General features: G+C 41.2%; 1 protein-coding gene across 1 annotated transcript; it reads left to right on the forward strand.

Moving 5' to 3' along the window:
• Positions 1–3,024: 3,024 nt before the first annotated feature.
• LOC139330593 (adenylate cyclase type 1-like) lies at positions 3,025–47,909 on the forward strand. The gene is made up of 20 exons (XM_070961587.1): positions 3,025–3,863; positions 5,316–5,465; positions 9,813–9,931; positions 14,728–14,839; positions 19,241–19,368; positions 21,088–21,246; positions 23,127–23,268; positions 24,913–25,068; positions 28,465–28,659; positions 30,701–30,798; positions 30,973–31,057; positions 32,353–32,442; positions 35,340–35,596; positions 35,789–35,915; positions 37,344–37,460; positions 41,924–42,070; positions 42,548–42,646; positions 43,105–43,219; positions 44,163–44,287; positions 45,212–47,909. The coding sequence occupies exons 1-20, from the start codon at positions 3,249–3,251 to the stop codon at positions 45,539–45,541; spliced, it is 3,366 nt and encodes a 1,121-aa protein (XP_070817688.1). The 5' UTR covers positions 3,025–3,248; the 3' UTR covers positions 45,542–47,909.
• Positions 47,910–56,960: the final 9,051 nt, after the last annotated feature.

Raw genomic sequence — 56,960 nt, forward strand, 5'->3', positions numbered from 1 at the left:
TTCATACGTACGTTCAGATAAAGACAATAGTATTTTGAAAAGTATTTGAAATTTAGATGTTTTCTTAATATTTCTATTTTTAAGTTTTTAGTCAGCAGAGAATGCAGCTCAGGTTTTGGAAGAATGACTACAAAAAGAGTGCTTTGGTGAGTTTTATAGATGTAAATGAGATCAAGTCACCAGCACTGACCACGCTGATCCACGCTGTTCACAAATTAATCATTTAACTTTGTTAAAATCATGAAGGTTTCAGTGTCTGTTGATATGTGCTGCAGTGGAGGTGTTTTGTCTAAGAATACAGACGGTAAACGCAGGAACACACTTCATATTTTCAGAGAGATGGCTTATAGAAACACTGAATGAATGCTGTTGTAGAAGCTAGTGGAACAGAGGCTAGACAGGAAGTAACGCCTTAAGCTTTAATGTAATAGTCAACAGCTATAACTCCTTCCTGTAAAAAAAATCCAAATGTGAAGATCCCTGACTTACTAGTGGGTGATGAAATTACATCTCTGTTGGTCCAGCATTAGAGTTTCACAAATTAAAACCGTCGATCCACATAGTAGACCAGGTCTTGTTAATTAACTGCTTACAGAGGCCAAGTAGTGGACTTCAGTAAAGCGTAAGCATTAGTTAATATCACGTTCTCACCGATTGCGCAGTGCACAGACTTTAACAATGAGAGTGTGTGAGCTCTTTTCACTCTGTTAGCAGGGCCACCTCACAAACTCTTATTAGTGTCCCCTCAGGTGAGGGTCAGATTGTCTTTCTTCTCGCTGCTGTGATCTCGACAGCCTATCGATTTGAAACATGCTGGACGATAGTGGATATTGACCACAAAGTAATTGATTGAACGCATGTAGAGACTTTTTGTTAGGAGGGACCAGAGTGCTTCACATTGACTTCTTCACTGATGAGCCAGTCCACTGACTTCCTCAGAGATCTTAGTGATCACATGCAACAAAAAACAAGGTCACCGCTCAGGCCGCCGAGACACCGTATGTTTGAGTATGTATACTAAGCTGAGGAGCATTTTAAGATTTTGAATGCCTGTTGTTTGGCCTCCTGTGTGATCAGACAGTTAACGTCATTAAGACGTAAGGCTGTGAGGAGGAAGCATCATACTGCTGATGCAGGATGTCGCTATCATGTGAACCCTGGCCTATGGTTCACATTTCAATCTGACTGACGCAGCTCACATCACCTATGTGTCCTTTGCTTGAACTAGGTTAATAAAACTTATTTTTGCCCCAGCCCCCAGGCTATGCATACAATGTGAGCATACTCTTTTATGTGTTCCTGTATTCTAAATATTATCATTGCACACTCGTGCTGTGATGATCATAGTGAGAAGAATAACAGACACACATGAATGTGTCACACTGTCACTTATACTATACTTATACCTTCATGTAGGATCCTACAGGTAAATGTGTATAATGCACACATATGCACACATGGTATGGTGTACATGCACATCATTACTTCCCATTATGCATTATCCATATTGCTCTTAACACAATAATATGAATTTGGATATACCCCAAAAACCCATTATTAAACATTTTACACTTAAATCTCATTGTCCTCCCTCTTGATATGTAATGTTAATTTAATTTCTCATAGATCATACTTATATGGCACATTAAATGAGATTTTCTACACATTGTTCTTCTGCTGCTCTAATGAATGATATTTTGCTGATGTTTATCTTTCCATAGTGCATGTTAACATATATGTCCTTCTATGATAATATTAGTTTTATTTTCACTGAAGTAGGCCTTTATTGTGTCACTATTTGTCCTGGAAGTATAAACTCATTAAACTCCCATTAAATATGACATTCATGCTAAAATAAAATAAAATAAAATAAAATAAAATAAAATAAAATAAAATAAAATAAAATAAAATAAAATAAAATAAATACTATTTTTATGGATCCTCTCTATTTGGATACAAGCACATTTCTGGATATTCTGAAGATATCCGCTCCTTACATTCTTACATAACATGTTTTTTATCTCTCTTTCTCTCCCTTCTTGTCAATTAGCCTACTGTAGACTGCATTTTTGGTTTGCAGCTGCTGCTGTTTTGCAGAGCATTTACCCTTCCCCACATTCTGGCAATTTTAATCAAGTTCTTCAAAATGAGACGTCAGTGTCGTCCTGCTTTGGCGATGCTGAGTTACGCTTTCCACTGTTTCTTCTATCAGTATTTGTTCCGAATCTGTTCTCGTGGGTGTTTAAGTTACAGCTGGAATTAAAAACTCACATTAAATAACCTACCGCATAAATGCAGGAAATATGCAAACACGCACGAAACATGCTCTCAGCCATAACAATGGTGCATCACATTTGAAGATGCGCGTCATCATTCTTACATTTTCACTGTTAATTCGGCAAGAGCGCGCTATTTTTAGTCCATTATTGCCTTCTGTCTCTGCTGTGATTTCCTGTTAATTCTCAGTGTGAAATGAGCACCTGACTCTGCAATAAAATATATGAGGGGAAGAGATGCGGGAAAGACCAAATTGTTGCTATATTGGACCATCCACCGGTGCAGCTGGTCTATTTTTAGCTGGGAACTACATCAGCTCTGACTGCAGACACTGTGAGGGGAAATCACCAGCGCTGTTTTGCTGCTGTCTTCACCCAACCGCTGACATTTCACTCAAGCGAATTAAAGCACGGAGAAGCAAGCACACACACACACACACACACACACACACACACACACACACACACACACACACACTGTGTGTGTGCGAGCTGTGCTTTTCAGAGGCGGACGAAAGAGAGCCCAGAGAAAATATTGTCCCTTTATCATTATTATTATTGTGACAAGGGCTGTTCGCTAAACCTCGTGGTGAGGTGTTTTGACTGCCGTCATACGCACCATCATAGGCACGCGTGATCCTTCCTGTGAGTCCAGGATCACCCGTAACCCTGTGTGAGGCACCGCAAGTGGTCCGAGAGAGAGAGAGAGAGAGAGAGAGAGAGAGAGAGAGAGAGAGAGAGAGAGAGAGAGGCGTGCTGCACATTGGTCGGGCTACTTTTCTGACGACACACCAACAATCGTCAACCTGTGGATAGGGCGCGCGCGGTGCTCTGTTGTCTCCACTGCCACCCTCTCCCCTCTGACACCGAGCCCCACGTCCAGGACACATGAACTGGGAGAGGGTGCCGGTTCGATTCCCCGCCGCAGGAGAGGAACCGAAAAGTTGAGTGGTCGTGCGCCATCCCCGCTTCATGAATGGCCGGAACATGGAGGAGATGCCATTTGAAAGAGTCAAGACCCGGCGGAGGAAGGGTCACTGCCCGGCCGGTGCACCCCTGGGCGCCATCGTCTGCGAGGACGAGTTTAACACGCAGGAGCTGGAGGCTCTCTTCCAGAACTACAACCTGAAGCTGGAGCAGACCGCCACCCTCAAAGCGCTGGCGGTGCTCATCGTGGCCGCGTCGTCGCTATCCCTGGTCGAGCTGCTGTCCAGCCCGCGTCTCACCTTGTCCAAGGGCTCCTACCCGGTGCACTGCGTGGTCTTCTTGTCGCTGTTTATCGTCACCAACGTCAAATACCTGCAGGTGACGCAGCTGCAGCAAATAGCGAAGCTGGCCCTGCTGTTCAGCTTCACCTTTGCGCTGCTCTGCTGCCCGTTCCCGCTGGCGCTCGGCACGTCAGAGCTGGTGAGCGCCGCTGCCCCTGAGCAAGGCGTGTGGCAGCTCATGCTGGTCACCCTCGTGGCTTACGTGCTGCTGCCGGTGCGGACGCTGCTGGCTGTGCTGTTCGGGGTGATGCTGGCTGCATCCCACTTCATTGTCATAGCGACGTCGGTCACGGGAAGGAAACAGAGGCTGTGGAGACCGGTAAGTGCTGCACCTGCACCCCGGTCAACTCTGTTGTCTTCGGCTTAGAGAACAGTTCTTGCGCTTTTCACGTAAGCCATCATCATGTCAAACAGCTACAGAAAAGCACAGACCAAGTACCTGTGAGCAACTGCTGCAGTAGAGAACACAGTAGTTGTACTGGGACGCTCTCAGCTGGGCTGTAAAGTAACCGTGTTAATGTGAAGTTATGCTGAGAAAGAGTATACTTATTCATCCGAGTTTTCCCCGGAGAGCAAATGGTTAAAAACACCCTCAGTGATCCATCTCAGCTTAAGGTTACTGGAGTTGCAAAACTGGAAAAGAAAGTTTCACTTTTGTGCACCACTGTAATGAAGCAGAGGAGGAGCTGTCCAGCTGCCAGTGCTGAAGCTCCTGCAAAGCCTCACACAGCTGAGTGCTGATTCTCCACTGGTGCTTGTGCCACAGATAGCAGCTAGAAGTAATCATTTCAGTATAATCTTGTTAAAATGCGGTTTCTGGGAGATCCTGGTCCTATATAACAGTGCTGTCCAACCTTTCTGACATGTGACCTCTAAAATGAAACCATTCTTCCTCAGTTTACAATGCCATCAGGTTTTGACCAGTTCAACTAAAGTTCAACACACTCTGCCTTCTCAAATTGTTTCAAATGAAATGTTCAGCAGGCTGAAGATGTAAAATTATCCAGCAACACATAAACAAAATGGAGGGATTAGAAAAAAGTCTTTTTTTCTGCTCTCCAGTTCTGTTCAACTGACATTCATCTCGAGCCCCATGTTGGGAACCACAGCAAGAAAAAATGCGATAAAATTACCCAATAATTTACCAGAGAAATCACAGTTTCTCACAGAGAAAAGTCTGAGAAAAGCAGAAACACGTTTGTTCTTTTCATGACCCCTCAGGTTTGTTTTGCGATCACTTTGTGGGGGTCCAGACCCTTTGCTTGGAAACCACTGCACTATAGACGTGTTCCCTTCTTTTAGGATGAACTAGATGTTCTGTTTATGAGGTGGTGTTTCTCTGGTCACCATAAAGAGAAAATCTATCATCCATCTGGCTGGGCTGGATTAGAGTATTTCGTTAGCCTTTCACCTCTGACCTGTTAGGAATCAATGTCACAGAGTGGCTGCAGAGTTCATCTTCCAAATTGTTTGGCACGATCAATAGCTTCTGATCATTAACCAATAATGCACTTTGTCAATTCCGCTGTATATCCTCTGTTGTTTAAGTCTCACCTACGATTCATGTTTTAATCATAGTTCTGACCTTCATTTCTACCATTCAATCCATCCTGTGGATTAATCAAGGATTGTGATGTCTAATCTAGCCGGGATGTATGATTGCACACAGAAATGCACATATGGACACATGCGCTCCTTCAGGCTCACATGCACGTACAGAATGTAGATGCTGTCAGCTTTGTTTGGCATGTCTGTTCTTGTTTGTGTGCAGCTAGTGGCCAATGCGGTGCTGTTCACCAGCGTCAACTTGTCGGGGGTGTTTGTGAGGATTCTCACCGAGCGCACCCAGAGGAAAGTCTTCCTGCAAGCCCGCAACTGCATCGAGGAGAGGCTGAGACTGGAGGATGAGAATGAGAAGCAGGTGAGGCGTGAATCTGAACACACGCACAAAAATGCACAGATGGATGGAAAAACAACAGAACGCGAAGAAGACGATGAAGACTTGCATCCACGTTTCACCTCGTCTTGAGCGCCTGTGCTCATGAAATCTTTGCAGCCTCTTGAGAAGTTTTTTTTAAAGGTTTCAGGTGCCAATGTATTCTAACAACCTGCCCACAGGCACGCAGTAACTATGACAGCAGCTATTTAAGGAAAGAACAATTACTGTGGCACATGCACCAGCGCCACACATTCCACCCCCTCTGCGCGCACCTACATGTAGCGATTTAACAAAGGAGCAATCAGGCAACTTTAACACACAGAAACACTTTGTTATGCACCGCACCCTCCTCACCCCCCATGTTCACCAAACCCACCCACACCAGTTGTTAAATAGAAAATTAATTATCCCATGTATGTAATATGCCTCTATGCCCGTCTCACCTTCGTTATACACAACATTCGCGAGCACACACGCACACTTAGCACCTGTGCTTTGTAGATTAGATGATGATATGCTGTGTTTTCCCCAGCAGTAACAGGCTCCCTTCTGACAGGTAATTACACAAGCAGATTGCTTTCATGGCCTCCCTTCTCCAGTAAAGGTCACAGTTTATCTGGGTGAGTGAAACACACACAGACCCCTGATTGGGATCTATCAACAGCCAGCCAGCAGCCTGCAACCAGGCTGCTTTGTATGTACCAGTGAACAAACGTCTCGGATTTGAATTTCACCCATCAAACAGGTCTCTGGTTATCACTCAAGATTTTGCTCAGGTTGTTGCTTTGAGAAGGATCCATAGGTACCCTGATCCCTGAGCATGTGTAGGCTATGTGCTGTACATCTAGGTGGTACAATTTACTTCTCAGTTCAATAACAATCTCAAAACCCTGAAGCAATGCACAGTTGTCCCCTCACGTGAAGCGTTCAGGAACCACCGCACCATGAATTTAAGCATCAACATTAATTCTTGTCCTTGTCCCATCTTAAGGTCCACTCACAAGGGTTTTCCTGGGCTTTCAGCAGCTATTGAGCTTGTCCCTCAATGGTATCCATCTCCATGACAGCTGAGCAAACTCAATCTGTTGATGAAGACTGTGTGTTATGAATGAAAGCTCCAGGAAATTGGTTGTATGTGGACTCTTAGTAAGAATTACTTTGCCAAACTACCCTTCCCAAAGTCATGACCATGGCTACTACTGCAATTAACGCAAATGTTAACCAATTTCCCAAAGTCTATGATTAAGGATTGGTTCAATTTTTGTAAATAAAACTACTTGGTCAAGGATTATAGGAAGGTCAAAGGTCACCATCCACCCATCCTCACTCCGAAGAGGTTTTGACGACACACCACCATTGGTGTGATGATACTCCAGTTTGGAGAAAGAAGAGTCACTATAGAGGTGACCAGAAAGTCAAGAAAAAGTCAGTGTAGCTCATTTACCAAAAAGATCTTACCTCAAGGTCCAGTTGTAAGATTTTTCCAGAGCTTTTAACCACATCTCAATCTTTGTTTGCTAAGTTGCCATCATGTGACTTAAGGTTGGATCCGTCTTCCTTTCATTTTTCAATAGTCATATACGGCCACCTTAAAGTTTAAGTTTAAGGGCTGCTGTGACTGTGAGACATGGCAAAAGGCCCCGGTGAAAACTAATAGGTGAACCTTGAATTCAGATTTTTTCAAATAGTTTCAATGAACTTTCATGCTTAAAGGTCCACTGTGTAGGATTTAGTGCCATCTATTGATGAGGTTGCAGATTGCAAACCACCTGAACACCCATTGTCTCCCTCTGAAAACATAACTGTGAATATTATATTACATTTCTTCCAATAGATCCCCCTAAATACCTGCACACTGGATCTTTAAACATAACACATGTCAACTCAGACATTTTTAGTGTTTGAACAGAAAACATTGATACAGTCATCGACTATTTCTCTTTGCCAACCCAAATTTAATCTGAAAATGGTTGAACAAGAGTACGTTCCCCCTACGTTCCACAGCACAATCAGAAATAATCAGAAATTGACTCCATCCCTTTGGCCTGACTAAAAGCTGCTGAGCTTTGAGAGGCTTGAGAGCCAGTAGGGACAGGAAAAATGAAGCTTGTCAACCGTCAAAGCCTTTACTGTTTGTACCAAGGTAGCTACTCTTTTCATCTTCTGGCTGCATTAGAGCAGCATGGATGCTGCAAATCAATGTGCAGGACTGATTAACAAATAGTTCAGCACATTATAAAACATCCATCAACAAAGTACCTTAATTTGTCAGTTATTTAATTAATTTGATAAATAAAAACAGACAAATGACGTTGTTGTCGTCGTATAACACGAGTAAGGCGAAAGGAAAAACTGTCCTCCTTCCGACTGAATATTGAATCATTTTCCACTGCGGCAGCAAGTTCAACTCCTTCAGTTTAACATTATTACATTTTTGTGGGAATTTCCCCATCTTGTTAGTCTGGAGGACAGGAAATGTTCATGTTAATGTGAGAGAAAGTGAGCCAGCGGTTCATTAATAAAACAGTGTGAGGAGAGTCATAGTCAAACAGAGCACACGGTGAATTAAGCCTGGGACACATCAGAGAAATGGGAATCTTTGATGTGCAATTATAATATGTTCAGGCAAGAGAAATGGAGGCAATTAATAAGGCAGGTGAATGAATGATCTTTTTTAAACAATCTCACACTTTGGTTGTCATGATTTTTACACCTGACGTGTAGAAGTGCACGTATGGACAAACACACGCTGACACGCTGTGAGCAGTGTGATGGCTGCTTCTGAAAGCTGCTCTCCAGCTTAGTTTTCATTCGCAGGTAAGGAGCAGTTGTGTGAATGGATGTTTAATATGAAACAGTGTTGAAGGGAGACACAGGAGAGCCGCAGCTGCTGTTATAACTCTGTCTCTCAACAGCTATTCAGGAGAGCATCCATGATTCATTGTGCATTCACAACCATTTGACATCCTGCTAGAGTTGGACTTTATGCTGCTGCAACTGAGATGATTCACACAAACAAAAACATGCTGATCTGTGTAGATACTACTGCAGGCTGTGCTGAATACACTCAGCTGATGAATCCATTTGACACAAAATGAATTGACAACTGCTGACAATTAACCCTTTCATTTACAAATTCTCCAGTTCTAGCTTCTTACATGTGAGGATTTGGCCCAGTATCCCTATTGGAGGAATCTGTACCTCACGATTTACATGCAATGCAAACATTCAGTTATGTATCTTTTATACAGCAAGGCAGAAAATGAAGCCGTGTAAGTCAGGGAGGAGGTGGGTGGGATGTCTGACATTAATGCAATTGCTTTTTATTAACCAAATGTTAATGTTGCCACATCCTAACCATATTTTATTTGCCATAACCACAATTTCCTCCTAACTTTAACCAAACCATAGTTGAAAAATGACCCAAAAAGCCAAACAAAATCAATAAAATCCAAGATTTTCGAATTGTCCAATATCAGGATTCTTTTACAGTAATTACATCATACCATGAATCCAAAAATAGATTTATGGAGAATAATTATTAATTGTACCTCAATCTCCATGTGGTTCAACATCACCTAAATCCAAAGGTGCAAACTATTGATTTTTTCTATCACTGATTAATGATTTGATTAATCGATGAATTGTTTCATCTATGAAATGTTTCATCTATGAAATGTCAATGCTTGTTATTGTCCAACTACCTGAAACCAAAGATATTCAGTTGAGGGTTACAACAAGCACTTACCTTTAATTACAGATTCATGAGCTTATTATTTTCTTGATAAATCATTCTGTGTATGAATATCAGAAAATTGTGAAAAAATCTCCATCACCATTTTTCCAAAATCCTTCAGATTTTTTATTTCGTAACACCAGCAATCAAAAACGTGACCAGAAAAAAAAAAGAAGAAGCAAATTTCACAAAATAACAGCTGGAACCAGGCAATGTTTCGCATTTGAGCCTGAAAATTGTCACAATGAATTGATTATCAAAATAGTTAGTAATTAATTTTCTGTTGATTAATTATTAATTAATTAATTAAAGGCATTTTTGTTTTAGCTCTAATTCAGTTGACAGTGTTACAGGTTAGCAGTGAATCCTCACATTTCAGATGCTGGAACCCCTGAATGTTTAAGAACTGATCGATTCCAAAAATCGTGGCTCTTAATCTTCGCCAATTATTTAACTACTAAACACAAAGGAGTATGAGCAGTGTTACCTGGTGTGTATGGTTGTTTAGAGAGCAAATAGTTTGTATTTGCTTGCTTTAACGGTTTAATGCTCTGGCGCTGCCTCCTCTCTTGTTTTAACTCCTCCCTCCTCAGGAGCGTCTGCTAATGAGCCTACTGCCCAGGAATGTTGCCATGGAGATGAAGGAAGACTTCCTGAAGCCGCCTGAGAGGATCTTTCACAAGATCTACATCCAACGTCATGACAATGTCAGGTATGGGGATGTCATGACAACTGCGGCCCGCAGAGGTCTGAGGTGGGCTTGAGTGTTTTGATCCAGGTGTCACCTGCTGTGACGTCAAGGTCAAGAATAGAAGGAGAGCAGTTAAGATGAGCCATTAACACAGACGCAGTCAAACTACGTAAAGGTTAGGAAGAGGAAATGGATAGGACGCTGTTGCCTGCGCACTTGCCACCAGCAGAAGATGAGAAAATGGACATTTCCTCTTCATTTGTGGTGTTTTTAGATTTTGGCATGAGAAAGGTATTAAACAAAGACGTGATTGTATTTCATTGATCAAATATTAAACCCTTGAGCATTTTGATTTGTAAGAACCTCTGTGGCAGACAAACGGAGGTATTTTCTTTCTAGAATCTGAATGAGCTCCTAGCTATCCGCTGCATCATCATCATCAGTGGAATTATCAGTGAGATGCAGACTACTTTTTCCAGGGTTAAGGATGAACTCTTTCGCTCAGGTGTTCTCTTTTTTTGTGATGAATTGGTGGAACAGCTGTACGTCTATAGAGCACACTGGTGACATTTTGATGAAACAGACTCTTTGTAGCATTTATACATCACTTTACGGGGATAGTTCAGAATTTTGAAAGAGAGATTTAAGGAATACTGAAGAGAAAGGCAGCTTTGTGGTTTTACAGATAGCATATCTAAATTGATATTTCCATAGTAACAATGTATGAAGTAGCAGTTTAAAAACAATGTGACAGTGTGAAAGGTGTCAATGGTAGTGACGAACCTACAGAGAATTATCACCTGAATCTCTCTTTGCTTTTCTTTCTCTTGTAGTGTCATCTTCGGTCACAACAGGCAGCTGATTTTTAGAGAAAAAGCTCTATAAACCCACTGTTCACTATCTGCTCAGCACCAAACAGCAGACAGAAAGTTAGCCAATAGTGGGTGGACATAGCGGAGTATTTGGCCACTAAAGAGCCAGACTGCTCCCTCAGGAGATGGTGGAGACCAAAAGCAGAGTTAAAAAAGAGTGAATATTGGTCTTACATTGATCAGGTGGACACATAAATAAGCAGCTGTTTGCTAACAGGTTCACCATATCAATAAGTCAATGCTAAATGATACGACAATGCCATGTTCACAACTTGTTTCCATGGCCCCCAAGTGGCTGGTTCCATGAGGACCCCCCCATGATTAGATAAGTTTTGTTTTCTTGCATTCCAAATTGCAAGAAAATGTCATTTTTGGATGACAATAACCATCCAGCCTCTTTGGCATGTTGTTAACATCACATCACATAACATTACCTTGGACAAAAGAGTAATTGGGAAAATTGAAGGTTTACTCGTGGTTTTCAACGATCCTGAGTAGATCCTGAAAGTTGATCTCTTTACTTTCTACAAAAGTGTAACAGACATAGAGTAAATACAGTAGAGATGCTGTTCATAATTATACAAAATGTTCATGAGGCATTGGTCTTAAATGACACCCGTGGATTAATCGATTAGTGGATTTTAGTGTAGTAGGGCAATGATAGACTAAATATCATACACTAACCATTTCATTGAGTAATCAAAAACTAATTGACCAGTTGATAAAATGAAAACATGTGTAGGTTGGTAGATTAATCAAATTATTGAAATCAACCATTGATTATTAATCAACGATTTTGCTAATTGATTAATTGATGAAGTCATTTATTAAGAAAAAAATGCTCGTTGTAGTTTTGCTGATTTATCCCAGTTTTATGTCACTGTAAACTGACGCTCTTAGGTTTTGACTGTTGATCGCGCGCACACACACACACACACACACACACACACACACACACACACACACACACACACACACACACACACACACACACACACACATTTTTTGAGCACACTCTCTTTGGTTCTGAGAAGTAGTGACAGGCATTTTTTTTCTTGCGTCATTTTTTACAGTCTTGTCCTTGTGAATTTTATCAGCCTTTTCATCAGCCACCACTATTGCACTTGTAATGAATAAACTATTACAGAGCGTGAGAACCTGGCTGACTTTGAGCTGATTACATTCCAACGAGGCAGTAAAGAGAAGCAGAGAGCTGTATCAGTGCTGTTGAGTGTGGGAGTAGAGGGCTAGGTAGCATGTCAATAGCACTCCTGTCAAGAGACAATCCTCTCCACTCTCTGACTGCCTCTTTTTTTCTCTGGTCTGTCTGTCTCTCTATCTGCTCGGCTCCCACACTCTGCCACAGCTCGGGAACATCACCTCCTGTTCACCAGCCTTGCTGCCGCACTGGCACTGGGCCAAACATCAGCTGCTGCACCCAGCAAGCCAGCTCCCGCCCGTCTCCAGGGAGCTGCGGCAAACACACAGATGCACACGTAAACACATGGCGCTAAAAAATAACTAACATCAGCTTTATTTTGCTGAGCAGGGGCGTGACATCTCCCTGATCTGGCCCCCCTTTGATGTGGCCTCGAGAACGTTTGATCGCATACCCATTTAGCTCCACCACCGCTCTGCTCTCCCTCTACCCCCGCCTCCTATCTCCCCCTCTGCCATCCTCTCACCTTCTCCTCCTCACCTACCAGCACAACCCACAGCGCCATTCAAAGACGAATCACGCAACAGAGCTCCTCTGTCGAGCAAGCGTCGTGATCCCGGCTTTACATACATCAGACTCCTGAGCATCTATACTGCAGTGCAAAAAAGAGCAACTCAGTCATGCGGCAGAGGAAGTCAGTGCCTCTTCACGCTGCTAGAGCTGGGTATGGAGCCTCAGTGTGTTTAGTCAGATACATCTTGTTCACTTATTCTCTGATCAGAGGGTTCCTGATTTAAAGCAGATCTTTACCAAATTTAAACTACTTTATTGAGACAAATGTCATGTACAGCTGCTGGTGTTCTGATGACATTTAAGTCAACTGTTCTCATGAGGAAAAAAAAAGAGCATTGATCATTTGTTCAGATACCTAAAATCAGCAGTGAGGTGGGAGTAAGTCACATCATCATCATCATCATCATCATGTGCAAGTCACCAATCAGGCTCATGTTACTGTGGTGAGAATCAAGCAAGTTAAGTTCCTGCCATAAGTCAAGTTCTGGTGGATAGTGATACACAATGAAAATTAATGACGTATTAAAGAGGTGCTTAAAACAGCAGAGAAAGGGGTACATGACATGAGAAGACTGACTTACACCTGTGAGCATTTAGTCATAAGCATGCAGCTGTGTTAGCTAGTAATGCCAGCATAGCTTGGTTATATGGCATCAAACCAGTCCTCTCAATATAAACTATAAACAATTTAAAACCAAGTCTAAGAGAGCTTAATCTTAATGTTTCTAGCTAACGTCTGACCAGCCAGTGAGTTTGCGTTCATATACCTTTCTGTGTCAGTTTTATAGTAATGAATGAAGCTGGATGTCCTGTTGGTCATGCCACTGATTTTTAGTTTTATTATTTTTAGTCAAGCCCCTCCATGAAAGCTGCCTCATGTTTTGGCCTCTGCTGGTCTGATGCATCCAAGTAGGTTGCCAGATTTACGCACATTGCACCAGAAATCACCCGATCAAGTATCAAAGCAAAATGTAACTTCTTAATATGAGGGAAAATGGAACTAAAAAAGTTGTCTTTATAAGCCATCTGTCTCAAGTCTAAGTCAAATCTCAAGTCATGAATACCAAGTCCAAGACCAAGTCAAAGTCTTTAATCCTAGTCAAGCAATGGAAAAAGGTGGGATGCTTTGTAGAACATAAATGAAACAATGTGATCATTTAATCCATTTTGACATATACCCAAGTGAAAACAGAAGAAAGACAATATATTTAATGTTTGACCTCATCAACTTCAGTGATTTTTGTTAATATCTGCTTACTCTGAATTTGATGCAGCAACATGTTTAAAACAAGTTGAGACAGGAGCAGCTAAAGACTGGGAAAGCTGAATGCTCCAAAAACACCTGTTTGGAACATTCTACAGGTAAACAGGTTGATTGGTAACAGGTGGTTACAGTTGGTTCTTCCTGTGGGGACCATGACTGTCTGAACCAAACTTCATGGTAATCCATCTAAGAGTTGAAACATGTCACTCAAAATCACAAACCTCATGGTGGCGCTAGAGAAAACGTTTGGGGATCACTAAAGTCAATAGGATTCTGTGTAAATTTTCAGCCAATAGTATAGATATTTCAATCTCGACCAAAGGCATGGAGACAGTAAGATAAACGTATCGTTTCTGTCTCGCTACTGAAACTCAGATCTAGGATAAAACATTTTGTATGGTACCCAGCTCTGCACACAGCTCGAGCTCCGATGCCTTTACTCCACTGAGAGCAGTGATTTTTTTTTTTTTTTGAACTGAGAGTCAATAAGATCCATAACACCTTGTTTTGCTGCCATCTGGCCTGCCTCTGAGCAAATGAATGAGGGGATAAGTAGCTTTCAACACCTTCCTCATCCGCACTACAGCAGCTAGCCAGCAGCAGGCAATTTAGCTCTGTAATTGATTTAGTGGTTGGCCTAAAAGACACTTTCACTTATCAGGGATTGGATTACTCACTGCTTCACTTTTGATGACCATTAGCCAATTTCTCTGCTCTGGCGTGATCTGTGGGTATTTTATGTCAGGAAGCACAGAGAAAATGTTTGTCTGTCCAGTTAATATGTATATGTCCTCTGTTGTGTATTAGAAACCGTAGAGTCCTAGAGAACACGAGGAAGAAAAATATTCCAAATCAGCTGTCGTGAGAAGTTGAGCTCTTTGCATCAGATACTCATTTGTGTTTTTTTTTTTCTCTCTCTCTCTCTCTCTCTCTCTCTCTCTTCTGACAGCATCCTGTTTGCAGACATTGTGGGTTTCACCAGCTTGGCTTCTCAGTGTACCGCTCAGGAACTGGTCAAACTGCTCAATGAACTCTTTGGGAAGTTTGATGAGCTGGCTACAGTAAGTGCTCCTCCTTCCCCCACTGCACCTCCTGATGGAGCTTGCATTAATGATAGGTGATTATATCCATATAAATGTGATTTGAAATATCATCCAATGATCATCTCAGCAGGCACTGTACACTTTACACTGTATGCACTGTATTCATTATGTGTTCTCAGACGTTCACTCCAAAATCTTTAATCTAATATTCTTAGACTTTAAACAAGCTTTAATTGATTTTTTTGGCCACCTGTGGGCTGCAGAACATGCTGTTAACATTGGCATATTATCACATTAGAAAGGTTATACAGTGAGCGTGTTAGTCGATTCACCAGTGAAACATTTGCATTTAGCTGGAAATGCTCCACTATATTTAGCAGCTAGTGCTAGGCAGGTAGCATACAGTGAGTTTTGTGTAAGTCTTTATGATGAGAACAGCTGCCTGCTGCTAGAAATGAGCTAGGTGACAGTGCTAAGACTGAACCAAAAGAGTAAATCTGAAGGCCCTAAGACCAAAACAATGAGCTGAAAGATGCTATATGCAGCTGAATAGAACTGCAGACTTGAGTTATCACTATGAGCGATCCCTTTCACATGACATGTTTCATTTTGTAGATTGTTAATATTAAAATATTGATTGTAGCAGCTTTATAGCTGGGTATGTAATAATTATGACCAGGATGTGTAGCCTACTGAGTAAATAAAACAATGTTTTGTTGTGACAATGTTCTCTAAATTAGGGTAATTATCTAAAAATATCTGTGGGATCACTGCAATTTCTTGTTACTCATCATCTGATGCATATGCTGACACCAAAGGCTAAACTTGTATCATCCATACTGCATTGGTCAAGTTCTGGTGTTTTTGGTCTTGTGTTCATGAATAAAATGCATAAGTTGGTGCCACTTGTAAAGAAAAGCAAGCCAATTTAGATTTCAGCGTCTGTTATGAGATTATGTCAATGAGCCATCTCAGACAGCCTACAGAGGGGGAGGCAGGTTGGCTGCGAGTGACTCCAAACAGTTGGTGAGCTCCTGTTTCAGCCTGTTGTTCTTCTGCAACACAGAAAGCCTCCAAGAAAACAAAATGTATTATTTAGTCCTGGAGCTAATTTATTATGCCAAGCCATATATTGATCCAATTGTGAAAGTAAAGCTGGAGAGGCTGAATGATGTGGAGGAGGAGGAGGAGGAGGAGGAGGAGGAGGAGGAGGAGGAGGAGGAGGAGGAGGAGGAGATGAAGGTCAAGAAGGAGAATGAACTGGATGGGTGAGACAGGGAGAGATGAGTGAACTGATTTTTAGAAAGAGGGGAGATAAGGGCTGAGGAGGTGGAGTGCTTCTGTGTGTGTGTGTGTGCGTGTGTGTGTGTGTGTGTGTGTGTGTGTGTGTGTGCGCGCGCGTGCGTGTGTGTGTGTGTGTGTGTAAGCACTAGTGGGACTACTCCACTTGATAAAGAGAAAGTGTGTATGGTAGCATTCACTGTACGTCAGTAAGCCTGTGTAGCATTGTTCTCAGGGAAAGAAGATTAGGTGAGTGATAGGTTATCTGCCACCAGACTACTATAATCATAATAATGCTGCATGGACACACACACACACTCACACATTCACTCATAGTTTATCACCATAGTTCGTACTGCAGAGACATATTACAGTAAGCCTAAGGCACATGCTCATACACACAAACACACAGTTAAATACCCCCCTGCTGCAGCTGAGAGAAATAATGGGTGGCAAAATCATCATAACTCAAGGTCCACTTACTAGTTCCTTATGGAACTGCCACATCTTACAGTCTTAATCAGCAGATGGCATTAGCTCTGTCTCTGAACAAAGTCAGTCCACTAGCAAAGGCTACAGGATGTGGTGGAAAACCCCAAAAATGCAAAATAAGTAGATCTTGAGTCATGGTTGTTTTGTCAAACTCTAGAACACTGAGTTAAATTTGACCATCAACAATCAAACACAGAGGCTTTACATTTCTTTTCAGCTTCTTCTAGCTCCTGGTTTTGATTTTACTGCACATTCATGGAGTCTCAGCTTTTTCATTAACTTCACAGGCAGCTGTTTCCAGAAAACAAGCTCTGATTAACCTAATGTTCACTACCTGCCCAGCAGCAAATAGCAGACTGACAAGGTTAGCAACTACCTGGTGAAGAAAGGGGAACATCTAGCAGCTGAAGAGGATATATCTCTCAGGAGCTGGTGGTTTATTATTTTTCTTAAATTAGTCATCATTACATAATGATTTTAAAAGTTATACATCCAGCATACACATATAACAATTCAGGACTTTGATGTTGTGATCATCAAATAAATCTTCAAGAGCTTCCCAGTGCTCTATAAAAGTCAGTCTGGCTCATAATATCAGTGACAGCACATTCACAGTCACCCCTCAGTGTGCCACTCGCCTGAACTCTTCTGCTACGAGGACAAGAGATGTCTTCAGACAGTTTGCTTTCTGTGTGCACACACACCGACACACATATGCACACACGAAAGTCACATGATCGGCAGGATTATCCCTCTTCAGTTCACTCTGCATCTCAGCAATCAGTCATGGCTTAACGCGGGGTGAGAGAGAGAGAAAGAGCAAGATACAAGGTGATATGTGGCTTACTATCAGTGCTCCAGCACTCAGAAAGCCATTATATGGAAATCTTGTGATGAGGATATATTGTGTGCATGTGTGTGAGTGCGTTGCTGCAGCTGCATCCTAATTGAGATTTATACGCTGTCGTGTTAGCAAAGGAGAAATTCACTTTCAAACTGGCTCTGTCACAGCTGCTGAGCCTGCCTGACTGCTGTATGCTACGCATCACATTTATTGGCCCGAGGCTCAACCTAAACTTAACCCTAACAGACATGCACCTGACTTAACCCTAACCTTCATCTAACCTTAATGAAGATAGAAATGAATCGAGACAAAGGGGGGACAGTGATTTTGTCCCCAATTTGACAAAATTGAACAGCCCAAATTTGTCTCCAAACACACACACACACACACGCACACACACACACACACAGATACCTCTCTCTCGACACATGGCTTGCTGTTTGCTGATAATTTCTCTCTCATTTCTGCTCACACACACAAACACACACAAACACACACACGCTCTCTCTCTCTCTCTCTAGTGCTGGGATAATCATCCACGTTCTGAATTCTCATATCCTCCCACGCCAGAATCTTTCTGCTCCCGTGAGCAGAAAACCAGAGCACCCCGTCTCCTCTCTTCTCATCTCTGCCTCTTACCCTGCAGTTGTCATGAATCCTCTGTATCTGTGTGTGTGTGTGTGTGTGTGTGTGTGTGTGTGTGTGTGTGTGTGTGTGTGTGTGTGTGTGTGTGTGTGTGTGTGTGTGTGTGTGTGTGTTTGCGTGTATGTATGTGTGTCTGTCACTCAGAGGTTGCCTGCAGGCTAAGCTTTATAGGGTCTACCATTACGATTTTCTGATGACTGTGAGTGATACAGTGCCTAATGGAAACCCTGTGCGTGTGACTAAACCAAAGTACCTGTACAGTATGTCTGCATGCAACCATGCTGCTGTTTGTGCTTTTCTGCAGGTGTCCCTGTGTGTCCCTGTGTGTTGCTGTGTGTTATAAAGGTGTGTGTGTGTGTGTGTGTGTGTGTGTGTGTGTGTGTGTGTGTGTGTGTGTGTGTGTGTGTGTGTGTGTGTGTGTGCGTGCACGCGCGCATGTGTGTGTGTGTCATCGATGCAGAGTTTGTGCACAATGTGCAGTGTGACAAATAGCTGATCTGTCTGGGAATGTGTGGGCGGGATTCTACTTCAAGAGCATGTCGGAGCAATTAGGGTTGGCCTCAACTACAAATATACACATGGTTGCCCAAGTACACTCATCTGATTTCCATGAGCTGAGCTGTGCATCCATGCAGCTTCTGTACAGTCACGTCTCCTGTAACAGGAGACAAAGTACATTCATCATCTTAATGTAGAAATGTACATCATGATTTAGCCCCACTGTATTTATAGTGTTTTATTTTTTTTGTGATACTCACAAACTACCAAGAGAAACTAACTAAAGTTTAGCTTTTTTATGAGGAGAAGAATAGGTTTAAAAATAGCAATGGCAAAAATACTGTCACAAATCATTAATTATTAATTTAAGGCATTAAAACTTGATCCAGATCAAGACAGCTGGATCCTACTATCTATGATGGACAAGTTGCTCTTGATGCAATCCATCTAATACACTCAGGTGTTTCAGTCTGGACCAAAATGTTGGACCAGCTGACAGGCTGACACTGCCATCCCTACAGCCATACCATTTACATGGCCAGGAAGGAGTGGTAATGACAACAGGCTCATGTTAATCTATGAAAACACATTACTCTAGTATGACAGACATTGTCCATCTGGTGGACTACAGTGGGTCATTTCTCTTTGTGTGTTTGCAGGAGAATCACTGCAGGAGGATAAAGATCCTGGGGGACTGTTACTACTGTGTGTCAGGACTGACCCAACCCAAAGCAGACCACGCCCACTGCTGTGTGGAGATGGGACTGGACATGATTGACACAATTGCGTGAGTCACACACACTGATATAAAAACCTACATCGTCTCTGGAACGTGAATCTGGGCGCCCTCATATCTATACAGGTCAGCACACGGGGCTTTATCTGGAAGTTGTTTTTTATTAAAACCTGATTACATTAAATAAGTACTGATTACTAACAGTAGTGAGCAGTGTTTGTTTTGTTAAAGCTGCTCTTACACCCAATAAAAAAGTGCAGTACAGTATGTTTGTCTTTTAGTTTGCAGATATTTCATAAATTCATCAGATTTCACTGAAATTTGGTCGAAAGTTAGGCCCAAAGTGGAAGAGAGATCAGCTTAAACTTAAGCATTTATTAGTCATTTGATAAAACATCTCTGCATCTCCCAACTTTCTCTCTCACTCACAGAACAGACTGCCAACTGTTTACTCAACATTATTGCAACACACATGCAGCAGTACTACATGAGAGAGGAAGGGTTTTAGAGCAAGAACTGCTTTGTTTTGTTTGGACACAACAAAGCGATGTAGGAAAGATTCTGCAAACTGAGACAATTCCAATTTGTTACCATTTGCAACCACAAACACAGTTGGTGATACAAATGCATACACACATGTACACAAAGCCTTTACCTCTTTTTCTTGTGTGAACACTCGTCTGTCATGTTCTCTTTCCCTGCTGCTCTGTCTGAGTGGATGGGTGCTGCTGTAGGAGTCCTTTATCTCAGAGGACAGGTGCTGCCATACACACGCATCCCTCATTGTGTGCGTGTGTGTGTGTGAGAGAGAGAGAGAGAGAGAGAGAGAGAGAGACATCCCTCCTTCAGCCTGATGAGGAGACCGCATTTTCTTTTCCACCAACCTGCAAACATTCACACAAACACCATCTGAAGCGACAGACCTTTGAGCTTTGTGTAGTGATTTAAGCACAAAAGTTCTGCTTTAACTCATTTTCACCACAAGACAAGGAAGTGAAGGTGGTCTGCACACACAAACCTGTACATGCATAAATATACACACAAGTGAACATAGAGGCAGGCATGCACACCCTTCAGAATGATTTAATGTTGAAGATGCATTATGTTGTTCTTTACACTGGATTTACAAAGTTGCAAAGTTTCTTCCTACCATCAAGTAAGTCAGCAGATCTGCCACCCTGACTAAAGGAATGTTATTTGTTTTGGTCAAAATGGAGTTTCAAGAGTTTTAAGACTTTTTGAAGAAGAAAAGGAAACTCAAAACTACTTAAAGAGTGCATATCTCTGCTCAGGCATAGCAACTCCATCAGGCTGTTTGTATAGGCACAGGTGTGCAGTGTGATAAATGCTAACATCAGCATGCTAACATGCACACAATGACGATGCTAACATGCTGTTAGCAGCATGTTTGCCACATTCACCTTCTTAAATTAGTGTGTTAGCATGCTAACATTGGCTAATTTCCATTAAATATAAAGTGCAATGGAAGCCAATTCAAATTTCAACCTGATGATGGTACTAAACACCATGGAATCACAAAGGTCAGACAGATTTATCCTCTGGGAACCATGAATGTCTGCACATACTTTCATGGTAATCCCTCCAATAGCTGTAGAGATATTTCAGTCAGGGCCAAAGCAGTGGACTTTTCTGAGATCCTGAGAGAGACTCAGGAATGAATCATAACATCCTCGGCGGGGGTCACATTTTCTTAGTTTTGTTTCAGCAATTTTAGAGATTAACCTTCCACCCCCCTCACCTCCCCTGCAGGTCGGTGGTGGAGGCGACAGAGGTGGATCTGAACATGCGTGTTGGTCTGCACACAGGACGGGTGCTGTGTGGCGTGCTGGGCCTCAGGAAATGGCAGTATGACGTCTGGTCAAACGATGTCACACTGGCAAATGTGATGGAGGCTGGAGGGTTGCCTGGGTCAGTGCTGACTGTTACACCCACTGAAACTGGACTCTGAGCGTTCACAGCACAAACACAACACACACAAGCACACATACACAGAGCATCCCAGCAGCAGAGATAGACTACACTTTTATGATGTGTGCATCCAATCACAGTAATGACACATGGGGGAACGTATTCTTTCTGTTTTTTTATATACTTCTCAAACGTCCATCATGAAGGTTGAGGCTGACGTCATCCACTGAACAGACATAAATCAAAAATTAATTCAGCCAGCTGGCAACTATTGCCTTGCAATTATTAAGCCATATTATTATATATCAACTCAGTTACGAGAAAAGGTCTCATAACTCTGAGATCATTTTATGAGATCTGTATCTCACGATTAGAAGATCATTTCCTTAACTATAGATATACATACGGTAATTGTAGACAGATAGAGATCCTTTAATCATAAGAAGAGTTAAACTTTGTTAGCATAAATGTAGCACGGATATCATAATCTTGAGTTTTCTTCATCATGACGAGATCTTTTCACGTAATTATAAGATATAGAAGTCAGAAAGTAATGCGCCTCCATAAAAAACACATAAAAGAACAATAACTTTACATTTGCATGACATATATTGTATTTCTGGATTATGGTATGTTGACACTGCTGTGCTTTAGACCAATTGAGTTACAAAAATGCAGTGACAGTTTATCAGATATTAGATGTCCACCTCATTTGGCTAACACAGACTGCTGAAGCTTCATAGCGGTTTGGCTGAATTTTACAATGTAATTTTTCACAAAATGTCGACTGTGGCCCATTTTTTAGAATGGAGGCGTATTAGGACGGGATCTCTAAATGATTATAACAAGCAAACTGCTTCAGTGTTCTTATGGACATCTGACTATTCCTTGAAGCCAGACGAAAAATGTAAACCCTTGCTTAAAAGAATTGGGACCAAGACCAGCCAGTTAATCATCTCTCGCCGTTTGTTGTTCCACTGAATATTGCAGGTCACACAGGCCCATCAAATTTAACCTTTCTTTTTTATTGTCAGCTGTGTGATACTGATCTGACTGATCTGAGATGTTGTTAATTTCTTGACAAGAAACAACAACACACTATCAAAGCTTTGTCATATCAGAACAACCTCCCTGAGCATAACCAGTGATGTGTGGGCAACATGAGACTGTATTTTCCAGCTCAGTTTTTATGGAATAAACTACACTTTTTAGAGGAATATGTTATCCAAATGTGGTGGCATGTGTTTTATCTATGATACTTATAGTTTTTGGACAATATTTAAGATAAATGGCACAGAGATATATTCTACTATATATGTGACTTTCCCCACACAGTACTACTTTTTGGTAGCTTTTACTGATTGTTGGTGTCAATCTTTTCATGTAATTTGTGAATAATAGTAAAAGAATAGTAAAAGGATAAAATATAATGTTATCCTATAAGAAGTCACATAATCTCACATTTGGTCTTAAAAAATGACTGGATTAAATGATTTCGCTTTGATGCAGATATGTAGCTTTTCTAAAAAGGGCAGAAGCAGCAGCTTAAAGTAAGGCTGAGCAATAGAGTCAAATTGATGTCACTTCATTCAAGAAAACTCATATACAGTAACAAGCTGATTTGCATTTATAAAGCAGTGAAATGAGGTCACCTCCTTGGCTCAATTTGGTCTCGTTTCAAGAGAAATAATAAGATTTTAGAACTTGTTACCAGATTAAGTGAGTCGTTAGCATTAGAATTTCTTTGCTGTGAAGAATTCTGAGCAAGCCGAGGGGCTCTTAGGCCGATAAAAATAATGAGGTGGATAATGATTTGAGACCTTAGCGCCAGACTTTTATCACTAACTGCCTTGCATCCTCTGCTCTGCTTGTTCTCTCAGCAAGGTGCACATCACAAGGACCACCCTGGAGTGTCTGAATGGAGACTACGAGGTGGAACCCGGTTTCGGCCACGAGAGACATGCCTTCCTCCAGAAACATCACATAGAGACATATTTCATCGTGCCATCACACAGACGCAAAGTACGGCAGAATCATTTTTTGCGTTTTCTCTCGTCAGTGTACAACTTGAGAGGCAACACATCTATCAGTGCTACAATAGTTAATCCTCTGCTGCGGAGAGGGAGGCAGGCCATGTGTTAAGCTGGCATACACATAGCTAGTATCACTATCTCAAACCAACTGTACATGTGAACCAGAGCTGAGTGTGTGCCTCTATTTGTAGCATTTTAAATCCGCAGCTAAAAGCTCACGCGCAGTATTTGTGTGAGCACACACACACACACACACACACACACACACACACACACACACACACACACACACACACACACACACACACACACACACAGACACACAATATATCTAGGTTTTCTAACGGTGCACACTCACAGTTTACTGTAAAAATCCTACTCAAGCCTTTTTTATTTCCATGAATGAGACAATTCTCCAAAGGGATGAGGGATGTCGCCTTGTCCTTTTCCCCTTCATCCTTGACTGGATACTGCAAATAGATTTGGGTTTGCAGAATAATAAAGAATAATCAGGTTGTTGGTAAAAAGAGGTTGGAAATGATGAGTTTAATTTTAGAAGCTTTGAAGTCTGTTTAGAACAGAATTGCGTATATTGAATTGTCAGGAAGGCCTCAAGGAATGGAAATTAATCTCATTTAGCACCAGAAAAATAGCAAAATTTCCACTTGCCCCACTCAGTAGTTCATGAAGTAGCTCTATAACAAATGACTGAATTCCTATCAGCTTCAGCTGTAGTTTGAAGTGAATGCCAACACAGCATGTTACCATGCTAAAGACAGGCCTACACATGCGAACATGCCATACATGACGCCAAACATTAATATTCGAACATGTTAAAGCAGAAGAGCTAATGTTAATTATGAATTAATAATAATTAATATTATCATTATTATAGTTCAATGCTAATATTAACTGATATGTCTTTTGCTAATATGTTTTTCAGTGTGTGTGTTTTATGCATTACCCCCTTTTTATATATTTATTTACTGTTGGTCTCATACGTCAACTGTATTAGATATAGGTCTATTTTTGTTTGTGTATGTTATCAAACCTTACATAAATATGTAAAATTCTAATGTTAGCATGTGAATTTGTTACAACATGCTAAACATCAACACCATACAAAACATGAGCTTGTGATATGCTAAATACTACATGCCATACATCAGCTTTTTAACCTCCTGCAGCCACTGGCATGCATGTTCATATTCTGACTGGAGGAGCTGCGTGATCACATGCTAATGTTGACTTTATTTCCACAAAGACTGAGAGCTGGAGCAGAGTTTCCACAAAGATAAACGGCAAGATTATAGGTCAAAGCAAGTTGGAAAATAGCTGTTTTATTTTGAGGTTTAAATGCTTAAATGAGGTACTCGTACTCTGAATGTGTAGGAGGCTGTTTCAGAGAGTGGAAATGATCTCAAAACACAGCCTAGTTGTAGCTTTCAGCCTTGAATGAAGAACTGTTTATATGTGAGGTTCAGAGGATTGACTGATCTGTTACATTTACTGTATGAAAGGAGATAATTATCAGTAGCAAAATCAAACCATAAAGTGTTGTCTGTACCCCTAAGTAGCTTCTAGCTCTATCTTTCTTCCCTGTTCATCTGATAAATTTTGTCCTCATTTCTAGATCTTCCCAGGTCTCATTTTGTCAGACATCAAACCAGCCAAGAGGATGAAGTTTAAAACAGTGTGCTACCTGCTGGTGCAGCTGATGCACTGTAGGAAGATGTTCAAGGCCGAGATCCCCTTCTCCAACGTCATGACCTGTGAGGATGATGACAAGGTTTGTAACTTGTGAAATACGTCACTGCATGTGTGTACCACTACAGGATAGGTATGAATATTTCTGCATTATGTAGTAAGAAAAAATCCTTATAATGGGTTTGTATGTCCATTTCTGATGGAGTGAAATCCTGCTTGGAGTTCTAATCTGACACACACACACACACACACACACACACACACACACACACACACACACACACACACACACAGAGTAATCTGGATTTCTAGATTTTGCAGAAATCACAAGTACTACAGAATAGTGCAACTACTTGTTGAAAAGAACAGGAACTGACATTCTGAACAACGTTTGACGTGAACTCACCGTTCTTCTGCTGGCTGAGTGGGTGTGTGCATCTGTGGATACCATATATGTTGCTGTGGGTGTGTGTATAACATTGATTTGATCTTGTTCATGTGTTCCTTGTTAGCTTTGTGAGTATATTTGCTTTAAAACCACTGTAACGCAGGAGTGAGTCAGTCACAGTGCTACCGCTTTGTTCCGAGGTTGGTCTGTTGGTGTTAGGTGATTGATGATTGGTGTTGTGGCATCACAAGGTCTGGCTGTCACAAATAGCCTGCTAGCTGTAATCCGCCTGACTGTGTGAGCTTGGCCAGGCATAAGTACTTCATGATTCTGATGAGGTTGCATTATGACTGCTGGTAATCACCCACAGCCTGGTATCATCTCCTCTAATAGCATTAGCCACATTGTTACATGATTATCCAAGTAGCCAAAATCCTAGCATTGTGACACAGTGGAATTTTATTATGGAATTATGACACTACAAATTATAGTAGTCAGTACTGCCACTCTCTAGTGAATGTAGGTACTCATGGTATAGAGGTATGGATATAGAAAGTGTCAGTCCAAATAAACCATGGGAGGCAAAACTGTACAGGCTGTGTGACACACAATCTGTGACGAAGTTCAATCGGACAGCTCCTGAATAGGACCTTCAATTTCTTGAAAGAATCTCCAAAATCCTTCGCCCATTCATTGTCTATCCAGATCCTTGCAGGGGTTTTGAATAGATTTTTTATTTCATATAATGAATGAAAAAAGCCTTTATAGGATTACACTGAAAAAACAAAACCAGCCAGTGAGGTGCAATTCTTTATTGTGTCCATAGTACAAATGAGCTTGTTTCAGGATGTGTCTCAAAAGCATTATTGTCTCGACACTAGTGCAGCAATCTACTTTAGTCTGTCTTGTTTCAAGACAATGAGACACTACATTCCGCAAAATTCTTCAAACATGGGAAACTATACCAGGAACAATTGGAGTTGTTTCACCCTACTGGCATTTTCACAAGAAACCTTCAGACTTGAAAGATGAAAATGAGATTGAATTGCTTGGTAAAATGAATGTAGCGTAGCATAGGAGCAGAATTATATTATGATCTCTGTGTGTAACTTCCCATGAGACTGTGACAGAGCGGCTGTTTTTAATTTTCTTTTGTAGAAGCAGGTGCAAATTTGAAAACTGCTATTTAAGATACTGCGAAGTGACAACTCCTCTAGTTATACAGTATGTGCTTGTTTTATGACATATAAAGCAACTAATAACTAATGACGTTTTTGGAGATAATCTCATTGTATAGTTTATTGCAATGATGATTTTGGTTATTTTCAACTTGAGCCTTGTTTTCCTAGTTTGTGGCATCATGACAACTGCGCCTCATCAAAAGCATCTCCCCAGGATGCACTCAGAGGACCAATGAAAACTTCATCAAACCCAAAAAGCAATTACTGTAAAACACACAATAACATTCACACCACAGTGGAATCTGCCTACGTCTTATTTTCTGATTAACTGTTGCCTGAAACTTCAGTATGATGTGGCATTAGTGTTAGATTAACCAGCAGCTAGCAACTACTTAGAAACTTCACATCATCAGATAGACAGTTCTTACTGAGACATTAGTTCACTTCACCATTTACAGGTTATATTTTCCATTTAAGTTCATGACAAGACAGCTATAAAATTTCTGACACAAATCCACCTCTAGTTGTAGTTTTTGATAGCGTTAGCATGTTACCCTACTTAGTATAACATTCTACCTTTGTCCATGTCAAATGAGCTAATTTTAGCATGGTAGCAAGCTAACATTACTAAATGTTACTTGCTGATAGCTACTTTAGTACTAACCTTAATGTAATAACTATGAACACGAACTCTGAGTTTTGCATTTTACATGCAAAAAATCTGCATTTTAACATTCAGCATATGCTAATTAACTGCTAGGCATTTGATTTGGGTTTGATTATTTTTTTAAAAAAAAGTAACATATGGTGAGAATAAGCAATGTGACATAAACTTACATGCTGCGGTGCGAAGGGGTACTGTAAGCAGTGCTGGAAGCCTAAGATGCTGATGCCAGCATGGTGAGCCAAAACATCCTACATGGCTAATGTATAGATTGAATTATAATTTATTTACTATTTGGGAGTTTGTATCCCCTTCCAGCCACAGAAAGTTGTCCATGCACTAATACCCTAACTTAATTACAGCAGTTTACCAGTTTGAAATATCCTGGACCTGCATTTACCACCTACAGTTTGTGCAGAAAGCTGCTGCTAAACAGCTGTGCAGATGTAAGAACAGACGCCATAATCCACATACTTGACTCTGTGTCCGCTATCAAATTTAAGTGAAAATTGTATTATTTGTTGTGTTAGCTCTTCCAGCCAAGGTGTGTTAACTACTATATCTCATGGTTTCGTCTTCAGTCCCTACTCAGCAACCCAAACAATTCTTCTGAAAACAAATAGGCTCTTCTGACATTTAAAACAACATTTTATTTTCTTGCATTTAATTTTTTTTAATCCTTTCTCCTTCATAATGTAATAAAATGGTCATTCAGTTATGTACCTTATTGTATTCAGCAATTAGCATTCAGTTATTTTATTATTTCCAAGTGTGCTTTTCTTGCTGTCTCTAAATGTCTTCAGTGAAAAAGGTTGATTCTTCATATATTTTCTGTGCACTGTACATGCACTGTATGCACGTTTGCCTGCAGATCTTACATAAAGTGCTTCAGTCCTGATTTTGTTAAACCTTATTTATCTGACACTTTAGCCAACAAACCTCAACAAAACTTTTTCTACCACACTAGTGGTAATGAGGTGTAAAGTTTTCTGTCCATATTTCATCAAACAATTTTGTTTTGTGCTTTATAACAAGTGTTGCAGCCTCACAGGCCCAGACCAGCATGTGGACTTTTCATCTTGTTTCCACTGATGCTTGTAAACTTAGAAGCAAATCTCACGGTGAACTTAGAAAACTCTGCATTGGTATGCCGTAGCACAACTGTTGAGGCCCAGTCGACTCTAACACGTCAGACAGGCTGGCCTCTGCAGAGACTGATTGTGTTGTCTCTTTGGTGTCTGACAGCGGAGAGCCCTGCGGACTGCATCGGAGAAGCTGAGGAATCGGACGTCCTTCTCAGCCACTGCCGTGCAGCACTCACCGGGAACACGAGTCAACCGCTACATCGGGCGGCTCATTGAAGCACGGCAGACCGAGTCTGGGACATCAGACCTCAACTATATCACCCTGTTCTACAGGAGCAGAGACAGGGAGCGTAAGGTGAGGACACATGCACACACACACACACACACACAAACACACACACTGAACATCTGCAGATGTACAAGAGGATTCACAATGTAACAAATATATACTTTCATCATTACACATAAGGTAACTTGCTTCGTGACTACACCCCCACCCCCACCTATCTTATTCTCTCACATACACACCCAGCACAGTCTAACTCTCTCTCTCCCCTTTTTCCCTCTCTCCCACGCCTGTTGTCTATGATGTGTGTGTGTGTGCGTGTGTGTGTGTATGAGGAATCCACCCACCCTCTCAGGAGGGGGTGCAGATAATGATTTGGGAACGTCGGAGCACCACACGTGATATCTTTCTCCTATGTGTGCGTGGGTAGAGTCATAAAGGAGACACAGAACAGGGACTGGTTTGTGTGTGTGTGTGTGTGTGTGTGTGTGTGTGTGTGTGTGTGTGTGTGTGTGTGTGTGAGTGTGTGTGTGTGTGCGTGCATGTGTATGTGTTCGTGTCAGTTATCTGTATCTGTGTCTTTGTCTGTGTGTAATCTAGACACCCAAACTAGTAGCAGAAGAATTAAAACCCTGTACACAGTAAAAGCTTGTTAATTGTTGCTCATTTTACTTTACATACTTCAAATGCCACCAACAGAAAATTAAGGACACAAATTAGTATAAAGCGTTTACTCCCACACAGCTACAGTAAAAAGATATATTTCATAGGGCGCTTGAGTTCAGGACACAGCTGTTGTTCCAGAAGTTTATATATAACTTCACATCAGATCTCTAGAAATGCCAGTTTCTCCAAAGAAGCTTTTATATCATGCAGAAATTAAAAAATGCCATGGGGTGAGGTGGGAACTATAACATTAAAACTGATGGCCATGTAAAGTAGGCTTTAGCACAGCATAGCTTGGTCCTACAGACTTCATCATTTCTCATTTTCTCTGTACACGGCCCCAGGATGGCCAATTAGTAGTGGGATGGTTGGTCTGTTGGCACAGCTCCAACCAATGGATGGATTGATTGCCACGACATTAATAAAATGAAACAAAAGCATTCATAGTTGATGTTAATTTTTAATCTTCAGTTTTATCTTTTTCAACTACAAGGCCAAAATTCAACTTGCCAAGAGCTTAATTTCATGACAAAATGACTGCACATCTTTTCTTACCTTTATGATCAGTTAATCTGAGATGATGACATCTGATTTAGGATTAGAAAGTTCTTTTCCTTCTGTCCTTTTCGTTGGCTACTTCTCATAAGTGAAGTGCTGCCCCAATTGAAGGCATGCAGTATCTCTCGGTTTTGTTCAGGGCTAAGATGGAGCGTGAGAACAGCAGGTGGAATCAGCTCCCTCAGGTGGGTTATGCTTGAGGCTGAGGCCAAAAGTGAAGCTCCACCTGCACTCCAGATATCCCCTGTGTTTCAGGAGCTTTGGGTACCAAGCAGATGGATATGATCATAGATGCAAGCAGGTGAAATAAACTTCCTTTGTGGACTGTCTAAGCTCACCCTGAGGGAGAGGGTGAGGGGCTCAGATAAGGAGGAAGATGGTAGAGTGAGCTGCTGACTCTACAGAGCAGAAGGTGCATTTCAGATTGACTGGGCATCTTTGGAGGTATTCTGGGCATGTCAAACTGTAAGGACACGCGAGGCCGGAATACATCACGACAAGCCTGGAAACACCTAATGAGTGTTAAACACCAAACACACAAGCTTTCATTGTTTGTGCAAAATTGAACAATAAATAAAGAGAGGTAAAGCTTTAGAAAGGCAATAAGGATGTTACAGTCTACAAAAGGATATAAAGACTCACAATATACATTCTCTAACATGGTATCACTGTCCAGTCGTACTTGAGATTTTGAAGTACTTGGTACCTCCAAACTGTACTCAGCTGAAACACTGCAGGACTCTGCTGCTCACCGGCTGCTAACAGCTAACAGCTAATAAGCTCTTCTCCTGCCAATTTCAACACAGAATAACTTCATAATGTAGCATTAAAAAAAGAGGGAACGCCTCTCACGTTGACATTTTCTCTCTGTTTTGTCCCTTCTTAGTATCACCAGGTGTATGACGACCATTTCATCAGTGCGGTGGTTCTCTCTCTGATCCTCGCTGCTCTGTTTGGCCTTATCTATTTGCTAATGATCCCACAGTACGTACACACACGCTGAAACACACACACGCACACACACTCTTCCATGTGTAACGTAATTGGATCGATCTTGCCAGGGTGTAGTGAGACAATTAAAGAGGAAGGTGTTTTCACTGCAGTCAGTGGAAAACTGGGGAAGCCCTTCTCACTCTTGTCACTCCTCTCATCTCTCAGGGGGATGCTGGTGCTGCTGCTGCTGGTCCTGTGTGTGTGTTTCCACGTGGCCTGTGTCATGTACCTGCATCTCACCAGTGTCCAGGTAGGACTCCCAGACTTCCGCCTACAGTATTCTGCTCAGACACTTGACTCCTCTGCGTAGCGGGAATGAAGACCTTTGAGGCCACCTTTTCACTAGATACAACCCTTCTTTGACACAGCGGCAGAGTGGCAAAACAAAGCATCAGGTGACTGCTCTGAATGGTTAGAGCTGCAATACTGAAGGAAACACCTGAATATATTGACAAAGAAGATGCCATGGGGATGTGTATGTACTACAATGCAAAAATAGTGGATGTCGACATAAGACTACGCACCATAGAGCTTCAACTAACATTAATTCTCATTATTGATTAAGGTGTTGTCAATCTTTTGTGCAGATCTCTGCATTTAAGCTGTTCCATAACTCCTTAAGTAAGGGGAATTGACCTAACCTACATGTAGAAATATCAGGGAAACCAGAGCACCCAGATGAAAGCCAGGCAAACCTCTAGTGGAACGACAGTGCTAACTGCTAAACTGAAAAACTATTAGCACCATGGTTGAAAGCTGCTGCATTACATTTTGCATGTTGAATAAATAAAAGAAACAGTTTACGACTTTCTTTGCTTCCACAAAGAGCGAAGGACAGCAAAGGAAGCGATCTGTGGCTTCAGGCCATCCTCAGAAAAACTGTGTGGCCTGGCCAGTTGATAAGTGTGCGTCTGTGGTGTTTGTGTTGTTTGTGCAGTCAGTGAACAACAGCTCGATACCCTCCTAGCACAGTTTTAAATAGCCATTGCTACAAAGTTCTTGCACTTCAGAAAGTCTTTTATACAGCTGTGTTGGATCATAAACTCTGGCAGTCTTTGTTTACACATGGTTCTGCCGCTGTTTGCTTAAACTAATTTTATCTGATGAAGGTCAGAGGACCAACATGTTGTAAATACTGAGGAGAAGTGATCGACAGTGTGCAGGATTCTTTGGTTCTTTCACAGCGCAGTTTTTGATCTAATTTCTTTTTCTGTAACTTTTGCATGACTGCAGATGCTTTTACATTCTTGCCAGACAGGTTGGAGTGACCCTGACCACTTCTATTTGCTTTGGCATGACGCTCACACCCTCTATATGACACTGTGGTATCATGCTACATTGAACTGTCATGATATCCTTTAAGCGGCTCCTCTAATGGACCTGCACATAATGAGCCACACCACAAAATGCACTCATTGCATTTCCACTCCTGGCTAATGATGTGTTCAAAATGCTATTGAGATGGATAAACAGGTGCTTCATTTACTGACTTGTTCTATTTTCCAACCTCTCCCCCACCTCCCCTCCTCTTTCCACTGGTTTTAGTGCCAACCGGGCTGCCTCACCATCCAGATCCGAACAGTGCTGTGTGTCTTCCTCGTTCTGCTCACCTACTCTGTTACCCAGGCCTGTGTGGTAAGAGTGTCTTTAAAAACCCAACCTGTAGTTATATATATATGTTTTGCGCAGTTGTTGTTATGTTTATATTTTATATCACCAAATACATTAAATATAATATTACCATTAAGTGTATATCATTTAATGTACCACAACATGATTGTCAGCATGTGATGATGAATGTGACGACAGATAGCATTCTCTGAGGAAGACCATGTTGACCAGGGGCGATCAAAAGTTGAATCAAGACTTTGAAAGCTCTCACCTCCAGACTTTCAAGTCCAAGCTGAGACAACCTTGACTCAACATCATGAGTAAAACTGATTCCCCTGCAATAAACACATAAAATGTCTGATACTGTGTGTGCTCACAGTTTCATTCACATGCACAATATTACCCAAGTTATGATTAGGTTTCTGGAGTAACACGGACAAGCCCTGTTCCAGTCAGGACAAACCTGCGTACGTTAACTAAAATGCAACATGCAATAGAAACTACTGTTTACATTTATCCAAGGTTGTGATTGTGCTCTGCCATGTGCACATAGTTAAATGTAGAGAACAAGAATGAGAGAGAGATGAGGAGTGAGTTGAGGTTCATTCTCTTACACTTAACCCCTTAACAACCAGGTCACCCCAATTGCATCTTCAACTTGAATTACATGCAGCAGTAGTTACTCAAAATCATATATTATCATAAATTATGTTACATTTATCTGCACGCTGAAAAACAGTCAAGGTCTGGAAGCAATGAGAAGGATAGATTGTATATTCACTCATTGTAATCCTTTACTGATGATCAGATGGAGAAGCCAAATAGTAGAATGGCAATACAGCAGAGTCAAAGAATGTAGGTCCATCCTAATGTCTGCACCATTGTCTGAAATTTCCCCACTGTGGGGCTAATAAAGGTATATCTTATCTTATCTTATCTTATCTTATCTTATCTTATCTTATCTTATCTTATCTTTGCAGATAAACAGAAATCTATTATAATCATGAATATACAAATATGAGTAATATGAGTTTCTCTATGTTTCATATACATATGATATCCTCAATACGGTAAAAACCAGGGTAACACTAAAACTGGAATGCCTGTGCATGCAAACATATGATAATGTGTTACACGGAATTTATTAGTTGCTTATAAATGATACATAAAGGGAATTGAAATATACATATCGCCATACAATGGCTTCAAGGTCTGTATGGACATAATAATGAAACAATATCCTACATAATGCAGAAGAAAGCACTGGAATTAGAAACAGTGTCATCATTTCATGTTGATCCAGCAGACTTCAGTTAGCAAGTCTCTGCAGTACATTAGTTGGCAGAGTTACGAATCACAGCTGAGCAGATGGTGCTGCAGAGTCTCAGAAGAATAAAACATTTATTGTTCAAGTGTAAAACACTCATTAAAATATTTTCAACGCAAATTGGTTGGTGTCAGCATCGGCCCCAGAACTCAGTCAGGCTCTGATGTGTGTGTCTCTGTGTGGGTGTGTGACTACTGTAGGTGTAAAATACAATAAAGCAAAGGTGTAGCAACAAAGACTTAGTGAAGGGATGGCACTGCTTGCTGCAGCCTTTCATTACTGTTAATCTGATAACTGTGTGTGTTTCTGAGTCAATCAAGTCTATAAATATCAAAGATGACCCAGAGTCTAAAGAGATGTCTTAAAACGGCTTATTTATGAAAACAAAAAGGCTGAAAAGATTCAATCTTAAATAATAGAAACTTCAACTTCAAAGCATAAAACTGATTTAATATTGACATATATTTAATTATGAAATATATTTTCACCTTCTCATACTGTACTTTTTGTCTTTCTCGTTCTTTTTTGGTTTTCTTTTTAATTAAAAAAACATTTCATGTACTGTCTGAACTTCACCACCACCCATCCCTTTATCTGGGGGACATTGAACAAACTGAATGATTATGCTTCATCAAGAGTCTGTTTTGCATTGGAAATAGAAAGTATTTGCATTAAAGATAAAATATTCTTCAGTGGAAGGGAATAATCTTAAATTCCAATGGTGCTGCGTTCATGTGTCTTGATGTTGTAACATTACTGCAGTTCACAGGGGACACATGCAGAGATGGAAATAGTTCTAGTATATCATACTCGAGTAATATGAAGGGCTACAACTGCATGAAATTTCAATCCAACGAGACCAGTGGAACAACATCATGCCACCGAGCCCTGATTGTGGCCAGTGCATATCACTGATTATCAATAAAACATAATACAATGGCTTCCCTCTGTTCAGCCTCACTACAATTAAGAAAAGAGGACAAAACTCAGACAATTAAACTGAAGTGGCCAACAATAGATAATAAGAGCTATGCAAAAAGCAGAATTAGGCTTCAGAAATTAAATAACTGCCAGTTTAACAGGAAACATCTCCGAAGCAGACAACACATAGATGTATAAACAACATAAAGCACATGTTAAAGTAAAGAGAGCTGATTTTACAGAGAACAGTTTTTACACTCTGTGCAGTCAACACTGTTGTGAGGCAGCGCAGTGGAAGCGCTCACCTATCAGAACATCTTTCTCTGAGCCTTGTGCTCTTGGTTTAACTTCTCGGCTTGACCACTCTCAGTTCATGTTTTAAGCAGTCCTCTCAGCCTCTCTGTCCCACTGCAAACATTTAGAGCTGAACGAGGGTCTGCAGTCACAGCTGTGACAGAAGTTGTCAGAGTCAGCAGAAAGACCTCACACTGAAGGAAGAAGTTCATATGTAATGTAGCAAATGTAGAAGTCACTGCTGGAGGATCTGTAACAGTCACTGCTGAACATAAATATTATATATCTTATATGTTTATTGAATCATCATAAATAGTGTCTAGCTGTGTCCAAAAGCTTGCTCATAGTGGTTGTTTGCACTTCATTTTCTTTCCTCCAGGTGGGATGTGTTCCTTGGGGGATAGTTGGGACGAACTCCAGTGACTCAATGGAGGACGTCCCTATAGACGCCAACAGCACAGGAGTGGACAGAGCTTGTCCCAACATGGCGTATGCCCTGTTGTCCTGTGTGGCCGGCACCCTTACTCTTGTTCCCTACCTGCGAGTCTCCTCACTCCCCAAGATCCTCCTGCTCCTCCTCCTCTCTGTCACCTACACTGTTGTCATGGAGACCAGTGGCTATCGCCAAGCTGTGGGGTGAGACTGAGCTGCATGTGATGTGTAGTTTAACATGGAAAAGATGTGTATTTATGGTCCAGTGTGAGCTTTAATTGATATTTCTTCTTTGTCTTTTATTTGCCTGATAGGGGATTTCTGTATTTGCCATTATAACAAAGTTGATGAATATAAACAACCAATCAACCCATTTTGTTTGTGTGTGTCCGTCAGAGGAGGGTTTCTCCACACTCGGGGGTATGATCCTGTGTTGGCAGTCTTGCTGTTTTCTGGAGCTCTAGCGCTTCATTCAAGACAGCTTGACCTGAAGCTGCGGCTTGACTATCTGTGGGCTACTCAGGTATGTCTGTTTGTATATGTAGCACACCTATAATTGCTCATGCATGCATAAGCATTGTATTTGTTCAGTAGTACTCCTGTGTGCTGCAGAAAACCTTATCAGGTTTTGCTGCGTCATCAAGTAAAACAGTATTTGGGGGATGGCAGTAACTCAAGTCATAGGGCAGGTTGGCTTTTGGTTGTTGGTTTGTTCCTGAGCTACTCTCATCCACAGCTTTAAGTGCCTTTGAGCAAGACGCTGAACCCCAAATTGCTCCTGTTGTGTTTAGGGGAAATTGTATGTTTCCTTTTTGCAGCAAGTTGGCCATTGATTATGGGGACTGATCTCCTGCTCCTTTTGTCTAAGTGAAGTGTTCAGCAAGATACTAAATCTCAAATTACTCCTTGTATGCATTCAGTGAAAAAGTCCCTTTTAAATTAATGTAATGCACTAAGAAAATTTCAGCCTGTTTCCAGTTGAACCAGTTTCAAGTATTTTCCAAAAGCAGGTATCATTTATCTTTGTTGTTTCAAGATATAGACACATACACATGACCAATATACAGTATATCCAGTTTTTTCGCATTTCTCTCAAACATCTATATTGGTATCAGCCTTGGGATCCAGTATCAGTTGAGCTCTAGTGGTGATTTCAGATGTTATAGACATTTCAAACGTTTACATTTCAGCATGTACGTCCCTGTTAAGACCCTTCAGCCGGTTACATAAGGTTGATGTGCTGGTCATTATTAATGTTATATATGTAGCAGGGTATGTACTCACAGATGGCCTTCACTGGATGAGAATCTGATATATTAAATATAAGATCTGACTCTGAAATTCTGAATCTTTTTGTTTATTTCGCTCTCTTTTTTAATGTATTAATTTGCTCATTATATTTTGGTTTTGGATGATCACCTGACTTTATTGTAGTTAATAAAAAAAATACTAAAAATATATTATTCACCAAAAAAAAGAAAAAAAAAAGATACGGACTCTACTTTCGAAGAACTTAATGAAATAAGTTGGTTTCTGGTGGAAGTAGTGGTTGAAATATTCTGACTGGACTGGCAGATTTTTCAAACAAAAACTTTAAGACTAAGGTTAAAATTAAGGCTAAAATAGTTTCATGTAATACATATTTTGTCAGTGTGTTTGAACAGTGTGTTTGTGTGCTTGCCTGCACAGTGCTATGCAGTGTGGATCATGACAGTATATGTTTCTATTTTAAGAATGACGGTGAGCATTTGTCTTGTTTGCAAATCATTATCTCCCTCTAGTGATAAGGATAAGCAATTACAGCTTCCTTTGAGTTTTGTGCGACAGTAAAGCTTCATTGTGTTTGGACGGTAGAGCAGCAGTTTCACTTTGGATCAACAATCACATCACCCTGCCAGGACTTATCTCTCCTTATCCACTCATGTGTTGTGTGATTGTGGATGGTGTCCAGGCGGAGGAAGAAAGAGATGACATGGAGAAGGTGAAGTTGGACAACAAGAGGATCCTGTTCAACCTGCTGCCAGCTCATGTGGCTCAGCACTTCCTCATGTCAAATCCCAGGAACATGGTGAGCATTCACGGACATGTTCAGGCTTGTCCACCAAGGATCATCAGTCTGAAGAGAGTTAACGCCTCTCAGAGCAGCAGAGACCTAATACCTCCCAGTGTTTCCTGATAAACCCACAAGGTGCTAGTTTGGAGATTTGCAGGTCAAAAGCCATCTGGACAACTGAGTTAAAAATGGGCCAAATTTAAAAGAATGTCATTTAGACGTCAATATCAGTGGCTCTCATCCTCAGTACAAGGAGGGATTTTTCATTTGAATGACCTCTCCAAGGCTGGAGAGGCAACAGAAAAAGCCTGAAAAATAAACCTAATTTTAGAAGTTCAACTACCTGACCGCTATTTACTTCATGACCCTTTAAATTCATCTTATGACCTATTTTGGGATCCTTGCCTTGCAATGAAAACACTGGTACAGGTTACCTACAGTATAAATATAATTTCAACAGCACTCAAATGACAATATTCTAATCTGAAGAAAGCTCTTATGTGTAATTTATGGCCTCTAGTTTTACAGCAATACACTGGCCGTGATGCCATGGTGGAGAGAGTTGCCTCACGAGCTGATATAGACTCACTGTCAAGTAGTTACCACAGGATCTTTGTTATTATATGATAAATTATGAGGAAAAAACTCATGTAAATGTGGACAAAATCAAGCACTCAATACTGATGAAGTATTAAGGAATTTTGTGGAAATATTACAATATTTTATAATACTGATGTTAGAAATTACATACCAGAATCCAGGTTTGCAAAGGTTCACTGTAGATGAAGCGGCAGATATGTTATGTTCAGTAGTGACAGTGTTCCCTGTTCCATATGAATAATATAATACATCTTCTGCTGCCCTCATGAAATATGTGTAATAATAAATAATCAATCAATAATAATAACTGTAATCAATAACTAATTTCTCATTTAGCCTTTTCATGCAAACAGATCTGGATTTGGTTAAATAACTATCTTAATGAAATGAGATACCATGACTGCTGAGTGGACACATTTCCTTATATTAAGATAATGATGAGTGTTCCCCTCTCATTTCTGTCTGCAGCCGAAGGTAAAATTTTATTTATCTGGATCTCGGGGGTGATAATGTTCTGTAAACAGTAATAAAGGGCAGGATATCAGTAGCTGAGATGGCTGCTACAGGGACAACCCATGCAGGTCATTACTTTTAATTAGCCCCACCTTTTCAGTCTCATTACTGCTGGCTTTGCACATACTGCTGCAGGTCTTTAAGCCAGCTTAAACTGTCAGCCCATACCACAGTAAAACTGACCAAGGCATCAAGATGTCTATTGACAGATCACCACATTTGTTCCAAGCTGGTAATTAGGTAATACTGAAAAAGAGGATATTTGATCTTTGCATGCCAACAAAACAAACATAAAAACTTCACACAATGCAAATGAATGTCCTATACGCTCTCAAAGTGTTGGTGTCTGAATGTGGGAAAATGTCTCAGCCGTGTGGGACAATGAAACTGCTTCCCTGACCATGTGTTGTGGTGTTAAAGTGGAAGTGTGAGCTGACAGCACTGTGTATCTGTATGCTCTGATTGATGAACATCCCCTCCATTAATCTCTGCTCCTTCCTTGGCCCCCTCCCCTCCTTTCTCACAAAGTGATGTAAACATACATCCTCTCAGGAAATTCATAGCCAAAAGTTCAAGCCTGGTTTGTAAACACTAAAGCTGTGTCCAGATTCTTTATGCTAAATCTTTATAGTATGGAAATGTTTGTATCCAAATTTTGTGAATTTCAAAAAAATTTGTATATATATAACACAATGGATGGAAGCATGAAGTATTCAGCTAATGGCTCATAATCAGTGAACACTGTGCCATGCTTCCTGTCAGGGGACATTTTCAAATTAATATCAAGGGAAACAAAGTGGAGGCAAATTCATATTCTGATGTTAAAAACCAAAATCTGTATTACCGTAAACACTGTGGCTATTACCAATGTTTGCATTGAACAGCATATAGGCAGGGACATGTGGCAAACCTTCAGTGACTAATTATCTTTAGTTTTTATCTCTCATATTGCATGCATGTATTCTAAAATCTGCTTTGACCATTGTAAAAGCAGATAAAAGCAGGAAATGGTATCATGTGGTGCTTTAAAGGGTCATCTTCATTTGTATGGTGATTGCATAATAATAAGATTTTGCATAGTACAAAATATTTTGTGTAAATAGACACGAACTGCAATTAGGGCGCAGCTTTGATGTTGCAATCCAGAAATCAGCCTGTTTAGCATATTAGAACAAAATCTGGGATAAATTGTAGCATAATGAGCTCAAGAGCTGCAAGAAGGGGATCTTTGACGTACAACATGACCATCTACAGACTTAAAGCTTGAATGTTTTTTGGCGTCATTGGACAAAAATTCCATAATAACCCTTCAGTATGCTGTAATTCAAATGGTCTGAGAGAAAACTAGGCTGTACCACCTCTGTGCCCACTTTTAAGGCTTTAGAAAATCTAGCCCGTGATGGGAGACTTTGGCCAATCATAAGTCATTTCAGAGACGGGGCTTTCCTTTTCAAATTTCGACATATAGCACAAATCATATGCGTGAACATGTCCTGGCTCCACACGGAGCTTTCGGCTCATTATGATCAATGCCATGGCGCTCGCGTGGAGTGGCAAAGAGGCATGGTGACAAACACTGGGGAAGGCCACGAAGGGACCAGGGTGCTGGAAAGGTTTCACACCTCGAAGAGCGGGCCCTATGAGGCTTGAGGTTTGTCAGGTCAACTGACTCCTTCTACTGCCTTTTGAACTTGTGGGGTTTTGAGAGGGGTGTAGCAGAGTGATATGAGGCAGCAGAAAGAGAGACATAAGGTTTGTATAGGTTTGCATTGGTTGGTTTTTCTGGGTAATGGGAAGGGACACATCTTTTCATTGCACCTTCCCTGCCTGGTAAATATCTAAGTCTTTCAAACTCCAATACCCCTTGTTTGTTACTCAGACTTTCTGTTAAAAATGTTAAGACTACAATCACAAGATGGAATAACGCTGATGACATCACAATGACATCATCTAGAGTTGTTTTCTCTCAGCTGACAAAGCTTCTGCAGAGCTACAGAAGACATTATATAACTGTCCTCATAGGCTGAGTGCTGTCGTTCTCCCTATATCAAGTAAACTGAACTGTGACACTGTGAGTAGAGCCTTCAGATTCATCTTTTAAATGGTATCAAGAAACCCCTGAAGTGTCACCCGTGTAGCCATTAGTCCATTATTATTCAAAACTAACAAAAGCACTTAAAAGAAGGATACTTTGCACAGGGTGAACATGGTCATTGTAGTTTATTGTAAACCATCTCCAGGACTGCATTTTCTACCTTGAGTATGCTCTGCAGTCACTGCTCCATGTTTCATTGCTTTGCTAGTTTGGTGAGTGTAGAGGAATAAACTACATTGGATATAATTATCATTCTGAAGGAATTGTCACCCAGATGCAACAGTGTGGCTTGTTTGTACAGTTTTTTGGGACAGCAGTATGGCACATACAGGCATAAGCACAGGTGGTCCTGGTTAAGTAGGGTAGATTCAGTGTTGTTTTGGTCTTGTCATGAGTTTTGATCATAATGAAAAGATAAAGTAACGCAGGTCCTTTATCAAACAGTGGGCTGTGCATCAGACGGTGCAGGGATCGTCTGAGGCTGAGACTAGTAAACACTGGAGGCAGGAAGTCAGGAAGTATGTTTCCGGCACATTGGTGACCCCTTGGAGCTGTGGTGTATAGAAAGACTTCCTCTCTTTCCTCTGGGCTAAAGTTCACCCATACACTGTATTCATAACACAGCGCAGTGGGACTCTGCTGCCTGGAATTCAAAGTTTCACTGCTCCAACAATGATTGAAAAAATGTGACAACAGTTTTTATTTGATTGGGAACTACAGTGGCCACCACCAAGCAAATGTTTTGTTCCTTTATACACATATCAGTCCCTGAGATTTGTGCCTAACTTGGAACCAAAACGGTTCCAGCGTTCTTGGTTGTTTTATGTCCTTATTCTGTATTTCTCAATACTTGGCACCTGATTGGTTATACAGAGACAACATGAACATGAAGCTGCAGAGCATGTGGCTTTTCTGTTCAATAACACGTCAAACTGTATCAAGATACACATAATTCACAAGGAGTACAAAGTATGTACGAGTGATTATTTAAAAAAAATTGTGAAATACAGTCACATCACAGTTGGAAATTTGCTGTACAATATATGGCTAAAGGAGACACGGAATGCACAGTTTTACACAACACATGGTAAGTTGGTCTTTGAGGTTAAAATTGTATATCGTTCCAAAGATTCTTGTCATTTTGGTGAACCAACCCTTTAATGTCTTGTGATTTCCACAGTGTCCTTCTTTGCACTTTTTTGAAACCCTGGTGTTTCAGTAGGGTAAAGCTCGACCAGGCCAGTTTTGACCTAACTCTTCCCCCGTCTAGGACCTGTACTACCAGTCCTACGCTCAGGTCGGAGTGTTGTTCGCCTCCATTGCCAACTTCAATGACTTCTACATTGAGCTGGATGGGAACAACATGGGCGTTGAGTGTCTCAGGCTGCTCAATGAGATCATCGCTGACTTTGATGAGGTGAGTAAATGTTTTGTGTCATCGTAAATCTGCAGTTTTAATATCTTTTTCCTGTAGGTTTCATGTCTGTCTGCTCTGCCTTTGGAGAATTTGGAGGGAAGCTCTGTTGCACTGTGACCTTCCATAACGCCAATTTCAAAGATGACATTGTGGCCATGACTGAGGGTTTAAAAAATACTATGTTTATTGACGCAATATAATAAGCAATGGTTGCGGTTGGGCAAGTTCTTCAAAATAAGGAATTACTTACAGATGAATTTTGGCCTGCTTGAATCTATAATCAGTAACATTAAGCACTAATTTACACAAACACGCAAAAATAGGCCATTTTAAATTGCATTTGGATTTGTTTGCCAACACAACCTATAATATATATGAACTTAAACTGACAATTTACTCCAATTTGATTTGAAATTTGTAGTAGTAATAGTAATTCTTTCCTCCTGTTTTTGTCCTTCTTCTTCTTTTTCTTTCCAGCTTATGGACAAAGAGTGCTACAGGGACATTGAGAAAATCAAGACTATTGGCAGTACATACATGGCTGCAGTAGGGCTGGTTCCTACAACGGCCTCCAAGGTACACATGCAGTAGCTATATTTAGATCCCATATGAGTTTTTGTGCAGGGTATTAGCACGTTTCAGAATGCACACACATTTTTGAGAGGCCTAGTATTTTCAGGTAGTTATTTCCCGAGTGTTGATATTTAGAACACTGTCACGTTTCAATCCACAAATCCTCTGTAAGGGATTACTGGCCTCTGTGGCGTCAGCATATTTTGCATTCATAAAGTTTCTTTAAATCCTGCAAAGCTGACAAACAAAAGAGTCCTTTCTGCAACTTCAAGGAAAAAAACTTGGTGGTGGTTTGACTTTAGGGAAAACCCTGGTGCGTGCTCTTGTGGATCGTGGTAGATCATAATGTATATAATTATGTCAGGGAAACAGAACGGGAGGCCAATATCACTTCCTAACTTGGGTTGTTTGTGCATAAATCTATGCTTTCTTGATATTTGAGTCTTTTTGCTGATTCATAGGCGAAGAAGTCCATCACCTCACATTTATGCACAGTGTCAGATTTCGCCATCGAGATGTTTGACGTCCTGGATGCCATCAACTACCAGTCTTATAATGACTTTGTCCTGAGAGTAGGTGAGTGAAAAGACACACAAGTGCACACGCACACATACACACACACACACACACACACACACACTGGTCTAGATAAACATTGGTGTCAGAGCTTCTGACCTATTCCACTGGACGCCATTTATGCTCAGTGCCAGTAAGTTTGGAGGGAAATGCATCACAGAAAGAGCGCTCCCGTCAGGAAGCTCGTCACAGCGAGACCTGAAGTTTTGGGTTCCATTGTGTTGGGTATCCTGTGGGGAGCCTGCAGCAGGAGCCCTTGTTTAATCCCAGTGTGGCCTGGTGTATACAGTGCCATCCTGTCTGCAGACTGTGGGGCTCCACATGTTTGTGTGCTTGGCTGAACCCTCTTTGCAGAAACACAACTTTTGGTAACCTGCGTAATGCTGGATTTCCAGAAAGTCCAGAAAAAAGTTGGGCCTTGTTTTACCTGGTCTATAACAGCAGAGGCACCTGTACTAATGATAGTAAGTCCTGTTTTGAGTATTGAGTAGTAATGATATAAAAAAAAAAGAAAATGGACCAATCTCACACCAGATCATGCACTGAATGTGCAGCAATCAGCTTGTCAGATTTTACATGACACACATATATGACATTTATCTTGAAAATGTCCTTTGTGTTCACATGCATTGGATGTTATCATTATATATCTTATCATTAGGCGATGTATGGAGAGGACTTTGTCTCAGTTTGACTTTCAGCATTCAGAGACCTGTCTGAATGGGAATATTTGTGACCTACCTTCTAGGACATGCGACTTGACTTGTGACAACCCTTGAGACTTGACTTTCACACAAATGTCTTAAAAGCTGCTCTGGTGGGGATGAATAATTTCATGCAGCAGGAGATACAAAAACTTTTGGAGGCACTGAAACATTAAATAAATTAAAAATCAGCTCAAACCATCTGTTCAAGGGCTGGTCTCTGGTTATACTCATTCCAGGTATCAATGTGGGACCAGTGGTGGCAGGAGTGATTGGAGCCAGAAGACCTCAATATGACATCTGGGGAAACACAGTGAACGTAGCCAGCAGGATGGACAGCACTGGAGTGCAGGGAAAGATACAGGTACAGTCTTCTTTCCATCCATCCATCCATTTCCGCCTCTCGGCCGTTGACAGCTGGAGCCTATCCCAGCTGTCAATGGCCGAGAGGTGGGGTACACTCTGGACTGGTCGCCAGTCGATCACAGGTCTTCTTTCTTTCCCTTTATTTAATCAGATAAACAGGTCACTGGGATTAGAATCAGTTTCAGAGACAGAGCTGGTCAAAAGGACACCATAAAAACAGCATTATATTCATAAATGCAGTCCAGACAAAATAAACACGCCAAGGACACTGTCACACATGGTATAAAATAGCACTGAAACATATGCAGTTGTGGTGCACATACTGGTATTTGAATTAAAAAACAAAACATCCAACTGAAATGTGAAACCAACTATTTGCGGTTTTAGGGAGACTTTAGTTTTAGTTTTTAGTGTAGCTGGAACTCTTTCTTGGCAAACAGTAGCTGGGCACAGTGACTGTCTGGAGTCTTGTTGTTATAGTCACGTTTTGGTACAACAGAGATCTAGAACCTGTCTCACACCATATCAGGCAGCCCACGCTTTTGTCTGAGACACCCTGCAGAAGTGCTGGGTGGACCATTTGTTAAGCAATAGTCCCAACACCACAAATCTCTATCTATGTATCTGAGTATTAGAGGCATTAGCAGTCAGACTTCAGGCTAGCTGTTTGACCTTGTTTCCAGTCTTTATGCTAACTCTACTAAGGTCTCATTGCTGTAGTTTCAGACTGGTATCAATCGTTTTATCTAACTCTCTCAAAGAAGGGTTATTTTTTTCAAAATATTGGACTTTTTTCTTAAAACTGACTTTAACTTAGCAAGAATACCCTCAGCTTTAAGTCCTACTGTACTTTATTTCAGGTGGGAGAGGCAGCATATTGGAGCATCTGGAGAACTGACAGTCATCTGTGTTTCCTCTGCAGGTGACAGAGGACGTCCACCGTCTCATCACAGACTACTATAACTTTGTTTGCCGCGGTCAGGTCAGTGTGAAGGGCAAAGGTCAGATGCTCACATACTTCCTGGAAGGGCGTAGGCAGTGCCGCAGAACGTCTCAAACCCAGCAGCAGCCTGGCAACGCCGAGCGCCGCTCGAGCGCGTTCACCCATGGCAGCGTGTGCACCAGGCTGAGCCCCGCCCCCACCGTGACCACCTACGCTGCCATCAGGACCCCGAGCCCGGCCATGGCCAAACCAACCACCTCCACCAGCACCACCAGGTACCTGCCCTCTGTCCCCACGGCAATGGTGTGATGGCTGCTGTCTCCATGATGACCAGGGAAAACTAGAAAATGAGAATGGATGTGGGGAAATAGCATGGATGGCAAAAAGTTAGCAGCAGCACAGAGAGTTGATTAAAAGAGGACAAAGCAGAGCCGTTCTCCACTCTTCTTCTGCTGTCTCTGGGACACAGAGAGGCTGAGACACTGATCGTCCAATGGGAGGCCTGGACTCGGGCCTGGACTGCATTTAGGAGTGATTGCGGGAGTCTGAGGCGGCCGCATACCCTCTGACTCTCCCTCCACACTCGAGCCATGTTTGTTGTTCAACACCGCAGGGTGTCATGAACAGGATACAGGATGCTTTAGCCACGTTGCTCTGTCATCAATCAAAGGCCAAGAGTGTCTCCACGATTTCAGAGTCGACTCCCAAAACTGCATCCGCAAAGACAATAAACTAAATCAAAAATAAAAACACATCGCAATGCACAATTGATAGTGTAGCACGCAAGTTTCTCTCAACAACCCCATCGGGAAATTCCTTTAACAACTTTAGCTGACCCTTTTCTCTCAGTATAAAACCAAATCAGTGCTGTTGCCTTAGCGACCACTCCTCACAATCTGTTTCTTGCCATTTTTTGTTGCCTTTTAGATTCTTTATTGATTTTTTTCAACTGCAATTTAGAATTTTGAATTAATTCCAGGGGCATTACTGTCCAAGAGATACATGTTTTTAAAGTGGATGAAGCCAAATGTATAATTGTAAATGGCAGTTAATGGTTAACTTGCCAAAACACGACAGGGCATTGCCTTTAATCATTTCCGGGTCGGCGATACCGCATGTTTATGCCCCTTCACTTTAACCTTCGAACGGCACATGAGCTAAACTCTTGATTCCCTGAGCCGGGCTGCTCAGTGTCTTTAAGTGCATGATGCCACTGCTGCATTCCAGTCATGTTTGCTGTCTGTTTCCCTGTGATGCTTGACTTCCAGATTCTTCCTCGTCAAAGTGTAGCAATAAAGCGGTTTGTCTCCTATCTCAGCCTATTCACCCTTGCATGCTGTAGCCAGCTGGATCCTATTTTGACCTGATAGTGTATGTAGCCAATAGAGTGTGCATAGCTAGCCACACTAGTCTGTATCTCTGTGGAGTTGAAGCATGACTTAGAAACTTATTTTCTGTATTGTGCGAGTGTGATTCCTTCCTCATGGAATTCTATTTAAAAAAGAAAACCCTTTTCTGCGTGCTTGTTTATGAAGAAATATTTTCTATTGTTGAAATATTCTGTTTTACTATTTTTATGAACTAAAAGCTGCTTTGGACGGGAGAAGAGAACTGCTGTTAATGAGGAGACACCCAAACCTCCGTGTCTGGCTTCCTCATACAAATCCAGATGATTTATTTTATGGTATAGCATGCTACTCACAGTATGGCTTACCACAACCATTAACTCTCCTCTAATCTGTTCTAGCATGCACTGCCTGCAAGCCTGTGGCTCTTACATGCATGCTTTGATGAAACATTAATACAGGCCGAGCAGCAGACACACAGTCACTCTCTTTTAATGTAGTCCTCGTGCATGCGCTAAAGGTAGCGGTCCTCTTGAATGTAAGGTGCTTTTTTGACCCGTGTCTTCTTCATGAGTTTGGTGTGAACCTTTTTTGAGGACAATTTCAGGACGGTTTGACATCAGGCCAGGGGTTCCTCCTCCTCCCCGCTCCTGCTGTAGTCAACAGGTAGCTGGTTTTCAAATGTGCCAACCTATTTTCATAAACATATCAAACTTTTCTTGTTGAGCTGTAGCACAACTGAATGTGTGGCTACGGTTATCGTGGGTTTCCTTTTGTTGAATGCCTGTATTTTTACTGTTTGAGTTGTTTCCTTAACAGTTTTGTAACTCAAAATGTTGGCAAGTGTTGATTTTGGAGAGATTTATTGGGACACCATGACCCAACTGAACTGATGTTGATGTAGTCATATTTGAAATAGATTTTAAAGTCTATACAGTAGCTGGAAAGCTTACTTTGAGTTTCTAAGAGATTAAAAATGAGGATTTTTATACACTTGCTTTAAACAGTTGATGGAAAGCTAATGGAGGGAGTTATGTATAATATTTTTCCTGTAAATTGGATATTTTCATACTGTATGATACGGGTTTCAATTGTTATATGTAGGTATTACTAGCTATTATTGTACATTGTAGAGTCTTTTTCAGAGATATATTATGAATGATCCGATATTTGTCAAGTTCTTTTGTTGAAGATGTATTTATTGAGATGTTTTATGTGAATGTAAATTTTGTTAAAGATGATATTTTATACTAAGTGTTTGCACTGCGATGATATTGACGTATTATGATTACAAAATAAAGCCAGCGATGACGTGTCTCCTGGAGTAAGAGAGCTGTTCCTGTGCTCATTTTCACAAATGCACACACGCACACGCGCACACATACACACACACACACACACACACACACACACACACACACACACACACACACACACACACACACACACACACACACACACACACACACAGTGCATATGGAGAGGTCATCATACTCAGTTATAGTTATGTAACAGTAGAAAAACAGAGTCGCTGATGTAAGAAACAACATTGGGGTCAAAGTCAGCCTGGCTCCAATGCTGTTGTTAAGTAGGAGCCTCATGCTATTGTTGTGTGTCTGCCACCAGAAAAACATGACTGTAAAGTGTACATAATGTTGTATTTTGAAACTGAAAAGGTTTCGAAATGTTGAAACTCAGCGTTTGAAAGCTTGAAATCTAATAAAAAAATGTTTTGCAAGATTGAAACTAAGCTTTGAAGGCTTGCATAATGTTTTGTCTAGAAAAAAATTCAAATCCCTGCAAACACTGTTTTGACTCACTTGATTTACAGTGTTTCTTCAACACATTTGAAGAGTTTCAAATTTGTCACAGTCCCTTCGGTGGATTTGTTTTCCAGGTATGGAACCTTGTAAATGGGGATCTGAAAACTTGGCCGCATAAAGTTTTGAAATGTTGAACCTGCAGTGTCGAAAGGGAAAATCTTTATTTTGAAAGTATTACAGATGTAGTACATTTGTACTCATGTTGCAGACTGTTCGTTCACAGCTGAGATTACAACACCCACTTTTCAGACATCTGCCCACACGGTTGCCACTTTGCGAGTCATGTGATTTCTGGCAGCATCGTCTCACAGCTCTGCTCGGAAACTGGTTTGAAACTAAAAGCCGGGATCCAGCAGGCAGTGACATTTGCTCTTAACCTTTTGTTTACGCTCTGCTGAAGTACACTTCAATAACATGTTATATTTACTGGGTTTGGTGGTTTCTATTGTTTTTCCAGACTACTTAAGATGAAACCATGTCCACATTCGTATGACGATGGAATATGACAGTCAGCAGCTTGGATAATAGCATGTGGGGCACTGAATTTGATGAATTTACTGTCTATCAGCTCAGCGGGAGATTGTGGTGGAACTCAAAATGTTAATTGTGTTTGTATTACTCTATGGGTAAAAAAAAAAACAATTTGTCCAGTCACACTTGAGAAGCAGCAGTTTTGCACTCGGTGTGTGAAGGAGAGGTGCTGCATGTCTTTCCTGATGCTGTCAGACTGTATAACCAACACTGCTCCACACACGTGTCAAATCATTTTAACTGCACAGACATATTACTGGACTGTATTTTACACTCTTTATAGCAAAACAGTGCTATTAGACCAAATCAATATATTTGGAAGTCACCATTCTGCTGCCATAAGACAAACAAATACGCAGAGTGCTGGTTGACGTGCTCTTATACAACAATAAAAACATTTCCCTTTGCCAACCCCTTCCAAGCTTTGTTTGTGTTTCCTTTTTACTCTGGTGAGTTCCACTGTCATCACTCTTTTAATGTCCCCATGCATTATGGGTTATTTGGTTATTCCTCCCAGTAGGGCCTGCAGAGTTGTGGGAAACGGATACATTTCTCAAAAGTCGACCAGAGAGTCCTTAAACACTGGCAACAGCTCTTTAACCTCATGAACACGTCAAAGTCACAAGGGCTGACAGGCTAGTATGTGCCCTGACAAAGGCCTATACAGCCCATATAAAATGAAAGATGGCACCTCATTTCCCACTGACTGGACTGCAGCCCAACGTCATTTCACTCAGTTCTCCCACTGTTGACTGGAAGTACCTTTGCAACCATTCTAATGTAGAAGCCCACAAATGTAAACTCACTTTCCTCTTGTTCAATCTTACTTTTCCTGCCACAAATTTCTTCCACAAACCTTATGTATGTCTGAAAGGGGTGGCTGTTCTCCCAGGCTGTACCGAAACACCAATAAAGGAATTAGTGTCTGTTTTGAACCTGATATTGTGAGTCAAAGCATCAGACTTTTTATTCGTAGCATCATTGTACACAGAGGAGGCTAACATGTTGGCAAGCACAAAACTACCCTTGCCTCATTATTACCTGAGCAAATCAGTCCTGTTTCAGGTACAGCCCCGGTATCCTTAGAGAGCCCAGTAAGACTGCAACACATCCTGAACCAGCTGTAGACAACCCTGAAAGAGTAGACCAAGTATACAGCATGGACCAATAGCATGTGGCACGGCATTTATAGCATGTACTAGTTTGCAATGTTTGATCCTAGATTGGCTCTGGTGTTTTAACGAGTTAGTGCACCAAAGTCACACAATAACCAAATGACCCCCTTTAATGAGAAGCACCAGATCATTCATGACTACGTGACTAATCTGTCTTAAAAAAACATTACTGGCAGGATATGGGACACAAACTGCAAACTCTCTGATGTAAAATGACCAAATCTTTAATTTTCCTGATGAGGACAGTCTTTCTGTTTAGGACGCTGTAGGAGTCAGGAGTGTGAGAAAGGTGTCGTGACCTCATTGGGTTATGCATGTTTCTGTCTCTCTCCTCACCCACCCATCCCCCTCCTCACCCTCCAACAGAGGAATCTAGCAAGGAGTGGGGGGGTTTAAAGGGAAAAAGAAAACAAAACAAACGTGGGGCCTTATCATTGTGTCTATTTGTATGTTGAGCTGAGTGCGAAGGGATGTTTCAAGTCCTGTCGCAGGAAGAACCGACTTCCAAACATTCATCAGTGATGTGAAAATGTGTGCATGTGTGTGCTGCTGGTGTGTGTATAGTAAAGCAGCTGGAAGTGCTGTGGCATGTGGAGCATCCTGAGTGACAGGTTGTCATGGCAACACAAGATTGTGCAAGATTGTACAAGACACCTGACATGAAACCATCAAGGTTGTGTTTTTCGACGAGTAAATGATAAACCAGTCAACCACCCTCCTTCTTCTCCTATTAGCTTTGTGATTCATGCTGATTGTGTGCAATCACTGCAGAGGATGTCAATACTCCACTTTCTGTTGATAACCAAGAAATTTACAGAAGCCAGTGTGTGTGTGCATGTTTGTGTATGTCTGTGCGTGTGTGTGTTTACCACCTGCTGGACTCTGATATGATCAAACACACCCGGCTCTGGAGTGCCAATGCAAACACTCACACACTCAGAGATAAGCCAGCGGAAACGGGCCTTACAGGCCTCATTTACAGCTGTGGTGTAGCGGAACGGACGTCTATCAGCAGCCTGCGTCAGACGTAGCAGAAAGGAGATCGTTGCAGTAACGCAGCGGAGCAGGACCCTCTGCAGGCTTACCGATAGTTTTACTGCTTACCCAGTGACCCCGTGTGTCATAACATCCCTTACTGTAAACCCTGCTGGAATCTGGACACTCAAGCGTGGGAGGAAAAACACAACCCCAGTGCTTCAGTGTGTGCGTAGATCTTTGCAGATGCGTGTTTGTTCATTTTCTCTACTTACCTGCATACACGTTTGTATATCTCTGTTTGCATCTGTGTTTAAGTGAGTGCATGTTTGTGTGTGAGTGAGACCACACAAGTAATGAACTTGCAGCTCAACATCGAACGTGTATTACATCTGTAGTATGTACCTGAGAACAAACAGAGCACTTTCTCTGAGTGAAAATAAAAAACACCTGCTCTTCCGGGATCAGTGGTGCCCAAAATGGGGTTCAAGAACCCTGAATGGTTCGCATAGTAAATCTGATGGGTTGTGAAGTGATCAACAAGATAGGCAAGAAGAGGAAAAGGAGGAGGAGGAGGAGGAGGAGGAGGACGAAAAAACATTTCTGCTCCTCAAAATTCTGATTAGATTTATCCACCACCAAACTTTATGAGAGGTTGATGAGTTGTAACTAATGGTTTTATCAATGGTTAATAAATCAATTACTAATGCTTTATAGATAAGAATCTACATGTTTTTCATTCAAGTCAAACTTCCGTTCAAATGTCCGAAAATAATGAAACAATCAACCGTTAACAATCGGGCTGAATTCAAAGTCCTCTGTGCCTGTACTCCAGTGTGGATGTCCTTAAACGCACTGTCTATCTGACACATTGCATGGCCTGTCAGTACTAGGCTTGCAAAAGGTTGTTTTTCTGTGAACTCTTGGGCCTTGTGAGCTGCTCTAGATCTGTGTTGTGGATCTGGAGCACGTTCACAGTACAGACTATTTGCTCCACTTTTAGTCTACCATGACCATCACACTGTCAGCCACGCAGCACATTTTAGAGTTAAAGCCCATGATTCATCCTGAAGGACTGCTTTTACATTTTATCAAATCCATATGCAAGGTTTAAGCTCTCAGATGCTTTCAGTTTAGAGAACTGGGAATGTTCTTCCAAGAAATTTCCTGCCCCAACAGAGTTTCTGCAGGGTTGTGAAAGAAAATGTTTCTTCGAGGTCTAAAGCGAGTGCCAAAAACACAAACTCTTTTTTCTGATTAGAACAGAAAAAACATCCTCCTACAAGATTGTTTCTCGTCAAGGATTTCCCCCGTGCAAGAGTGTTATTCTCTCTGGCGTACGTTATGTTTTCCCTGCAAGCACATCAGCACAGATACACACAGGGTCAATGAACTCCATGTTGTGTAAGAACAGCAGTGACCCTTACTAACCTCCTCCCGCCGCTCCTGTATGTTTGGTCTCTTCTGAACATCCACGCAGATGGAATGTGACGCGCTGAGAGAAAACACCTTAAAACCTCCCAAAGAAATGTCATAATAACCTCCAAAACAGAGCGGGTCACGGTGTCCTGAAGTAAACCGATAAACCCTATGAAAAACAAGTGGATAACAATACTTTGACCTGGACACTGACGTCTCTGATCAGACACGGGACGTCTCATCACCAAGAGTGCATATTTTTCATCTTAGCTATAATGGCATCTCACCAAATTATTTTTCAGGTTTTGAGATATTTTCCTGTGATGAAATCATGAAATTATAGATATTTATTCCATTTAAAAAGCATAAAGAATTGCATGTCTTTCCATTATCTAAGGATAATCCACAGACCTGCAAAGCATTTTGAAGAAACAGTCCCTAACTGTTAATCAGGAGATCTGTGGATTTAAGTAACAGAGGCATAGTTAATTGTTCCTAGAAAGACAAGTTGCCATTCAATTGTGAAAAAAGGATCAACGAGATATATTAGACCTCCTTCTTCTCTCTCAGATGCACTCCATAAACTGCAGTTTGCCTTTAACATTTTCAGCTGCAGCTCTCAGCTTATGTTGAACGCAGACGAACCTAAGCAGGAAGCGTACAGACACTGGATGTTCAGGAAGACAACAAGTTTCGTCTTGTAATAATTCAATATCTGGCCTGTGAAATGTCTTGAAGTCAAGATGCTGGAAATCGTGGGAAGAAACTGTCTCAGTGTTGAAGCTGAGGCTAAAGACCAGTCGCTGCCACCTGTTTACCAGTTCTTGATTACAGTACTTTGTTGCACAATGTACTGTTGAACTCACACATGTTGTTTATCACAGCGTGCTGAAAACCGTAACCAAATTAAAACCACTCACTCATCATTGTGCTTTGTGATCCAGAGCTGGCTGACGAGCTCGCTCATTAAAGGAACATTATGCAACTGTTTTACCTTGAAATAACAGCTTCTAAATCATGTTGATGATACACTGAATTGTAATAGGGAGGTATAGTGGAAGTTGGGTTGAACGAGTATGATGTCCTCCGAGAGGCTTTACAGCACTCCATCACACACAGCTGGCTATGAGCTACGGGAGTGGCCAAAGAAGAGGCCAGACAAGAGGAAATCTCTGACTGACTTTTAGTTATTGGCGAGAGAGTGAATAGCACAAGTTCCAAAAAATATCAGTTCTTGCGCAACACTCCTTAAACTCAACTGAGCTGTTATGAAGCCATTCTGTGCAAACTTCCATCATGTTTCTACAAACATATTTTATCTTACAGTCATTGTGATGCGTCTCTGCTGTCTGTCAGTGAAGAACAGAGACGGCAAAGGAAGCCTCCATGATTTCTGCTCCAGCCACAAACTTAGTTGAAATTGATCAATCTGATATCTCTGAAAGAATGAAATGCTAAATTCAATGATAAATTACTCCTTTCTTACTTGTCTCTATTATTTTAGCAGTCTTGATATTGTTATCTGACTTTCATACTGTTTTACCCGTTGCATGTTTTCATTTTGTTACTTTCTCTGCAACTTTTTATGACGCTCTGAAGAGGTTTTCCACTTCAGTTTGAAATGAAAATAAAATATTTCGGAAATTTAGCACATAAAACTGAAACTATCTACACAGCCAGACACCATAAGAGGTAGGGGGAAAATATGTCCTTTGTGGTGGCTGAAACCATTCATGTGAAGCTCATTATGTGCCTGTTATGATCTCTGGAAAATGTACTTTTCAGTTCAAAAATACACTTTTCTTTCAACTGGAATTCCAAACTGCACAATTATTTGCCTCTCTTGGGGACAATGAAGATGAAAGTGAAGTGGATCCAAAAAGAGTCAGTACAGTCCACATTACAAAGAGTAGTGACTGCATACCCCACCAGTGTTTATCAGACCGCAGCGCTTCCTCACTGTAAATGATCTTTCAGTCTTTATTTACTGCAGTGAATTCTTTGATGTGGATGTTCTGGACAGACTGTTCTATTGTAACTGAAGAAAGGATCTTCAGACACAGGTTTGATGGAAGGAAAGGGGAGGAGGGTGAGTAAAGTAACAGTGAGGTTGGATGGAAAACTCCACATAATAGTGGTAAATCCTACCAACACAGCTCTCCTGACCCATTCATGAGATTGTTTCCAGTTAACTTTGCCAAGTGCAATCCTCTGGCTCGGACTTCCTCCTACTCCTCATTAGAGCCACGAGAGAGGGAAGCACTGCAGCGAAACACACACACACGCACGCACGCACACACACATGCACACACGCACGCACGCGCGCACGCACACACACACGCACACACACACACACACGCATGCATGCACGCACGCACGCACACACACACACACACACACACACACACACACACTCAGAGAGAGAGAGGAGGAAACTAAACACAATGGATGCTGGCGCATGGGAGCCTGGATTTCCTGGGTTTCCCACACACAAGCGTACAATCACAAGCTCACAAACATATACACTTATTCACACAGAAACACACTGTCACACACATGAACCATCGTGCAACATGCCAAGACACTGGGGTCTCATGAATAAATTGATTCCCCCATTCACAATATTAAAGCAGTGAGTGTCCTGAGACTCCACCGCCATGAGTGACCCCGGCTCTGTTTCAGTGTTTTTCTCCCAGACCTCAATCTACGATCTGGATTGCCTGTTTAATAAGACATGGATTATCCGATTAAGGAAATCTTGTGAGAAGGAGAGGAGAAGAAAAAGAACAACTTTGCTGGGGATTAGCGTCATTGTGCCCACTCACATCACATTCCTGGCTGCTGATTCTCAGCCCTGGGAGAGGACACTGGTTAGCCAGACCATGCCGCTGACGTGTCCTGGGACCGGAGACGACACTGGTTCACGCGCAGAGACCAGAGCTCCCATCTGCACCAGTACGTCAGCTTTAAAAATGCGTCATGCTCTACAATGTACATATTCTGTACACAAACATATGCAAGTGTTTTGATGTAGTTCAATCCTAAAGCATTAGTTACATAAACCTGTCCCATGAAGAGCTTTGATTCTATAACAAAACTTGTGATGCCAACTTTGGTGCCACTGTCTGAAAATTTAGACTTTATGAAAATTAAAAAGTATTTATTAATACTTCATACATACCATTCATAATTACGCCAAAGTCCATTTATTGACTAATTTCTCATTAGAAAAGACTTAGAACTGCAGACCTGATTGTTTATAAAGTGAGAAACCTATGAACCCTTGTGTGTGACTTATTAACGTTACCAACAAACAGATATGTATTTAGGTCTGTTAATTCTCTCTGACCAAGTCCAAGTTAAGTTACAAGTCTTCAATGGCATGTTGCAAGTCAGGCTCCAAGTCTGCAGTGTCTTTAAATACTGAGCATTAAAGGTGCTCTGTGGAAGTAATGCTTACATCCAGTGTTTTGTACTGGAATGCATTGTGATGTTGTTGAGGTCTAAAAAACATGTTAAATGCATTTCTTGCCATATTAAACATTTGGAAAGCTAATATATTTACACTGCATAGCAGTCTTCCTCTTCACTGTCGTTGTTGGTGCATTCCTGTGTTTACTGCCATCAACTGTGGATCAGTGCAATAACATGAAACCAATGACAAGATGTAAATTATGCCTGTACGTCCTCATGCATGTGGATGATACACACAAAATTGGGACCCACTCATAAAAAACATTGATCCATAATTCTATTAGTGGTCAACTTTGAGGTTAATTTTGAATGAAGATTTTCCTAGTAGGTGACTTAAAGCAACATTTTGAAGTATCCAACTGAAAAAATCCCATCTCCCCCTTCTCACCTCCCTCCAAGGCCACTTTCCCAAAACACACCAACACACACGGCCCTAACTATAGCTGGCTGACCGACTGTCCCGTAGCTCAGTGGGTCAGCTGGGAGATGTGAGCGAGGACTTTGCTACATCGCACGAACTCTCTTAGCACTTTTAGTCTAATAAATACATTCAACAACTCTGCCCATCGATTTCAACATAAGCAAAACAGCCATCACAAATGAACCTTTCAGTCTGAATTGCGACCCATCATTCATCCGGATGAAATGATTGGATGAGTTTATTACAGGCTTGCAACAGTCACAGATTTTTTTTTTTTTTTATTTCTGTCAGAGCATTTGATTTATTGATCCCTGTCAGAATGTTGAGATTTTCAGGGAATAAAAAAAAATCTCAGTTCATTTCAGAATAATATTCTGTATATCATATTGAATTCTAATTATTTATGCATGTCTTCATTAAAGTTAATGTTGCAGATGGTAATGGTGCAGATAATTTCATTTACTTAATACACTTTATGGACTAGGTAGCCTGTGATTTTCCCTGAGATCAAAAAAATCTGATCATAACTTATTATTATAAGTTATGATAAAAAATTTATTTTTA

Source organism: Chaetodon trifascialis, chromosome 4, assembly GCF_039877785.1.
Source record: "Chaetodon trifascialis isolate fChaTrf1 chromosome 4, fChaTrf1.hap1, whole genome shotgun sequence".
In the NCBI taxonomy this organism is placed as follows: Eukaryota; Metazoa; Chordata; class Actinopteri; order Chaetodontiformes; family Chaetodontidae; genus Chaetodon; species Chaetodon trifascialis.

What these genes read in the sequence shown, in the direction of transcription:
- LOC139330593 (XM_070961587.1), top strand. Translation starts at nt 3,249, where the DNA reads ATGAATGGCCGGAACATGGAGGAGATGCCATTTGAAAGAGTCAAGACC. An exon ending in AGGATGAGAATGAGAAGCAG is followed by an intron (nt 5,466 to 9,812) that starts GTGAGGCGTGAA and finishes CTCCCTCCTCAG; the next exon opens with GAGCGTCTGCTAATGAGCCT. An exon ending in TGCCATCACACAGACGCAAA is followed by an intron (nt 23,269 to 24,912) that starts GTACGGCAGAAT and finishes CCTCATTTCTAG; the next exon opens with ATCTTCCCAGGTCTCATTTT.